Genomic DNA, 72,089 nt, shown 5'->3' with positions numbered 1-72,089 from the left:
CTGAAGGTGACGACGTGCCGACGTAGCTTCTTTCCCTTGTACCATCCTTCCCTGTCTACCATCTCACGCAATCATCGCGGCGAGAAACGAGAGAAAGTGCTTAAAGTGGCGACAAAACCCTGTAAATCCGCTCGTTCTTCACGGATTCGAGAAATGTCGATTCCTCAGGCAATAAACCCCAATATAGAGGTCACTTAATAATACCTTGGAAACGTGGTTGATGACCCCTCTAGGACAAACTGCTTCGTTTTCTTACCTTCCCCACAGCATGCATATTTCTCTTCTTTACTGAATCTCGTTTTATAACTATGCGTTTTAAGGCTACCCGACCTCTCTTCAAACAGTAACATGTTTCGCTTTCAAGTATAAATAAGTTATTGGCTCCTCTCTTCCTCTTTACTCTTGCAGAAGAGGCTCAGAACCGTTTTTCTCTCATCACTGCTATTTAATCTGACTTTTCACCTAATGACACTGGACAAGCCCTATACGTCCCATGCATTTTTGATCATGTTGAACTGTCTGCTCAGGAACTAAATGGGGTGTCTACATTTTTGACCACTGTGACCTAAATGATGAGCTAATTCGCATCCTTCAAAATGTGTAGCACAAAACTTTGAAGTTCATCATTTGAATTGTGGTGGAGAGTATTTGTATGCACTTATGCCGAATACGAGGAAAAGTAATCAACTCGTTATCTCAGAATACATAGAAAATAATGGTACCTAAGTAATAATAAGCAAGGTTCTGAGATTATCAAGTTTAAAGTAACAAAACAGCTGAAAAGCAAACATCACTTGCCACAAACACAGCTCAACTATTTCATTTAGTAGGTACAAGCCTGGTAGTCATTGCCAAAGTATTTTTTTCCACTTTTGAGCCTAGCGTCTTGCTTGCCGTGCTTCTTATGTTGAGCTGTCGTGCAGCTATTTCCGCAATGTATCGTTGATGGTGGACAACTTCTTTCAGCAAATTGGCTGTGTTTTGGCGAGGCTTCAATCCTTATTATTTCCGAATTTTGGCATGCGCGATGTTGTCATGATTAAGCTAAAGAACAGCGTCCAATGTCGCAATCCGTAACGCTCTAACGCCTAAACAAAGACAGCAAAGACTCTGCGATGCAATTACCATTAGCTCAACTCTTCAACCGCTCAATTTGCATGCGCAATTATGTCTCATTACATCGCAAATACCATTATTTTCCATTAGAGCATACCATTTACAAGAGAACTGTATTGGTTGCCTGAAATTTGCGCTTGCTGCAGACCTTCTTTACCCTCAGCATCTCAACTTACCGACAGGCACGACAGACACAAGGTGTAATGAGGCCAGGAGCTAAAATTGTGCCAAGAGACGCGCTCCGACAAACAACTGCGATTAAAAAGATGCACCGCGTCTTCTGGTTGCCTTAGAAGTTACCCCACAATTTCTCATGCACAGCTGATCCCAGACAAGCATTTTATTTATCGTACAAAAAGTCGTTTTTTGTTTTTTTAGGAAAATGTACTGAAACCACGCAGTGCATACGAGGGGCTTGTCCTGTGGTGCTTGTTCCCTCGCTACTCGTTTTTGGAAAAACTATTTTTAAGCCACAAAAACACTTCCTAAGAAAAGCACGAATATGAAAAATGTGCACAAAAAGATTCGCTTCACAAATTGCAAAGAAAAGAAAAGCTGACTTATTTTTAAAAATTTGCCTTACCCTGTGACCGCAACGTTCATTGTTGTCATATCGCTTACACTCTCAGCCTTATACACCCTGGTGAGTCTCTCAGTTCTTTTTCTGCCCTTTGAGTGAACGCACATCCTCTACAAATACCAGAGCGCTTTTTCCGCCCGTCTACTGTATTTTCATATTCCTTAGCCTCTCTTCAAATCTAATTTTGCCCTGAGCTTCTCTCGCGCCAAGACTTGTCTGCCCCATATCGCCCTTTACAGCATCATTTCTCGTCTTTCACTGAGCGTTCAACGTGAGGCGTCCCAATGTCCATTGATTCACATGCAGTCCTGATTGCACCTCTGGCGGCCCGAGCATTACCTGCCGGCGTCCCAAATCTCGGAAGATCTACATTTTCTTGCCTGGTATATCTCTCAAGCGTCAGATGGCCCCACCTGTCCAACCCGCTCATGTTTGGGGCTACGATAATCAGCTAAAGGAATAAACGCTAATGCTAAGAAGTTTGCGGACAAACTAAAGCTCTCCTATTGTTGTGGTACTCACTGCGAAGAGAGTTCCCGGACCGTAAACGAGCAATGCTGAAAGACCTTTTCAACACGAAAGTGTTTTATCACGAGGTCTGCCAAGGTCTCACAGACTTCATTTCCGTCAGGATTATGACGTCGGTAAATGACTCACAAACAGATGACAAAAAAAATGTATAAGATAAGTGTTGCTGTTGCGAAAGTCAAACCGACGACCTCTAGGTTCGCGACGATGAGTGCCAGGCGCTCTACCTACCGAACTACCGACGCACATGCACGGTATTTCACAAATGCGCCGTGTATCTATCACAGCTTCTCTCTAACACTGCGCTCACATTTGACACAGACGGTGTCACGTTCTGGGAGCGGTGACGTGCTGTATCGTGACAGTAACGATTCTCGAGAGGGAGCGCTTCGGTAGTCTCGCCTCATCGGAGGACATCGGCGCAGCGCGGCTTAGGCCTTGATTCGATTCGGTGACGACACAGATGGTCTTTTGCCTTTCGCGTCGTGTTAGCGCGTGACGCCTCGTCACCAGCGCAGTTCGGCTCCAACATGAACCAATGCGTTTTTCCGTCGCCTACTGCTTCAAGTGCAATGACACCGACTAAGAAAACTGCTGGATCAAACGCAGCGAACGTCGTGCATGTGAACGTTTCGGTGGAGCGAGAGTCACGCCAGCGACAAGCGGAACACCCTCACGGTTTCACGGCTCAAGCTACGAACTCTGCACTTCGTGTTCCTGAATGGCTGTGGGGTAGTGTATGCATGCGCAGAGGCGTAGGTTATCTATTTACTGAGGAGCAACACCTTGCCATTTCTCGCCTGAAATGACGACGTTTTGCAGGACTGCATATCGTGGTGTTTATTAGGTGCTTGTTTATGCCATCTTTCTGCGGAATTCACCATTTGTTGTGTCCAGATGTATCTTAGCTACTTCAGCTGCCATAACTAGGGCTCCGTGTTTTCGGAATAATCCTAACAATCCAATAAACAATCGCGGGTGAAACTGTTGACAATTGGGATTTATCCGATAAACTCAGATTTTTTTCCCCGAAAGGACAGGTTCAAAGCGGTCATTCATACATAGACCAATTTGGCCGATATAAACTTTACCTTACAACACCAATATGGCGTAGACTGCACTCATCGCACATTTAACAAAGGGTTTGTCGCACACGGAGCGAGAGACGTCAGAGTATGTAGGGTGTAAGGAATGCGATTTGCGTGTCCTTGTAAGCCGGCAGGCTGGTTGGCCGATATAGCCGAAGATCGGACTTTCGCTTAGGATCAGAACAAGCAGGCAAAGGTTTATCGCAGGTATAGTAGGTTATGGCAGTACAGCATCTGCCAGCACGACCAAGTCGCCTGAGGCGGCTCCTTAAGAACGGACCGGCATGGCCTTAAATGAGGTGTCAGTTCAATGTGACGTATCCTCCTCAGGCAGGTGCTGACCGAAGTGCAGGAGTTCGACTGAAGTGCAGGTGTTGCCGAAGTGAAGGGGTTCGACCGAAGTGCATCTGTTGACACCTTTGCACGTTCACTGATCACAGGTGCTCTGGCACAACAGCACGCAGGTGCTGACACCTCCCCACGTTGCGTGATCGCGGGTGCTCTGGCGCAAGGGCCCCCGGGAGCATTAGACGGCATCTGGGTATACGGTCCCCTGTGGGCAGTGGCGGGCGCCACACGACATTGAATATGCAGACCTGGTAATGGGTAATTGCGTCTATTACAACAACTCTAAGGTTGTATTACGCATAGGCATGCGCAGGGTTCCCTATAGGTGGGGGGATACATTGCAGCACCACCCCTACACCCCCACCCCCCCTTGGTCTAGTCCAATGGACATGCTTCACAATAGATGAAAATAATTAAGATGAACCGATGACGTCCATCTCGCAATGGCCTGTTTTCCTGGCTTTCCTGAAGTAAATGTGGGAAGTTCTTGAAATACAACCTCAGAGGCCTTCCGCTACCATTATCGTCAAAAACCTGCGTGGCCATAACCATGCCCTTCATGCAATGACGGTACAGGTCCGACTGAGTTGACTTATGGGGCGGATTTTGAGCCCCCTCCCCTTATGTGATTCAAAGGGGAAGACCCCTCGTGCGTCCTCCTATCGTAATACGCACAAACGTAGGTGTTTTGTTTTCAAGTATTTCTTCCCGTGTGTATATGTGTTTGGGCGTTCAAACGTCCCAGACAACCAAAATACGCTTTGTATGTACTGATGTTGTGTTCAGAAATTTCACATCGGATATTGCAGTATTGAGAATAATGCAAAATTAAACTCCGAATTTCGGAGAATTGGTGATTTACGAGTAATAAACTTCCATAAACGCCGAGTTTCATTAGAAAAATAAAATACCAAAAAGAACCTCCGAATTTCACGAAAAATAAACTCCGAAAACACGGAGCCCTAGCCATAACGGTTAAATCATGAGCGTGGACGCTTATCTTAGGTATGTGGATGTACCATCAATCGCATTCATGCCAGATGGTGCTGTAGCCTCCAAACACCAATAGATAATGTGTAAACTGTCATGTTTCAATGTGCATTAAGCATTAAACTACTTTTGTGCAGACACATTTTACTTTCGTGGTATACCATTTGCTATGACGGAGGGGTCAACCATGTTTCTTCAGTCGGGGTGCGTAAAGGTGTGGCGTGGTCAAGTTCCCATTGATCATCTGCTCCTCGTTGGATTGGGAGCTTTCGTTCTCCGCCGCATTCTGTCCGGGCCGATGTGCTTCACACACCGTCTGGTTTGGCCCCTTGATATGCCACGTGAGCAGAATACTGCTGTTGTTTTTCGGTTTTCGTTTCGCGCCTTCGTGGCTTCTTATTATCATTTTTTTAATTTGCTAGAAATTTGTAGTATCAGGCGCGTGACAGATGCATCTCAGGAACTTAAAATCGCTATTGCCAAGAGATTAAAGAAACCACCGCAGTAGGCCTTAAAGACATTTAGAACGTCTTAGAACATGCGGTTACAGGAATCTTGCGATCCAGGCGTTTCTTACATTCGATCTGAAAACAGACATCCTTAAGAAAGGACCGCGTTTTGTTATGGTTCTTTTAATACCCATTCAGCACCGCACTTACGCGCTCACCCCACGCCCCGTGAACCCGCGAATTGCTTTTTCCTGATATCTGCGTGATCATCGTGATGGTTGTAACAATATGAAGAATGTTGTGCGGCACTTACAAAGTATATGCTCCTTCGTGCTACTGCTTCTTCTCCAGCGCCTTTGGTTGCCTGAAAAGTAAAGGACAGCAGAAACTGAGAAGCGTCAATTAAAGTGGTCTAAGAAAATAATGTAACAGAGATTCAATCAAACTGGGTCGGCAACGCAAACACGCTTCCAGTGTCTCTACTCGCACACTTGCGCGGAAAAGAAATTCTTCAGAACATCTACCTAGGGCGCAGGGTATTCCCTCTGCCACATTCTAAATTAAATAGGCCACAGGCGGTTTCATTGAGGCTTCTGCAGACACGGACGTACCCTAACCTGGTCGTTATCAATATAATTAATCCGGACTGCGGAGTTTTAGTCCACTGTATTAAGTGTAGGGGTTCGCATGATTTAGACAACATGCTCTGGCGCTGCTCGACATTTGACGGTAATGGTTCTCAAGGTAAACATTGACCTGCTGGTGGACCGTCTCAGGGCTCTCCAGAAGGCCGGTGTGGCAACGGAGGGGCTCGGCATCTCTGCCCCGGCGTGGGAGCGGCCGGCATCAGTCCCAGACTGATTCCTCATAGTGTTGTCGATTAGGAAGGCTCTGAGATCAGGCTAGTTCACTCGCAGATGAAGCGAGAGCACTGCAAGAGTGAAGCAACTGTATTGCTCTCGTCAGAACACCTTAACTCCGTGGGGAAGTAGTGGAGAGTTAGCCGCGGAACTTACTCTTTCCTTGAAGGCAGAGTAAAAGAGACTGCGAACTCTCTGCTACTCAGATGGAGTTCCCAATATACGGAACTCCCGCGCCGACGTAGCGTGAAGAGGGTCGGGAACTCCCTCCGAAACAGACGGAGTACAATCTAGCGCGAGTTTCTTGCCGAAACCCAGAGCGATATATAACTGTCTCTTAACCATAAGCATACGAGCGTAGACGCCACAAATGACACTTTAATGTGCAAGTTTAGAGGAGAGCTTTTAGTGAAAACGAAAGAAAGTGTTCCTGATCGTCAAGCCCTCGTTTCTGAAACGCCATAAGAGGCAGCTTCGAAGGCTCGAACAGCGGCAACTTCCAACACATCGCCAAACCTTAGTTTACAACACAAACGAATTGCCACTTGAATAAGGTAGACATTAAAAGCATTATTGCAATCAATATAAACAAGAAAGTCGTGGAAAAAAATAATGAACCTGCCACCTTCACATTCTCAGCCGAGTTCTCTACCACTACGCCACGCTGCAGTTTCTTTATTTAATGCATAGAAAGATTACCTGTTAACAATGTGTACCGCGCACTATTTAATTTGTTACAATATAAATTACCTTAACATGCACAACACCCACTTTGTTCACTAGAGTAGGAACATTTCCTAAGGCAATGTGCGCACCTGTGTGGCTGCACATTCTTTTGTTGCTGTGGTGGACGATAATGAGAATGATGAATAATTATTACGGTGGCATGTTATAATGTCTTGGAAACCTTTAACCACCCACTCACTACCCAGTTTACATGGTGTGACGCCTGGTGCGATTCTGCTCTTATGCCACGTAATATCACGCCTCTTAGCACGTTTCCTCGTCATACATGAAGCTTGTATAATCTTTTTCAGAAAATGATTGAACCATTTGTGGTAGAATGCTTGCTAGCCACGCCGAACGCTTGGGTTCGAATCCACCTCGAACCCTGTATTATAGCGGAGCTGTTATGCTTTTCCGTATGGCACGCAGCGACGACACAAAACTCGGCTGGTATGAGTCACAGAAAGCGGGTATGTGCCAAGCAGCTCCTAGCATAGCATTGTCATGCATAACGTAGGAAGATGGTGGAAAAGGGAAGTGATGGTGAGAAGTAACGGTGCGAAGGTGAAGAGGAACGAAAGGAGCTTCCACTGAGCTCTTTTTAACAATAGAGCTGTTCACGCTCCAATGTTCATTTGTCGTGAAAAACATTGTCATCATCATGGCCTGATACGAGCCCTCTTTGTCCTCTTCTTCGCTTACAGAACACGTGGGCCTACTTGTCCGGCGTGGGATGCAATGATTCATGGACGAGAGAACGAGTGCAAAGCGAGAGAGAGAGAAAGAGAGAGAGAGAAACAACGAGAGAGAAAGGAAGGGATGAAAGATAGAAATAGAAAGACAGATGAAGAAATAGAAATACAGAGAAAGAAACAGACACAAAAATACATATAAAAACACAGAGAAAAAGAGAAAGAGAAAAGAAGAGGGAAAGAGAGAGAATCAAAGAAAGATTGAGAAAGACATAGAAACAGAGAGAGAAAGAATGGGAAGAAAGATAGAAAGAGCCGGAAAAACAGAAAGACAAAGATAGCAGGTTCGCCAGGTTCTTAAGCTGGGGCAAAGTCCCGCGCCGTAAGCGTGACCTTAGTTGCAGAGGCGACCGCTACAGGCGCAGCTCGCGCGAAAGAGAAGTCTTCTTCCTCTTGTTCTTCGAGCGCCTTGATGATGATATTAACGCAGGCAAAACCACATATAGCGTAGCCAAGTGTAGCATGCGGCACTCGCTCCACTCCGGCGCGTGCTCTAGTTAGATAGGAGACTGCTAGAAGGTCACAAATGCGCGCTTCCTTCTCTTTCGACAGACGGAGGGGAGGAAAAGAGGAAGGGAGGGAGAGAGAGAGGAAGAGGGCGTGCAGGGGAATTACCATACTGCGTCTGCTCGGGCGTCTAAATGGTTTTTTCCCTAAGTCAGCAGGATAAACTCATGGCGCTGCCAAGGAGAGGGCAACGCCATAAAGCAGAAGCTGTGAAGGAGCAGGTGAAAAGGAAACAAACAAGGAGACAAGCAGGAAATGTGTCAGTCAAGAGCGTAAGGAAAATCACACCATCTCCCGCTAAAGGGGACCATGAGGCAATGCGAAGCAGCGTTTCGGCATGTAGAGCCCGCGTTTCAGAGGGGGAGTGGAGAGGGAAGGGGAGAGAGGCAAAAGGGAGAGGGGAAGTGGAGAGGGGGAGAGGCTAGAGAGAGGGAAGAGGGGAAGATAGCAAGGGGAGAGGGGTGGGGGAGAGGGGAGAGGGGAGTGGAAAGTGGAGAGGGCGATTGGAGAGGGGAGTGGAGAGGGCTTGCGCATGCGCAGTAATGGTGGTCACGCCACACACCACCACCAGCACCACCGGATTGAACTCCGCTATAAGATGCTTCACATCTAAAACATGTAACCCATAAAAGGAAATAGATCCTCGCTGTTTGGGGCCGTTCTCGTAGCTGGGGTGGCGCTAGATGGTACAATTTCATTTTCTTTTTTGCTTCTTCTTTCTTTTTTCTAGAACAAAAAACATTTGTTGGTGCAAGCCCTATTTATTTTCGTTCAATTGGTTTACACCTGTTATACCTCGGTGGCACGGGCAGAGGCGCTTTATTTTATGTTCTTTTCTAAAAAGGCTCACCATAACTTTAGTTAGTCGTCAGTCAGTGCGCTTCGATACTAATAACATGAACGAAGAAGACAAGGCGGCGGAGCGGAAGGCTCGCAAGGCAGTAGCAGTGCGGGCTGGCCGCCAAGACCCTGCGGTGAGAGATCGCGAGGTTGCAGAGAGAGGTCAGCGTCGTGCGGACCCCGTGTTACAAGCCCGCGAAGCCGAAGCAGCGTGGAAGCGGTGGTAGGAAAACCTCGAAGAGGTACGGGCGTTGGATGCAGCGGCCATGCGCCGAAAGCGGTCGCTACCTGAAGTTGGTGGCGCCGACGCGCGCTTCAAGCGCGATTTCCTCGACCACACTTTCGGCCACAGCTGCAAGGTCTGCGACTGGTTGTGGTTCGACAACAACCTGACCACAATCGCTAATATAAAAACGTTTGACGTCTTTAAATGACAGTAGAGCAATTGTACGGAGCATTCACGGGTTACCCGATTATCTCCGAGCCAGCTCCTCAATCATCATTCACTTCGTGGATATTGCGTGTTTTTTGTGTTCTGTGTTATTGAATGCACATGAAAAAAGTCTATCGCGCATGCTTACAAACGTTCGTGTTTGTGTCGGATATGAAATAAACCCTCAGCTGACAGTCAGCGGTGTCCGTGTGCCTTGTATCTTGTACTGCACAAGCCATTCATAGATAGTACTTCTTATGCTTGCACCTTGAAAAAACCCCATCAATTGCGCGTTTAGTTAAAGGATTCTTAGAATAAATAGGTCGGTGCCCTTTCGCGCAATGGGAAATGATCGTTCCACAGTATCACCACTGGCACTACACATCGTTCTTACAACCCCAGAACCTGCACACTCGTGCATGGCATGCCTACCCACTGCAATATGCCTCTCGGATACCGCTTCCGATTATAGAATTATATCCCATTATGGACCTGTGTGGGCACAGTAAATAATGAAGATCTCCTGACTCTTATGCTTGGAAAGCGATATGCCTCTCGGATAACGTTTTCTTATGAACACAGTTGGACGCTGTCACTCATGAAGATCAACTCACTCTTATGTTCGGAGCACGTCTGTTCGCACAGCTCTTTGGTTTCGAAATTGTTCTCATTCCCGGCGCAACCACCGAAAAAGAACTTTTCACACTGGGCTGCCTCCGCGTTGTACCACCATCTGAGCAACGACGCTTTGCAGGATCCCGGGCGGGCTGGCAGTTGGCACCGCTCAGGGATGCCGGAAGCGGCTGCAAAGAACCATACGTAAAGAAGATGTATGCAATGAACATAAGTTGACGCTAGAACAGCTCTTATTGAGAACAGCTCTTACTAAAGGGACACTATACGACAGGGGTCTCAAGCACGCGGCCCGTGGACCCTCTGGTAGCTGCCTGCGCCCGCGCACGACTGTCTTCGTCCCATAATTTTATCACTTTGTGACTGAGTTCATGTGAATTTGCTAAATTGGACTCGCATTAATTTCTCGCCTATTGCGGTTACTAAGGCTTTGTTCTGGCATGCTACGCAGACGTGACTGGCCTCAAGCGTTTTATTCGTGAGGCAGCCCATGCGATAGAACAAAAACTCGATATTACAGAATCGGCGTCCACATTTGCATCATTCTGAAGATTGGTATCGATATGTTCAGTTCAGTTGACAAACAGCGAAGGCTCAAATAACATTGCAAATAAGACAAACGGCGAAGTTTCGAAATAACATAGCAGATGATCAGTGACGCGTTCCTGGAAGGTAGATGATGAGGCAATGGTGATAATGTCATAGGGCAGGCCGTTCCAGTTCCATATGTTGTTCGTAACCTCTGACGCAAAATCCCCTTCAGAAATGATCCTTGTATGCGATATGGGAAAAGCTTAGCCTATTTCAAACCTTTTGTTCAATTATCTGTATCTCTCTCCCCCCTAACCCCGCTCCTACCTTCTTCGCTGCCCCAGCCCTTGCGGGAATAAATTTCTTGACTGCGGGGAAACGCTTTTGCTCCTATTAGTGTATTGCTCCTTCGCGGTACCAAAGACACATCGCTTGCTGCGAGAAAAAACTTGGTAAGCGAGAAAACGCCCAGAAAGGTAATACGGTTGGCAATGCCACCTTGAAGTTCCCGCATCAGGCACGGTGACGTCATAGATTTTATGCGAAGACTTGAGAGACCCAGTTTAAGGAAATTTCGTTGAGCCATTGTAGCCAAAATACGAAAAACCGCTTTGAAATCCGTGATGTCATCAACGGAGACTTCGGCGAAAAATTTTCAAGCAATACTTTTCACATTCATTTTCTCATACATTATTTCACTCATGGAGGTGAAATCAACGACGCTACAGTTTTCGTAGTTTGTCAGTCTTATAACTAACCAACTTATCACTCTAAACTGATTTATTATTTCGTATTAGTGTCTTTTCACTTACATCGTAGAGTGACCCGCATTACCCAAGGCGCCGCTTCCTTTTAGCGCCGTGGGAAAATATACACCATGAATTGATCCAATTCCATATGGGCAGTTGAAGCAACAAGTTGTCCGTGACGTCACGCAAAAATCTGTGAAGTGACGCACGGAAATTTCGGCATAATATTTAAACATGAAACATTGATCTTGATTTTCTTCTCTATTATTAACCTGTGGTGGTGGAATTAGCGTCATTAGAGCTTTAAAAGCAAATTTGTCAATCTAGACCAATTCTTTGTTTCACTTTAGTGTCCCTTTAATAGAGAAACCTGGCCACAGGCGTCCATTTGTTGAAAAGAAAATACATCATTTCCTGGAGGTTCAATTTAAATGCATATTAAGCGTCCACTTCGCATTCCTAGGGCTGAGCTGCCATTGCAAGACACTCGTTATGGCAAGCGTATTTTATTACCATTTTATGCCGATTTTAATTAAGAGCGAGCAGCCGTCGTGTGACCGGGAGATGCACAAACAGGTGGACGTTTGGGCGACATGTGGTGAAGTGAGGTTGGTAAGCTCTAGAGTCTAAAATGTTTTCCCTAGCTTCGAAATTTCACTATATATATATATATCGACCGGCACCTACACATCAGTGAACACACGCTGCACATGTAGATTACGCTTTCGATGGAGCAACAATGCATCTCAAGCTGAGCACGTATTTCAGCGAACAACCTATGACACGCCAGATTTGAGAATTTAGCATATTTTGTGATCAGAATGCCGCACAAATACATAACACGATCTTTAGTAATATTCTGCCACCAGAAACGTCTTCTGCACAGGGTCTTGATCAAAACTTGGGATCAGGGCTGGGCAAAGATACTTTGAAATTGTATCGCGATACGATACAATATACTCAGACAAGAAGTATTGGAGATACAGATACAAGATACTGCCGCAATAATTGTATCCGATACGATACTTGGCGATTGTATCTTAAGATACTTCGATACGTTATCAAATTTGTTATTACATCTCCATATAATGTAGCAGCAAACGCCAATGTACGAAAATGTCTGCTTGAAAATTTCTTAACTGTGACCTATCTTGTCTCACTTGAATGAAATGTCTGTTAGTATCTCGAAAGTATTGCCCTTCATCTCAAAGTACATTAGTTTCCACCCAAAACAACTTATTGGGGTTTGTTTTCGCTTCTTCACAGGACAACTCTTTATACACTTCGCTGACAGCGGTTCTTGCTTGTTATTTTTGCAATTGATGGGAGTCACTGCTCAACTTGCCGACCAGCTAGCGGGTTGCCGTATAATCACAATAATTTCAATAAGAAGCCTTCCCACGACTGCGCAAATACTGGTGTGGACTTTTACTTTGTCCGTAAAAGACAGCTTGCACAAAACCGTATATAGTGACAGGTGTACAGCAGCAGCGGCGCTGGTAGCGACATTTTCTTTTTTTTTCTTTTTTTTTGGGGGGGGGGGGGTGCGGGGTGGAACGCATGGTGTATACTAGAGGTTTGAGACCTTTCGCTAGCGGCCCGGCCCACACACATGACCGTCTTCATCCCATTTGTTTTTATTTTCGAAATGAGTACGTTCGTGAGCTGCACAGACATGATTGGTCTCAAGCATTCCTTTCGTGAGGAACATGTGGTCACCATGTGCTGAAACATAACCGTGGAACAAAAACTCACTCAGTCCTTGTCTTTCTTGTCTTCGTGGTCCGTCTTCATTTGCGCTGAAGTTCTGTTCCTAAATGCTATGTACCAACTAGGCCCAACAAAAGTTTTACTGAAAAACTCACTCGTTGTGTACATCGGTATCGATGTTTCTCGAATCCTGACTCCAAATCCCCTTCAGAAATGGCCTATATATGAGATATGGGAAAGGCTTCCTTTAAATCGTAATTTTGTTCAAACTCTCTCCCACCATCCTCAGTGTACCGGCCCTTGCAGCTAAATTTAGCGACTGCGGCCCGCTGGCTATAAGCTGAGTTTGAGACCCCTGGTGTATACGCAGATGACGTAAAACTGCAATGAATATTCATATTCTATTTATCTGCTGGCGTAAAGGATTCTTTGTTGATAGACTCACTAACGTGCAATCTTATTAGCAATTTTTCTTCAACGAGAGAACATGTGCAACACAGAAGCATCTCAGACGTATTGTATAGTTGCATTCAGCGTCGCAGGACGCCGCCGCTATTGGCGCTATTGCCGCTTTTAGCTCACATTACGTAGCGATTAGTAATACGAAAAATATTTAAGAAGGCCTAAAAGAGGAAAACAAATATAAGCAAAATAGAGAGGTGGTTGTGTGTCAAACATTAACATTGAATGAGTACAGAAACACAATACAGAGGGCGCCCTTAATATCTATGAGCATGGAGTATCGTGAACTTACCTGTTGAGACAATAGAAAATTCGGTGCCTATGGAAAATTGCCTGAAACGGCTCGTTGGGGCGCTCATGAGTAAAAGGGAGCATTCAGTAAAACAACGTTTCTCGAATCCCCTTCCTAACATCTTTAAGGTGGCTCCTAATGATTTCCATTATTATAATGCAAACTCAATTTCGCAATTTTCCTAAGCGGTAAGCAGAATGTTTTGTACTGTATACTCAAGCACGCCCACATAATTATATATTTGTTTTCAAAATTGCCTTGGCAACGTGTAAAACAGTAGTAGAAATAAAGCGACAGAAGAATAAAGCAGAGATCTTATTTCGAGAGCGCGTTACAAAAGACCTACTGCAGTGACCAGACCGGACAAACAGTGCAGAGACCTAGGTAATGTACGGGATGCAAAATGACAGCTAAGAAAGCACTAGTGCAAATAATGACATTATGATTTCATAAATTCTTTGAACAAATGTAGCAGGAAGTGAAAAATACGGTACGCCAAGATATTTTCACTTAGATAAACGCTTGCTCTTTTAGATCTAGTTTCAGTACCAGTGGGGCTAAAGTTTTTAGAATATTATTTGCATATAATTTAATTCACTGCATGCAAGTCAAGCTTACATCCACGAGATCCTTCCAATCGCTGATATGTAAAATCCACGCGACGCAAAGGAACCCTATTCTTGCACGCATCACATTTCGTTACGGAGCAAGACGCAAGACGCAAGAGAATCTTCAATAACGACACTGTAGCAATAGCAAAATTTGCGCGATAGACACCACGCGCAGTGGAGTACGTGGCGCAGGACAGTTGCTAAGAGCAAGTGTCGCGGCACTGCGCAACTCAAAAGAAAAAGAGATCGAGAAAACAAAAGGTACGTGGGCTAGGCGTAGACGTCCGCGCGCTTGTCGTCCTTATCTTCTGCCCTCACTGGAGGACTCTGGCGGAAAAATAAAATTGCGTCACTGCCCTAAGACTTATTCAGATGGCTTAGTGGCGCCAGTACCAGCTTGAGAAGCGAATATTGGCCAGCGATAATTGTTTCGCACGGTTGTGTTGCGATAGAAGTATCTTGTATCTTAAGATACACGATATATTATCGAATGTATCGGAAATACAGATACAGATACTCGTCTTTCAAGACGTATCGCGATACAGGTACAAGATACCCATAGAGTATCTAAGATAGTATCTAAGATACATGTATCTTCGATACTGCCCAGCACTGCTTGGGATTAACAATAAAATGGCTTTTACTCAGTGACTTTACTCAGCGTCTGTTATGTGAAGTGCAATTGAAAATTATTGATATACATACCCCATGCAGCACTGACGAGTGCTATAAGAATGTAGAGCTTCATGCTGCCGTTAGCGTTCAACCAACTGCGTCCTGCCTTTCGCGGGCGACGGTTTTGTAAGAAGACCAGATGTCCCATTGAGGAACTCCGCATATTGCATACCAGGAAACGAGGATATTACATGGATACGTGCAACACTGAACGGTGATAACAACTGATACAGCACAATAACGGTTGGTAATCAGCTTTTCTAAGCTCACTGTAGCAAGTAAAACAATGGGAATTCGTCAACTCACGATAGCAGCTATCCCCATGGTCTCTAGCTTTGCCCCTCAACAACACGGATGGAAGCGCAGCTGCCTGGTTCGTGAATCGTCGAACGAAATGATCACGTCCGAAAATTTTAAGGAGTGAAATATTGAAGTAAAGAGCACAAATTCTGCGAATAGAAGCCAATAATTGCTCGGGTTTGTTTTGGTTACAATAAGTGGTTTACTGAGCTAGTTCGTGGCCCAAGCTTGGCTTGTCTTCACTCTTTGTTGAAATCCTAAATCATCGTTATGGAGTAGTAGTAGTTAATTATCTAGAAACTTTAGCCACATCTCTCCCCTCGTGAAAAATCCTGCCCAGGCCGGCTAAATAAAAGTCGCTGAGTGTTTTCTGGCGCTAGTGATGACCCGATACGTAGGCCTGTCGACTGCAGGAAAGTTTTCCTTGAGAGTTTGAGAATGTGGACCTCAGTTAAACCTCTCGGCGTTCCAGAAAACCAACTGTGCAAACGCCTGAGTGAGGGTTCATTGGGCAGAGAATAATCGGCAGGGTGGCTAAAGTACTAATATTTGTAGATGAATAACTACCAATGCTCGATACAGATGATTTGGTACTTCACACAGTGCTTACCCATGTGCTCGCGCTTTTTCATTATGGTCTAGCGCCATTTGTAGTAACGTGCGAAGTGCCACAAGAGCTGTGGATTACTTTTAAATGCGAAGCATTTCTTAGCGAACCTCAGGCACTTCTGGCGTTTCTATCTACGTATCTATCTATGTAGCCGCCCACGTCTGGGCGCTCTTCCGGTCGTCTCCACAGGTTGTAAGATACCAAAATTTGCATAACATAGAATGCATGTATGACGAACACGATTCACTGGTGATGACATGAATGACGTAAGATACCTGCCGCGTACGTCATGAAACCCTTTCCCTTGGTCACGTGTGGCACATACCCGCATACCAGTGTTCATGTTATGCGGGTATGTGCCACAGGTGATAGCAGACTCTCAATCAAAGCAGTAACCGCGAACTTAAACATTGACACGGAAGGAAGGTGATAATAATAGTAATTGTTGGGAATTTACGTCCCAAAACCACGATATGATTATGAGAGACGTCGTAGCGAAGGGTTCCAGAAATTTTGACCTTCTGGTATTCTATAACGTGCACTGACATCGCACAGTACACGGGCCTATGGCATTTCGTCTCCATCGAAATACGCCCGCCGCGACTGGGATCGAACTCGCGACCTTCGGGTCAGCAGCCGAGCACCGTAATCACTACACCACAGCGGCCGACGCAAGGAAAGTTAGGGAGCTGAAGACAGCACCCCTGGAAAGCTGGGCTACCATCCACTCGTCCACGTGATCGGCAACGTCGACCAAGTGGATTACGCAAAAAAACAGGGTCAATGGTTCCTACAATAACTCTGCCGAGAGGACCATGTCCCTCATGATTACCGGTGACTTCAGCATGGACTTATCAAAACCCAACAACGCCTGGTTCTTAGGCGCCATGAAAGACGGCTTGAATGTGGACAGGGCATCACAAGACCTCGGTGCCATGTCCAGGACAGGAGGCATCATAAATCATTTCTTCGTAAAGGCCATCGGCGGTTTCCCCCAGCACTTCATACCTCGCACTTCACTACACTGAGACAGTTCGCAGTAGGGATCACGAACGGAAGTGATAACAAGTCCTGTCCAGCTGGTGGTGCTAACTGACCACCATGATGATGACCTTATTCAAAAAACTACCAAGAACCCCTACCACATATGCACACGGTTTCGTGAAACGTGCGTGCATTCTCCGTCATAACTGATCAGTATAAGCATAGCAACTGTAACGCAACTCTAACTGTAACTATGACTGTAACGTACGTGCAGTGCGCCTGCGCGTGCCACTGGGCTGTGTTTTTATAGGGAAACTTTTCTGAATGAAGCTTAGTTGCGTGTAGCGCCTGCCCTATGCATCTGTATTCCTTCATTGTCCTATTCAAGTTCGGGCTAGCCAGTATTGAAGAATATAAGCACTACATATCAGCTTACTGCGTTTGGTGGTGGTAACACATATGTTCCTCTTGGCATCGTTAAGCAACTGTAAACAACTGGTTATATAACACATGTGCGACTCTTCAAAGTATGTGTGTGCGGATAGCATTTGCAGATTTCTCTAGCGTCATTCCGTAACGTATTCCTCAATGTGAAAAATTGCGACACAGTCAGCTTCCTGCGCATGCTTCGCATAACATTGAATCCCACGGCACGTGGGATCTGCCGAATTTTTTAACAGTGAAACTGTTTAAGCGAGCCATATTGTGTCCGACCCTATCTAGAAAAAATAAACGGATATGTGCTACACTAATTGGGTAAATCCCACTACTCACTACTGGTCCAGAAAGAATGAGGAAGACATCAGAAAATTTCATCATCATAAAAGGGTGTGTGTGCCACTGAAAGTGAAAATTCCACTGCTTACCACAGGTACACTTAAAAGAAAGAATGCAACTGTTGGCCCAACACTAGAGAACGGGAAAGGCAATGGCGGCTACGAGAAGATTCGAGGCGATGGAAGGGCCACGCCAACGACGACGTGCCCGTAGATCTACGAGAGGTGCGAACTTTCGTTCCAGCGCGAGTTTCTGTCTCGGGACTTTGGTGTGTGGTTACCTCGACCCTCTCTGCGCTGAGAATTAACGTAGAAACAACCTAGCATCATCTAGCTAAAGCCTACCAACAACCTAGAAGCAACCAAGAAACAACCCGCATCACGTAGCTAAGGCCTAGAACAACCAAGAAGCAACCACATTATTTTTGAGAATCGCTCAGTTTTACGTCCCAAAACCACGATATGATTATGAGGGATGCCGTAGTGAAGGGCTCTGGCAATGTTGGCCATCTGGTGTTCTTTAGGTCTACTGACATCGCACAGTCACGGGCCTCTACCATATTGCCTCCATAGATGTCATTGTCCCTGCCTCCTTTGTCTTTTTCATGTAGTGGGCTCGACTAGGGTGTCAAAGGACGTGGACGCTATTAACGGAGTAGGGGTAACTACCTATTCTAGGCTTGAACTCTCAGGGTGTCATTCAGGCTCTCAAAGCACTGCTGCAGAAATGGCGCTCAGTTTCGGCTAGGCGAGGCTCACACAAATACACGTGACAGCTACTAACAGTGCCTACAAGCTTAGCGCCGCATCGAAAACAGTGCAAGTGCTCTCCGAAACATGGCAGTGCCCAAATCATTGGCACAGCGAAAACAGAAACAGAGCAACGAATATGAGATCCGCTTGCGATCGGTACAGCAAAACAGAAGAGCGTAAGCATTCTGTGCATAATGAGATAGCATAATGAGAAAGCATTCTGAGATATATGCCACGGCCAACGTGTGCTCGGGAACGCTGCTGTTTTCACATAGAGAATCATGACTCGTCATTATCATGTCATATTTAAACCACTCCCCCCTCTCCCTTCTACACAAGCGATGAAACAGCCACATAGTTTGCACCTAGTACGTTTACTTCTTTCTTCGTCATGGCTTCTTTCTTCGTCAATTTCGAGACGTTTCGTACACAGACAATGAGCACCAGTAACGTAGTGAGAAATATTTTTCAGGGGGGGGGGGGGTCGGCTTCAACCAAACCTTATGTATATTCGAGCGTGCGTATATGCGTGCGTGTATGTACACATGCAAAATTGAAAAACTTCGCAGAGGGGGGTATTTAAACCCCCCAGACCCACCCACCCCCCACCTGGCTACGCCACTGATCAGCAGTGGTCGCCCTACCCGGGCACTTAACTAATGTTACCATTTTTAGCTGTTGGTTGAACCAGAGCCGTATATTCCTTCGGAGAGTTCGGCGGAGGGGCGGAGCCAACAACCATCCAAATTTAGCGGCGGCGCGGCGCTGTCCGCCATTTTGTGCCGCGGCACTGTAAGCTCGCGTTGGCGTGCGCCCGCAACGCTCCGTCTCTGGCGAACCCTTTCTTCAGCGAGTTAAGGGGCTGATATACTCCAGCGTAACGTCGACGCGCGCGCACGCTCGGCACAGTGACGCTACCCTAACAAACATGCAGCACTCTATAGGCCAACGCGCGATACGACTGACGCGCCCAGCGTCCGTCAACGCGCCCCGGCTGCAGCCGGCGCGAGATGCGACATGCTGCATTCCACGCCGGCGACGTTATCCAGACTGAACTGCGTCTGTGTCTCTACGTGAAGAAGGGACGCGTAGTGCGTCGCGCAAGTGGGAGTATAGAGTGCTCTGTTTTCGCGTCAACGTAACGTGACGAACTTAGCGTCGCCAACTCCGGCCGCCGCGGGCTGACGCGAACGCACGTCGCAGTATAACAGAGCCTTTAGAGCAGCCTACCGCGCTGCAAGCCCCCATTGCGACGTCCGTGCAGGTCCACGATGTTCCACGCAGCCGACACGTGCACGAACAGCAGCAAAGACACACCAGGTCGGTCAGAGAGGAAGCATAAATGCCGACAGCGACGTCAGGGGTACAGCATCACGAGAAACCTCGGCACGAAATGGCGTCGGCGGCGCGGAAGCGCGCTGTTGCCAGACTGGCGGCGAGATCAAAAGAGCGCCGAACTCTCCCAAAGGGAATATACGGCTCTGGGTTGAACCATTCGCTCAAATCTGGAGGCCTACAAAGAATGTCACCGGCGACGTATATGTGGCTCATCTTGCGTTTTTTGCTTGCTGTAGGCAATTTTCCTACTGGGAATCAAGAAAGCGTGGTGGCGTCCCTTATTTGAAAAGTGGACACACCTCATGGTCATCAAGCAAGGGGGCCCAGGCATGCAGTTTTTTCTCATCCTATACAAAGTTAGACCATCCATAATTCCATAGACATGGCTTACTTCTCAGCCAACCTCATATTCGCCGTTAAAGTCTTTGTAAATATTGGTTATGGTTCTTTTATAGTTGAAAAAGAAGGGCAAGAAATCGGCGACACAAGATGGAACTCAAGACCAGGCCAGCGCGCGTCTCGTCTTGCGTTCCTTTTTTCGTCACCGTTTTCTTTTGCTTCTTGTTCACCAATGAACTCCTACGAACTGATCCTTTTTACACAAGCGCCAGAAATATATGAGCAAGTCTTATTCCATATCAGAGCCAATATCAAGTGCTAATAAATGTTGATTGCATCGTTGATCGCAGCCCTCAGTATCAAAATATTGCGAATTTCATATGTTCCCAACATGCCACAGCCGGAAGAATAAAGGCATGAAAACTGCACTGTAAGTGTATCACATATGTGCATGCGTCTCTTAATGCTTATGAACGCACTACAATTTTGTTTACAAATTTACAGCTTACGTAATATTGCCACGCCCACTTCTTGTCTTGTTTTGATGTATTCGAGTTTGACCGGCAGGGACGTTCATCAACGCTCGACGCTGTCCACGAAGCAGTGTTCGAGAAGCTTTGCGATTGTAGTAGATCGTTTTGTTAAGATTGCGCCCCGCACGCGAATGTTCCAGCTTTGTCTAGAGATAACGCCGCCACCAGCGACATTGCTGGAAAGCTCGATAGCGCCTGTATAAAAGCTGACGCGCGTGTTGATCGACGGTCGACGCTCTGTCCGCCGCTATCAATGTATTGCTGTAGTTTTACTTTCACTTTCTCGGCCACAAGTTCGGCCAAATAAACAGTTTCATCTCGGACGTGCTGACTGTTGTCTTCGTCGACGTCACGACCACGTGACATCTGGTGGAGGTGCTGCTTCTTCCATGATCCGGACGCCCCCGCGAAGCGCTGACCCAAGCCCAAGCCGCGAGGAGGACGACGGCAAAGAAAGCTCGGATCGTCGAACAAGCCGCAGGCAGAAGGGACTGCAGCCAGAGCACGGTCTCCTTCCCGAACAAACCAGGCAGCCCCAGGTCCCAATACCGACCGCAGCGACATTGACCGACCCCGTACGGCCTGCGCCGATCCTACTCCGGCAGCCCAAGGAGCCGCCAACCTTCCGCGGGTTGTCATTCGAAGACCCGGAAATCTGGCTCGAGACTGTTCGAAAGGGTCTCAACATTCAACAACTGGGACTCCGAGGACAAGCTGCGCCACGTTTACTTTTACCTTGAAGACGCAGCATGGACCTGGTTCGAGAATCGGGAGTCCACTCTTTGAACTTGGGATGCCTTTCGCAGCGCTTTCCTGCAGACGTTTGCAAGCGTCGTCAGAAAAGAAAGGGCCGCAGCCTTGCTAGAGACGCGGGTCCAACTTCCAAATGAAAGCGTTGCCATCTTTGGAGAGGAAATGACCAGACTGTTACGCCACACTGACCCAGCCATGCCTGAGGACAAGAAAGTCAGGATGCTCCTGCGAGGGGCAAAGCAAGAGCTCCTCGCTGGGCTGATGCGGAACCCACCCTCGACAGTCCAAGAATATATCTGAGAGGCGACGACGATTGAGAAGACGCTGGAAATGCGCAACCGCAGTATAATCGCCGATCTGGACTGGTATGCCGAAACTCAACTTACAACCTTTTCAGATTTCAGTGCGGCGTGCTGTACATCTTTCCGGTATATAGAGAGTTCTTATTTGGTGTATGTATATATTGTAAGAAAGAGACACAAGAGACAACACCCGGACGCTGGGCCAGCTGTTCTTATTCTCTAGCTTCCTCGTTCTCTTCTTCGCGCCAGCCGATCTCGCGCCCGAGCCCCCGTGCCGCTTTTTGTCATTACAGTCGGTCATGATGAAGATGATCCAAATTTTATTTGGGTCCAGAGAAGACGCAGGGGAGACCCCGCGCCACCCGGCTAGTCCCACGTAGGGACCGCCACGGCGAGCTTGGCGGCCTGTTCGCGGGCACTCTGGACGGGCAGGGTTTGGTCATGGAGTTCGGGGCTGCCCAAGAGCGCTGCCCACCTGTCCTCGCCGAAGGCGGAGCCGATGGCTTCACATTCCCATAACACATGGTTCAATGTTGCTAATAGTCCACAGGCAGGGCAGTCCGCACTGGAATACCGTTCAGGGTATACTGCATGAAGAACCGCCTGCATGACTGCGAGCTTACGGACCTGCCGTCAATGTCTCTGGAGGCCGGTGCTGGCTGTGTCGTTGCGGTGTGTCGCCGCAACGCTGGGGTTTGGCTTGATACTTTGCCGATGATGGCTCTGGGGGCAGACTTAGGCGGTGATGTGGCGGCCGTAGCTCTCCGCTTCGCTGCGACATTGCACGGGAAGCTAGCTTAGCTGTCTCTGGTGGACGGGATCGATTGCATAAATATTGTCACGGGGTCGTGACGTCGAGGAAGACAACAGCTGGCGTGGTCAAGATGAAACTCTTTATTTGGCCGAACTTGTGGCCGGGAAATGAAAACTCGAACTAGAGCAATAGACGCGGTACACTGATAGCTGCGAACTGGGCGTCGCCCGTCCAAAAACTGATGATCGCTGGGACGAGCCGCCCTTTATACATCATGCATCGATCTTTCCAGCCTTATCACTGGTGGTCTTGCAAGCTCTGGAATAATCTCGGCTATTCGCGTCCTGGGCGCAATGTTAAACAATGATCTACTACAATCGCCAGGCTTTTCGAACACTGCGGCGTGGTCAGCGTCGAGCGTTGCTAACCGTCCTTGCGGGTCAAACCTAATACATAAAAATAAAAAAAATGAAGGGGGCGTGGCACTATATATATATATATATATATATATATATATATATATATATATATATATATATATATATATATATATATATAATCAGAACAGGCGCGCTGTTCTGATTACAGACTGACTCTGTAAAGCCAAGTAGGGCTTTTCTTCGGCCGGGGAGAGGAAGATTGGGCGATCCATATTTTTTTTTCTTTCTGCATTTTTTCCTTGATACAGACCACCTCAATGTGACCCTGTTTGGGGGCTCTGGTTCACGATGCGCACATCAGCCTAGTCACGTATCACTTTTCATACTTCGTGGGCTTTCTCGATAAACCGGAAAAAATGAGCGCGCAATTAGCACGTTATTGAAAACAGCGCAGTCAGATACCATTTGAACATGCCTACATACGCCCCATTGACGTTTTGACACTTAGGTGAGTACTTGTGGAGTTGCAAATAAAACTATCGCTAATTACTTAAACCTCATTAACGCAAAAAAAAAGCAGTGGCTATTCCAGTGTACTAGGAACAATACGCAGTAAGGTTGCTTGTCGTAACGCTCTTCCTCTTTAGATCGTGCTGCCTGATAGCTGGACTAAAGCGTGACTGGAGTAAAGGTTATCCTTATGTTTTCCTTCATAAGGAAATACATAAAAGCAGCAATGTATGCGAAACTGAATACGTAGGTGTACGAACATCCTAGGCACGTCAGGTTTCACGACATACCGCCATCATTGATAATAATGCAGTACAAGTATATACCTTCGCCTTTACAAACGTTGTTCCAACACAAACGTCTTTATCTGCGTTGCATTTTTACCGAAAGTTGCCGTAAGAAATAAGAGGGGACTCTCCAACAGTTTTCTTCAGGATCCTTTATACACACTGCAAAAGAAAATTTTGAGCGCGCAGGTAAGATTCCTTTACATTTCGATGGGGACGAAATGCATAGAACACCCGTGTGTTCATATATAGATGCAGGTTAAGGGAGCCCAGGTCGCAAAAATTGATACGGAGTCCCCGACTATGGCTTGCCTCATAATCATATCGCGGTTCTGGCTCGCAAAACCCCAGCAGTTATTATTATAGGAAAGGAAAATGCATGAAACACATGTCCAATGCACTACTTAGACCGTACAACTTCATGTGGCCGTTCGCATTCATGCGAATGAGTGCTCCTTCTTGTAATCGACGCACTTATAACAAGACAAGGTAAGTAGGGGTTATTGTGGGATTAGATGACAGATTGTATGTAAGACAGAAGGCAATTTTCTGCGCAGTATTTGCTTGACATGAGGTGGACACGAAATGTTTGCATTCTCTCCTTAACCCGTTTCCTTGTGACGTTTGCAGAAGCTTATATAAGCTCTTTCAAGAACGAATAAATCAGTTGATAGTTTGCGCTCCCTCTATCTTCATCATTTTTCCTGTGTCCATGCGGCGAGCTTTGTGCACATTTCCTAGAACAAGTCATGGCCCAACTCGCCCAACAAGAAGTTCTTCTAAGTAGGAGTGTGCGAATATTCGAAAATTTCGAATAACGAATCGAATAGCGCATATTCGAAATACCGAATACATTTCGAATACTTTTCCAATAATCAGCACGCACGGAAAAACCCGAAAGGAGCAACACGTCGGGAAACCAAAGGATCATTTTTCTTTTTTTGTTTAATTATTGAATTGCCAAGATGCGTACAGTTCAAGCTTTAATGGGACTATCGAAGCTCCACTCATTGCTGGATGAAGGAATTTTTCCTTTAAACTCCAGACTCGGCGAAGCGAACGTGTCCTCACCACTATCATTATCACGAGATTTATGATGTTCATTCATGAAATATTATTTAACTCTCAAGTGCTGGCATCATTGAAAAGATGGTGACAAAGTATTACCTCTAATACTGAAGTAACTGCTGTATTCGTCCTTCAGCTAAAAAATAACTCAAAGGCTCCAGTTGCTCCTTTATACGAGCTTACATCATTTTACATAGCTGTAGTATGTTTTGTCAGTTAAATGTAACGGTAACGTTATTTTGTTGAAATTTGTGATCACTCGTTTGAAATCAAGAAGTTGTAGAATTCTAGGGCTGTCTTAAAATTGGTTACCTTGCTATTCGAAAACTATTCCAATAGTGATCGATTCGTATTCGTATTCAATTCGGTATGATCACTATTCGATTCGTATTCGAATCGTATTCGATTCGCTTCTGAAACTCACTATTCGCAGAGCCCTAAAGATAAGCCATTGAGGAACTTGGAAGCTATTTGTCTCTTTGTAGATTGTGTGCCTGAAACGGCAATAACACACGGATACGTGACGCATTCAGCGGTGATAACTATAGGGACTGAGGTTAGATCCACTATAACAATGCGTGTGGCGGCGAGCGTAAAAACCAGGGAACCGTTCAGACCGATGGCAGGAGCAGAAGAAGACTATTCTTTATTTTTCGTTTTCTTTTCATCGCAGCCCGCAGCACGAGGAACGAGGAGCGTGCGCATGCACATGCGCCTGTGCGCGCCATAATTAATAGTCAGCCGATGCAGACGACGATGGCCGCTAGAGGGCTCCCCCTCCCTTTAAGAGAAAGGGGGGTGTAGCGCTGGCGTCAAAGAAAATGTCTTTGATGTCAGAGGGCCAGGCGAATCCTTGGTTGCAGGGGCGGCTTAGTGGTCGAAAGCGCATAACGGCGGGGCGGTTGCCAAGTAGGCGGGTTTGACTCTGTCCAGAGCGACGACTTCTTCCCGCCCGTTGAGCTCGATGGTAACAGTTTTTTCTGTCCGGCTGAGCACCTTGAACGGGCCGTCGTAGGGAGGCGTAAGGGATGGTCGAATTCCTGCACGCCGGACGAAAACGTGGCTCGCTGTAGCCATGTCCTTGCTGACAAAAACGTCAGTCGATGATGCATCCCGACTAGGGCAAGGACGCAGGCGAGAAAATAGGAAGCGAAGCTGTTGAGCGTAACTGTCTGGATCGGGCGTAGCGACACTAGCTGACGCGAAAAATTCACCAGGCATACGCAACGTTGTACCGTAGACCAACTCCGCCGTTGTGCAGCCGAGGTCTTCCTTGAAAGACGAGCGGATGCCAAGCAGGACGAGAGGAAGATCTTCAGCCCAAGACGAACGAGCCTGGCGAGCGATCAAGGCGGCTTTAAGTTGACGATGAAGGCGTTCAACCATTCCATTTGCTGATGGGTGGTAGGCGGTCGTATGGATATGACGAACGCCAAGCAGGTCTGTGAGTTTGCGGAAGAGATCGCATTCGAACTGTCGGCCGCGATCGGTGGTCACAACGCTGGGACATCCGAAACGAGAGATCCAGCCACTGACAAACGCTGAAGCCACGGTAAGTGCTGTTATGTCGGTGAGAGGAAACGCTTCAGGCCAACGGGTGTAACGGTCCACACAGGTGAGAATGTAGCGAGCACCTCTGGATGGCGGAAGTGGTCCAACGATGTCGATGTGGACGTGATCAAACCGAGCATCGGGTGGGCGAAATGAGTGAATTGGTGATTTCGTATGTCGTGTCGTTTTGGAGCGTTGACAGTGTACGCATTCACGCGCCCAACGCCGCACGTCGGAGTTCACACTCGGCCACACAAAGCGAGTCGTAATGAGACGTTGCGTAGCACGAACTCCTGGATGGCTTGTGCCGTGAAGCTTGTTGAATATGTGACGGCGGAGTCGGAGTGGGACAAACGGACGTGTTCGACCCCGTGACACGTCGCAAGTGATGGTGCCGGAAGAAAATGGGAGGGGAACGTCGGACAGCACCAGTGATGTGGTGGATGAGCGGATGTCTCGAAGTTCGACGTCTGTAAGTTGCGCCGTGGCGATTTCTTCGAAGTCAAGTGTGGGTGCCGATATCGCGTCGATACGGGAGAGGGCATCTGCAGCCGCATTGACTGAGCCTTCAATGTACCGGACGTCCACAGTGAATTCGGAAATAAAGTTGAGGTGCCGTATTTCTCGTGCGGTATAAGTATCGGGGTTACCGCGAAAAGCGAATGTCAAAGGCTTGTGGTCCGTAAGGACGTGAAAGCTTGAGCCTTCTAACAGATGTCGGAAATGTCGAATGCCCAGATATACGGCCAGCAGCTCACGACCAAACGTGCTGTAACGCGTTTTCTGCCGGTTTCAGTTTCTGAGAGAAAAACCCGAGTGGATACCAAGAGTTGCGCTGCCACTGCTGTAAAACCGCGCCGACAGCCGCACTAGAAGCATCGGTGATAAGACGCATTGGTGCAACGTGCAGAGGATGTACCAGCAGTGTAGCGTCCGCCAATGCGTTCTTGGCAGCATAGAAGGAAGCTTCGGCGTCAGACGTCCAAGTCAGTGGGGAGGACGGAGCTTTGGTGGTCTTGAGGAGATCCGTGAGCGGTATGATAATGCGGGCAATGTTGGGAAGAAAACGGCGGTGGAAGTTTAGCAACCCAAGGAACTCGCGGAGCTTTCGGAGTGATGTTGGGCGAGGGAAGTCGCGCAAGGCTTGGACTTTCTTGTCCAACGGCCTGATTCCCTCTTTTGTCACACGGTGTCCGAGGAACTCAATATCGTCGACACCAAAGACACACTTTGCGGGGTTGATGAGGAGGCCATGTTCCTGGAGTCGAGAAAATAGCAGACGCAAATGGGTGCAATGCTGTTCGGGGGAAACACTAGCCACCAGGAGGTCGTCGAGATATGCAAATACGAAGGGAAGTCCACGAGTTACTTCGTTTATAAACCTCTGGAACGTCTGAGCAGCGTTTCGCAATCCGAACGGCATGCGAACATACTCGAAAAGTCCGAATGGTGTCACAATTGCAGTCTTCGGGATGTCCGCTGGCTCGACCGGAATCTGGTGGTAGGCCTTTACCAATTCTATTTTGCTGAATATCACCGCTCCCGCGAGGTTGGCAGAGAAGTCGTGAATGTGAGGGAGGGGATAGCGATCAGGTATGGTGCGCGCGTTGAGTGCTCGATAGTCACCACAGGGGCGCCAATCCCCTGGATCACGCTTTGGGACCATGTGGAGAGCTGACGACCAACTGCTCGACGAAGGGCGGATGATGCCCAGTTGCAGCATGTGGTCGAATTCTCTTTTCGCGATGGCAAGGCGGTCCCCAGCGAGGCGCCTGGGTCGGCAAAATACTGGAGGGCCAGTAGTGACAACATGATGCGTGACGTTGTGACGTACAGGCAGCTCAAGGTTGGAAGGCTTCGTGATGGCTGGAAAGTCTGCTAGAATTGAGGCGAACATAGATGCCGGTATCTGTGGCGCCGTTCCAGTGGTATATGTTGGAGGTGCGAGGATGCCTTGTATGGACATCCTGGTCGTTGTGTCGACGAGTCGACGTGCCCGGAGGTCAACGCTGAGGGCGAAGTGGGTCAGAAAATCAGCACCCAATATGGCCATGCGTACATCTGCAACAACGAACACCCATCGGAAGGTGCGTCGGAGACCCAAATCGATGGTGAGAGAGCGCTGACCATATGTATTGATGGCAGAGTTGTTGGCTGCTTGAAGGGGAGCAGTCTGCGGAGAGCGCTGCCGGTCGAGTCGTGTGGCAGGAACGACACTGACCTCTGCACCTGTGTCCACGAGAAATCGATGTCCGGCAATCCTGTCAGTGACGTAGAATAGGCGGCTTGTCGTATGGCAAGAGTCACTGGCCGCCATCAGTGGCTCTGCGGTACGTTTCCCTGCCAGCTGCAAGGAGGACGACACTGACGCGCGCTGGCACCGAAGTTGCTGTGATACCAGCAGTAGACGCGTCGACGAGGACCGGAACGGGAGCTAGACCTCGGAGACAATCTGGGACGGTAATCGCGGTCTCGTCGACGGGGGTGAGACGGTGGCCGTAGGGCATTAACAGTCTCGGCGAGGTCGTCGATCAGTTGCTCCAGGCGAGACTGCCGGTCCTCGAGTTGCGACAACGGAACGCTAGATGCCGTAGCCACAGTACCTCCTACTGCATAGTCAGCGACGCGATCGGCCTGCTCCGCCAGCTTGTCGAGGGGCAGGTCGTCAGGTGCGGTAGCCAAGGCAAGGACTACATTCTGTGGCAGGCGCTGGAAAAACAGTTCTCGCAGCAGCGGGCTGTTTACATCCAACTTACAGCCACTGAGAAGCTGCTGCATGCGACGTAGCAGTTCTGACGGTCGCCGGTCGCCGAGCTCCTCTTCGTTGAGAAGCTGCTGGAGACGCCTGCGCACAGACACAGACTTGCGTTGCAGCACCGTCGTTTTAAAGTGGTCATAAGGTGTGGTTTCATGGGGCGTGCACACAAGGTCGTGAAACTCTGCAACCACTTCCGTAGAGAGCGCGGAGACAGCGTGGCAATACTTCGCTTGTTGCGAGGTAATGCGCCGAAGGGCAAAGATGGCCTCCACGTGCGTGAACCAGGCTGCAGGATTCTGGGGCCAAAACGACGGCAGGTGAATCTGCACCGTGGCGATGCCCTCTGCGCCGATCGTCGGTCTGTCGCTTGTGTTCCCGTCCATGATGTAGTGCTCGCCCTGCGATCACGTCCGTGTCACCACGTTATAGGGACTGAGGTTAGATCCACTATAACAATGCGTGTGGCGGCGAGCGTAAAAACCAGGGAACCGTTCAGACCGATGGCAGGAGCAGAAGAAGACTATTCTTTATTTTTCGTTTTCTTTTCATCGCAGCCCGCAGCACGAGGAACGAGGAGCGTGCGCATGCACATGCGCCTGTGCGCGCCATAATTAATAGTCAGCCGATGCAGACGACGATGGCCGCTAGAATAACAAATCTTGCAGCACAATTGCCAGTCCGTAATCAGTTTCTGTAAGCTCATGGGTACAAGCAAAACAATGATCCACACAGAAAGCTATCCCCATTGTCTCTACAGTTGTCTCAGGACAAAATCCTTTGGACCGCAGCGTCGGGTCGGGCGAATGGATAAAGCAAACGAACCCGTCGATAAGTTTAAGGCAGTGAAATACTGGAGGAGCCGAAATCAAGTGAAGCCATTCATATTTCAGCTTGAATTTGGTTAGGATTAGAAGTGGATTACTGAGCTAGTTCGTAGTCCATGCTTGTCTTGTATTTGAAATGCGTGTTACTTATCCAGTGTTTCAAAAAAAAATTTTTTTTTGCTACTGTGCTCATGTCGACATCTAGGACAAGTAATACATGACTGTTTGCAAAAAGAATACAACATTATTCCTCTGTAAGGCAAACACGATAGGCAAAATCTCGTCATTGCCTTATCAACATAACATAGGAAGACATCCACAAAAAGATGTTCTGGCGGACTAGTTGGTTCTTAGCTGTTAAACGTTAATAAATTGCGCGAAAAGAAAATAAAACTACGCTCATGAATGTCTGTATGTTTCTTGCTCGCGTCCTCGCCTTTTCGCGTAGTTTATTACTATCTCCAAAAGAACTCTGGCGCATTTATTTTGTGACAAGAAAAAAGAAAATAATTCATAACGTGCTCTAAGGTGTAGTATACCTGTGCGGTCTGGAAAGGCCTATGCTTCCTGCATTTCCTTAGTTACGCATGGAGCAACCTGTAAGGTACTCGCGCACGTCACTTGGGAATATTTCCACTTTAAGTGCGGAACACTTTAGGGGCACGGCTTGCCGTCCATCCATCTCTTGTGGCGTGATCACACTCACAGTAAAGCGCTCAGTACAGGCCATGAGGAGGCTAGCAATGCTCAAAGCCGGGTTAAAATGAAGGAACAAGGTCTAAAATAACATAATTAACAAAATGTGCTAAGACGTAATCACACTAATTAAATTAAAGTCGCTAAAAAGTTTCGGAAACATGGGGAGGACTCCGACGGGGCACAATCGAGGGGGCCACCGCCTCGCCAAGCGAGCGAATGCCCCTCCCCCTGCACCGCTTCTGCGGCGGCGCGGCGCTGAGTCACTACGTGAGTACATCCGATGGGGGAAACAACCTGAGAGAACTCGCTGCATACGACGCGTATCTCAACTGCTGTAACAAGCAGGAAGTCGATAAAGCACAGCAAGAAGTACCTGATATCTCGCGCACCGAGTCTGTGAACCTGCCTAACAAGATTCTACTCGTGCTTGCAAAACCCTACATGCTTACCTCACACATTGGCGCTATTGGTGCTTTGGTAAACGGAGCAGTAGGAACTCTGGGAACGGGAATCGCTGGGTGTTCGCGCGACGCACTTCCTCAGGTTTTACAGTAGTGGAGCTGCCATACGTCTTTATTTCTACACTAAGAGTCTCGAATGTCATTTAGGCAACATACTCCCGACACCCACGATGCGATATTAGGGCGCAACAGGATTCCAGTGTAGATGGCGCTGTACTTAGACTTGGGTAGTTCGTTCTCAATGAATGCACAATGTTTTCAATGAATGCACAAGCAGGGAGACGAGTGTCCGGAGTGCCCATCTGTACTTGAACTGTGCTCACGCTCCGCGTTCTCTCTTTTTCAACCTCCTTTATGCCAATCGTTCGCTCGCTCGAAACATTTAAAGCGATACCCACAAACAGCCGCTTCGGTGCTGCACTTTGAAAAGCTGCATAGGAAGAAAAGGCGATCCACGTTGGAGTAATGCTTCTTCAGTGCAGTCAAAATTTTACGCTGAGTGGTTACTAGGGCGTAACGATGCACCTCATTCAGGAAATCATACAGCTACGCTCCAGGTAGCTGGGGGGGTTTCATTTCCACAATGGCGGGGGCACTTCTGTGGGGGCATGACTCAAGAGCACCCGTGTGCTTGGGCTCAAGAGTACACTAAACATCCATGTCATTAACATTATTCCGAAGTCCCACGGTAGGCTGGGCCTCATAATGATTCCATCGCTTTCGCACAAAGAACACTCAAAAATAATAATATTTAAAGACGATACAGTGTAGGACATGAACTTTCGGTTTGTCGCATCTAGGTCAGTTTAGAATTCACGTCAGCCGCGGGGTTCCTTCCCACGTCAATGTGAGAACTTACCCCGTTCTCTGCAGCAACGAAAGAAAAGGCGAAATCTCTGACTGGCTCCAAGTACACAATTGCAGTTCATGGCTCGAAGTAGTGGTATTGGGAGCAGAAATGAGTCATCTTAATATGTGCAGTCAGTACCTGATAACTGCAGGATGGTTCACTCAAAGCTGCCAAGGCAACAAGAACGACGCATTGCCTTGAGCAATTATGATTAACGTATACTTTAAAACAGCCAAACGCACTACTTTAGACCAAGCAGCGCTATGGTGCTGCAGGATAATCATGTATCAGAAAGCAAATTGTATTTTTCCTTACAGCCTTTCGCTTTCTTCTGTCGTATTTTTTAGCTTACACGGTTTATTTTGGGCCACATCTCCACCGGTTACATTCGCGACCACATATGCTTTATTAGATTTGTCTTTCGGTTTAAGGGGGATTAAATAGCAGTGAGAAATGAATTGATGTAATTGTGTTTGCTCTCTCCTTGTACTGATTGACCTGCTGATATTGTCTACTTATAGAGGCTGCGTTAAACATTAACATGCACTGACATATAAATGGCACCTCAATGCGCGGATTGTTATCGACTTAGCGCTGGTAACAGCATAACACAGACAGCGCATAGTAACAGCATAATAGGAGTGATGGAGAGACACATGTCCACCGTTTCGTTATTACAAATTTTCCCCATTTTAAATTGCTCTGTTCACACAAAGGTATACTGTACTCTTCTCAGTAACCAAAACTTTGCGTCCACATTCCAAAGGCGCTCTTTGTAATTCACATGAGAAGTACCCATCAGCAATATATGTGACTGACGCTTGTGCTGACGAGAGAAAATGACCAGAAATGCTGATGCAATTCATAAGTATCTAAAACGATTTCATGTGATTGTCAGGAAGCATGAGTGGAAAGGAATACGAGCAGAAGCATATACGATCAACGTGATGTGGGTCAAAAAGTGCTGCTCTTCTACTGATGCACATTGAACAGCGTTGTAAAATAAAACTTGTATATTCCACTGTCGCGGAGTTACATTTAACTGTCCGGGCATGTTATTTTTTAGACTGAGTACACTGGCTGCAAGTGTGAAACAAATTTTATTCAGACGCCAAAGGAAACTGGCGGCACAGTAATCATATGTAACAGAAGAGATCAGCAACAGCTGCAGTTGTGCCTTGCAGTTGTTGAGGCATTGGTAAAATCTCACAATGAACCCAGTTTTCCGCTACATGCTAATGCTTCATTAGCAGCTTCATAATTTTCTTCTCCCTGCGACATCGCCTTCACCATTTTTGCTGGCCGAAGCCTTTATAATAAGCGCTAAATCAGAGCGAGCGCTCGGCTCATGTCAAGCGTGGTGCGGGCCTCGCTGGCAGGGAAGTTGCGCCAGCTGTCATGAAGTCACTGTGAGACTCAAAGCTATTGCCATTGCTCTTGCATCCTCGGTACACAAACTTGCGGCAAGAGTTGGTCTCAGCATTGTAGTAGAATCGAGTGAAGTCAGCCCTACAAGGGCCACTGTATGGTGGCATGCTGGAAACGGATCATCCAGGTGGTCGAGATTCTGCAGGAGAAGCGACAGGCATCAGCAACTCAGTACTGACATCGGACAAAGGCTGTGCTCGTAAGAGGCGCACGTTAATGCTAATTATCGTAAGCCAAGTATCAGCAACCTGAAGCCCGCGAGTCAGTATTATGCGTCCCTAAGCATGATGTCCCGCTCCCCCCTTTTCTTCACTTATCACTTCCCATTTAAAAGCCGAGATGGCAGTTTTGACGTAAAATGCGATTTTCGCTTGCAACCTGTGTTTGCGTGGGACCTTGTGACATGCGTGCTGAAAATGAACATGAATTCTAATCCAGTTTTCTACATTATTTTCAATTCGTCGTAATTTTTCTCTTTGTCTGCCAGCACCTCCCCCCCCCCTCGATTTGACATCCGGCCACCCGCTGTGTCGGCTTCATGCAACTTGGTCCTCCCCCTCAAAAGGTTGCCGACCCCTGTTCTAAGCTATAGCCTACGTCCTCACATCTGATGCTAACATTTCACCATGAGCGCACCATTTTCTCAGCGAAGTCCATTGTTCCTTATTATTTATTTCTATATATTTTGCTTACTCTCCTACCCAAAGTGCCATAGAGACATTACAGTGGGGGGAGCTGGTTGTGCAGTGTGGTGTGAACGACCCGTGATGCTCTACAATACGAAATTCAAAACAATAACAGTTGCGCAGGATACGCGATACATTACAATAAACAGCGTTACAGAATAAAACACAGTCGAGGTATCGATGCACATTAGCAAAATAAGAATCAACTTTTTTTAGACGAAGAAAAAACTACACTGTAAAATTATATTACGAAGCACTATGTAAAAAAGACATGGGTGATCCCTCTATCACAGGAATCGGTATAACGCGAAAATGAAACGTGTATTCACAGACGTAGTTGAGCGTTTGTTGCGTATTCTTTCCCCCCAAGGGCGAAGGAATGAATGCTACAGCAACAAATTGTAATGTCACGCGAAGAACGGCAAGCAGCTCCAAACTTACAACGCGCTGCTCAAGCAGAAAGTACGCACGGAAAGAACATACACAGGACGAGAGCGAACTAACTGTCACATTTGTAACTTAATTCTGCATGAGCACCCCGCTCCTTTCGCAAAAGCGGCCGCTGCAGTGAGCCAAGAGACATTCGTGCTCTGAACACGAGACATACAAACCACCGCGATCACGAGATAAGCGCACGCACAATCGACCACGCCCTGCAAACGCGGGCGCTCGTCGCAATGGCGACAACCTTTCAAGCGCGTTCTTCGAGCTCTTCGCGCCATTTCGCTAGTCATGACAAAACACACTGTAACACAGATCTCTGAGTACAGCCACCGGCAAATGGTGTATATAAATAGCTCGCCGTTAGCATTGCGAAGGACGTGCCGTCCGTGGCCGAATCGTTTCGCGCTGCGATTGCGGAGCGAGGCGTCGTAATTTCGATTCCCGGTGACGGAACTTTTTTTTTCTTTGCCCACTGTTAGTCTTTGTATTTTACAACGTCATATCCGTGACGGAAATACGTCAGTGGAGCCGTGGTAGACCCCGAAATAAAGCACTCTCGTGTTAAAAAGTCAGTTTCGCCGCAAGGGCGAAGCAATGAATGCGATAGCAAGAAAAGCGGCCCGTGATGGACGCGCTGCTACGCTGCATAAACATCTGCCCCCCGGTAGCAACTATACTAGCGGAGAACTTTTCTTGGCAATGAAGCTACAGAGCCACAATGCACGTATCCTACAGCTAATGAATGTAGTCCCACAATTGCGTCCGTATTTTGTGCGTGAGATATATAAAATTCTCCTTCATTTTCTACATGCAGCTTTTTGAGACGGAACGCAGCGCTCACAAGCGAGTTATTTGTATTTCTTTTACTTTATACGTTGTCACTTTGCGTTTTTGCGTGCGTGAACAAATCGCGCCTTTTACCCGCTCCTTAAACGCTAAGCAGCGTTTGCGTCGAAATGCAATGCTAGCCATCACTTTCCACAGGCGTTACGAGACGCGCGCCAAACCGGACTACTTCACGTAGCAGTATATCTGCAGACGCTCCGCCCCGTAGCTTTCCCTTCATTGCCAAGAAAAGTTGTCCGCTAGTATACCGCGCGAGCAGACAGCGGAAGGGCAAGGTTCTCCCTGCGCAAATATTAGAAGAAGCGAGCGAGCGGCCGACGAAATGCGCCCGTTTAGGGAGCCTTCATGTGCGCGCCACTCCGTCGGAGGCATGGAGGCGCGCAGATGAAGGCTCCTTACGCCCGTCGCGCTCCTCGCGCCATCTCGCTGGTAATGAAGAAACGCTTATAAGCCCTGCCAGCGGTAAAGGGTGCGTATATAACGCTCGCAGATAGCTGAGTGGATAGGATCATAGGTCGGCAATTAAAAGTGGAGCTCACTCAGACTCACTCATGAAATATATTCTGCGTTTAGAGCTCACTCGGACTCACACTCACCACTATTTTCCTCTACCGAACTCACTCAGACTCACACTCACGAAAATGTTCTTCAATCCGACTCACTCGGACTCACACTCACCGAAATATTACTCACCTGGACTAACCCAGACTCAGACTCACAGCTTGATTTGAGTCTGAGTGAGTGTGAGTCGACTTATGAGTGAGTTTGCCGACGTATGAGATACATCTGTGTGTGTCGTAACAGGATATTTCCGAACAACTTTTGCAAAAGGAAGAAACATTTATTGCGAAATACAGATACAGAAATTCAAACACAAGTATAATATACTAGAACACTTTCTTGTATTTCGGGAATGTGGATCTTCCGTAAAACATTTACCACGCGCTTTATTGTGATTACTGTTCCAGCAGACTGAATCTTTCAAGCAAAGGCGTTCGCAGGGATCGACATTGGGAAGGCTAAAGTGTCATCGCTGCCCCCCCCCCCCCTGCAGTTGGTCTAGTCCAACGAGACAACATGCTTCACAATGTACGAAAAAAAAATTAAGATGAAGCGCTGACGTGCTTCTTCCAATGGCCTGCCTTTGCTACCTTGCTTCCTGAAATAAAGATGGTAAGCAGTAAACTGTTCTTGAAATGCCACATGAAGGGCCTTCGGCCGCTATTATTGTCGAAAACGTGGGTGGCCGTAACCGAGCTGATTAAACGATGACGGGACAGATCCGACTCAGTAAACGTATGAGGGAGATATTGCCCCCCTCCCCCTCCTCTTAGATGATTACGCGGCGCACACTTATGCTTGCAAGTCACGCATGCCGCTCGAATCCCCATCGAACACCGGTGAATTAAGAAAAGTAATACATTTATTTGACACACGAGATCTATTTTTCTGAGACGGTTGTTTCGTTAACTGCATTAAGCAGCAGCAGCAGCAGCAACTCCTGTAATAGGCTGTTTTTTAGAAAGCGTCGGTTTGGCATCAACGCAAGGCTCGCGAAATTAAGGGTGCGGCACCTTCCTTTAGCGGCAGTAATGTTCGTCGGCTGAGGCCGGCAATAGTGCGTCCAAGATCGTGCCGTCAGCGGTGTCGGACGGGTGACCACATGGGCAATTCTGTGCACGTTGGGAAACCTTCCCCCCCCCCCCCCCCCCCCCCCCGCGTTGTCGACCGGCGGCACGGCTTTGCTTGGATTAGCCCAAAAAAGTCTTCCTCTGCCCCATGGAAACATGTCCGCTCATTTTCGACAGAAGAAAAGGAACGAAATACGTGTGTCTTGCATCGTATCGCGTTATAGTCGATACACGGTAAAAGTATATCACTCCTGAGATAAAAATACGTTTTTTTTCCAAATATATCTCGATACAGAAAAACATATATTCAAAAGTATCTGTTAGGTTTCGCCGCTCATAAGTCGAAACTGCAGACGGGACGGCGCGGCCACTGTACGTCGTACAAAGCTTCTTTCTCGGCTCCCTCTCTGCGTGATCTTTGACTGTGCAATTATCAACGGAAAGCAAACTGCAGGGAGCAGCTCGATCCCACGATGGCCAACATGGGTTGCCGTCAAGCGACCGTTCTCAGAGGTCGGCGGCCCGAATGTGTGGGAAAATGAGGAGGACATCCCCTGATCTATGCCGTCGCTCGAGGCGACAGTATGCGTGACCCCAACAACGACCGACATGTGCTTTTGCAACAATGCAAGGTCGAATGCGTGGGAGGCAGGGTCACGCAGACGCCTTTTCTTTCCCGGAACCGTTTAACGACTGGCGCCGCGAGTTCAACTCGATGAGTATGGGAAAATGGCGTGAATGCACCAGGGCTAAGATACAGGTGTTTCGACCGTGAGAATCCCTGAGAGCGTGGGATAAGGAGAGGGAGAGCCATGATGGGAAAGAGTGTCAAAACGCCTGTCTGCACTGTAAAGACACTGCTGTCGAGATTAGGGACAGCCCAGTAGGGAGTGGCTTAATCTGAGGATAAACGGATTGGATAAGGGAATGTCGAGGCGGACCACCAGTGGCCACCTCCCCCTTTCTTTGTTTACCGCAAAGTACTTAAGACTGGACGGAATTCGTTTCCCTTCAGTCTAGGCTGTAATCACTTAAACTGATCGATCAGTAAGACTCCGTACGATGCAACTTTCGTCTGGGCCGTAACCACTTGGTGGTTGAACAGTGAGACTCGGTTCTTTGTATGTAGTAACAGTGTTCTAGGTTCTAACTTAACAAAAGTTAAGTAGAAGACGAAGATGCTGTTGATGTCTATGTTATCATCAGTGTGCTTCGGCAAGATGTACATATGACTGTAAATATTTCGCTGCAATATACCTTCAAGTTTTATTAACTCCAACCTGCCTCCTGCTTCATCGACGTCGATCATCTCCTTGACGGGACTTCAATCCACATCAAGGAGAAAACGAACAAGGAAATACATAACTGTATCTTTAAGATACTTTCGCAATACTTTTGTGTCGCCATACTGCCCAGCCCTGAGTGGGCTGCTGCTCATTTCGACGTATAAGTCAAGCGGAAGGTAGCTGTTAGCAGTAAGGAAAAAAAATGTCGTTTTTCAGGGACGTAAACGCTATTGGCGAAAACACTAGTGAATACCTCAGCTTTCGGACACAACAAATGACCCCCGAAAAAATTCCTGCCTCCTTTACTTTGTGGACTCACTGGAATTCCTAATAAACAGCCACGCAATAATTCACGTGCTCATTAAATGACAAAGTAAATAAAATTGATGACGCGCTTCGAGACTTACGTTGTGTAAGTGACCCTGGGAGTTTAAAAAGGCTTACGTTTACTGCAGCTTCTTCGTAGTGGAACCCATAGTGGAACACTTTAGTTTCACGCGCACATCATCAGCGAACATCTTACCTTCCTTCAATGCTAGAACTCTGTAATATCGTTTACGTAAAAAAAAGCCAGGCCTGAGTGGAACACGCAGCACAGCTCAAAGAACGGCCTTTCTAGAACACGTTGTAAACCCTCTTGAAGTGCCTACTGCGAGTACAGTTGTAAGGTATCTAATACTCCCAAATCATAATTTTGCGAAGTAAGAAAGCAGCCACTATGTCATATTTCCCAGTCTGCGGAGAAGCGGAGTACCCGCTACAGATCTATAAGGAGATATGTTCATTTTGCTCATTTTTTGGCTGGTGGCGATGTAGAAATATGGCTGAGCCCTTTGTAATTGGTTGAAAGCTTTAAGCAACCCAACGTTCGCGCACTTGGCATTGTGCGCCACCTTGTCGTTATTCTACTCTCCTACCATGCTATATTACATCTGTAAGTTTGATTCCTCGCCCGACATGACGCCTGTATAGAGTCTTTTTGCAAAAGAGATTGAAGCACCGGCGTGCCTCTTTGGTAAATACTTGAAAGCCACGCAGCGGGTCCGGCTTGAAAGCCTATCCCATCCTGAATATTTTTGCGCATTTTGCGCGATAGCTTTTCCGGACACCGGCGGTGGCGGCTGACAATTACGCCACCGAAATCGGCTGTTTCTGTCAACAGTTTTCGCTGTAAAAAAACGCTGGTTTAGGTGAATACCACCTCCATCGGGAGCAAAGCGGTTTTCGTGCTCCCTACCGTTTCAGCGCAAAGTAAGCTTCGAGAGAACCGCACACATAAGAGCCTTCTACTGATGCCTGTCGAGATAGCGCGCCAGCTCTCTCGACCGCGCCCTTATCATCAAAGTTCTCAGTTGTTGTTAGAGCGACGCAATTCCACCCCTCCACCTGGCGCCGCTTCATATTCCTTTGCCCGACGAAAGACGGGCGGGGTGTTTCCTATCTGATGGAGGAGCCATCGACGGCAGGCCTCGCACGCGCGCCGATGTTATCGCATTCGCCTTTCGTGCGACGGAGCTGGCCGGCTCCGCGCTTTTACTAGCGCCGACTCCGCGGGTTTACTAGCGCGGAGCCGGCCAGCTCCGGCCAGCTCGCGCGCTTTTACTAGCGCGTACGACATATCTTTGGCGGGGCGATGTTATCAATTTGGACTTTATACGAGACATGACGGCGACCACAACAGCAAAAATCATGCCTACTGTCCACATAATTGCTACAACAATAATATTACCAGCGATTACAATATTCCTAAGGGGTCATTCCACGCTAAACGTCCCAGCCATTTTGGCGACCATCTCGAATGTATCCGAAAAATATCCTGCTGATTTATTGCACTGCAAACAGTGAGTTGCTAGGATATTTCAGGGATGAAAAATTTTTGGTCACGCGGGAGCCTTTCGAATTTCGCAGAATGTCGTCTGAGCATTGCCTGTCAGCAAATTTCTTCAGGGCATCTTATCTCGTTTCAAAATCGAATTTGGTTTACTTATTAAGCAAAGGCGCTTGTTTAAAATCTTCGAAGTTCAGTATTATTACTGCTGTTTTTACTGCAATAATATTGTTGTAATAATATTGCAATTTTACTGCAATAATATTGCTGCATTTAGGAAGCCGGTGTTTTGAAGCGTATAGGTTATCAATCTTTATTGAGCGCATTGTGTGTGGTGATGTGAGTGTTTTTTGGAAAGGCCTTATTGTTACACGCGGATACCAATGGATTCATCCGGTCATGGTGAAAAGGATAGTATTCCTCAAGGTGCCGGGCAGGATTCAAATACACGTTTGTGGGTATTCGAAGGCACAAGCTAGGGGATGTTCAGACAAAGCGAAGTCGAGGCGAAACGTGAGAAAATGGCAGCTGCCTACATTGAGCTCGTGAAGCGAATCGGAGAGCTGGACTTTTTTGACAGCAGAACGGGACGTATGCAAGGTTATAATGGAAATGCTTCAAGCAGGTGAAAGACAGCTTCTGAATCGGCAAGCTAAACGAAAGAGGCACGTGAGAATGGAGAGGGGTGACTGCAACTATACCCATTAGGACAGAACTATCGACGGTATATGACACAGCAAGGCAGCCCTGTAAAAACTCACAGCGTTTTTCAATGAGCCCCAGCGCATTTCTGTGCCGTGAGAGTGAGAGGCATTGGGAACACTGTACAGTGTCTTCCAACGAAATGGGTCACTGGTGCCTCACTGAGAAAAACTCGGTGTGCTCGGGTTTGGGTGGTGGTCACACTTGAAATCATTCTGATATGCCGTGATAGCACTGGTTCCATTGACAGGACGCTCGATCGTCCGTAACCACTCGGCAGTCATGGTTATATAATCCCATTGAATTAGCTTGACATGTATAATTTAGCTGCTCTCGGATTATGAACTGTCGGAACTTACCTTAGCAAATATATAAATGACTAGCGTAGCGTGATGTTATCGAAGAATAAGCCATGTAAGCTCTCACACCGTTTACTGCATAAGGAGTAAGGATCAATGGCAACAGCTGTACCAAATTTGATATTGAAGTCCAGGGTGTACTGAAATCTCGTTTGGTCGGTATGACTCATGCGTAACAACAATGATGGAGACCGAGCGAGATGAAGAATATCTATGACGTTTCGGCTCCCACACTGGAGCCTTGTTCAAAATCGTAAAAGGTTATATGTGATGGTCGTCGTGAGAAAAGGCTACTGCAAAAAACCAGTCGCGTGTGTGTGTGTGTGTGTGTGTGTGTGTGTGTGTGTGTGTGTGTGTGTGTGTGTGTGTGTGTGTGTGTGTGTGTGTGTGTGTGTGTGTGTGTGTGTGTGTTTGTGTGTGTGTGTGTGTGTGTGTGTGGTGTGTCGGCTTTTCTTCACTTGACGCCTTTTCTTTCGATGACTTTGCGCCTCATGACAGAGCGAAGTGCCACTGGCTTGAAAACGGCGACGGTCGGAGAGATTCAGCGCCTAAGAACTTTCCTTGTTGAAATGCTTTGTTGTTCTAAGACGGATGGAGGCAAGAGTGCTAGAGTGGGATTGTTTTATTTCTTTGAGCAAATACATTCACCCGAATTATCCAAGGAGTTTCCACCCTTTTCTTAGGCCGAGGCCTTGGACTTAGGCGTTAAATTAGAGCGAGCGCTTTGCTTAGGCCATGCGTGGGTTGGGCCCCAAGGGAATTGAAGATGCGCAGGCAGACATACAGGTGCGGTGAGACGCAAAGTTATTGCCATTACTCTTGCATCCTCCGTACACAAACTGGCGGCAAGAGTTGGTCGCAGCAGTCGTAGTAGAAGCGAGCGAAGGCAGCCTTGCATGGGCCACTATATGGTGGCCTGAGCAAACAGATCCTCCGGATGGCCGAGATCCTGCAGGAGGGGAAACACGAAGTCAACAATCCAGTACCGACATCGAACAAAGGCTGCGCTCACAGGAGCTAGAAGGAAATGCTAATTATTTACAGCTGTACTCTACGTCCTGAAACCTTGATGCTGACAGTTCGCCAGTGGGCACATTGTTTTCTTAGTGAAATCCTTTGTTTCACCTCTTTCCTGTCTATTAAATTGTTCACTTACTCTCGAAACTATAGCACCAGTTAGCCATTGCAGTGCGTGGTAGGAGGGGGGGGGGGCTATTACAGAGTAGTGTGAGCTACCTCAGGCAATATGCAACAACCAGTACCATACAATGCCAGCGGTGCAGAATACCCAATACACTGGAATAAGCTGCGGTGCAGTTTGAAAAAAAAAACAGTCAGGAGCTCTAAGGAACAAAAGTAGTACATGAGCCTGTCAATGCACATTGCCAAAATAAAAACAAAGTTTCTGGTACGAGGAAAGAAACGCGGTGCTATAGCGAAAAACTGCGTAATATAAACAGAACGTATAAAACTCAATCGCTGCAGCAGGTAGAACGAATTCAAAAGAACAGCTGCACAAGCTTTATTACCAAGTATCCCTTCATTGCCTTCATTACCAAATGTGATACCTAGTAATAGATTTCATTCTAAATGGACTTAGGGATATATTGCCCCCGTTGAACGCGGTAAAACCACGTTTGTTGAGGGATAGCTCGGTTTTGCTCGGCCCACACGCTGATCGGCGCCGTAAGCGCTATCGTCGCCAACGCGCTGTGAACTTGGATGCAGCCAGTGCCTGTGGCGGTGGCGACAAGAGAGCATACCTACCTTGAGCCGTAGTTGGTCTTTGCCAACGCGCGGCGCTAGCGTTTCCCTGAAGCTATTTTTTACAGTAAAGCTCCCCATCGGTTTCGTCTCCGTGGACAAAAAAAAAACGCATGGGTAATAAACACGTGGGCCAAAAAAAAAAAAAGAGAACGGCGTCGTGCTCGGACGCTTCGTAAAAAAACATCGTGCTCGAATGCTGCCTTTCAAGCGTGCAGATTCTAAATTTAATAGACGTTCTCGACGCCGCTCCTCGTATATGCGCTCAGCTTAAGCGAGGAAGGTACTATGCTATCAACCGTTTCAAACGTGCAAATTTTTAATTTATTACACGTTCTTCTCCAGGGTACACTCTACAAGTTCAACAACATTCGCTTCAACACGCAGAGTTTCGAACATCTCCCGGACCAAGGGGAGACAGGCCGAGACGAGGTCGACAGGCTGATGGACGTCGACGACTTGGATGACCCAAAGGAATGCGTCACCGCTTTGAACGCGTAGAGTCAGGCGGTTGTGCGTGATGAAACGTGCATGGCCTGCCTGCAAAATCAGACGCACTTCTTGGCCATCGGTACCGGTGAAGGCCAGACGCCAGTCTCACTCCTGCACGATTCTAATTCAAGCGACGTCGCAATGGGTAATCATCCTGGGTGTCGTTTACCGCTTCGCTGTCCAACCGTCATCACAGCGTGGATTGGAGCCGTAACTTTTAAAACGTTGCTTTGACCCAACGTTGGATTCTAGAAAGGTTGCTTCGACGCGCATTGCGAAGGAACGCGAGGCGCGTGGTAGGAAGCATGGGATCAACCAAGGAGGCATGGCTTCCCTTTTCGGGACGTAATTTCCACTCCAGCATTTCTTTTCAAAACTCCTTCGAATCGACGCGCTGAGACGCTAGAGAAACGTCGGCGCGAACTCATCGGTGAGAACTTTGCGCCATCTTGCGACCAATGTGTGCACAATTTTTACGCCGCTCACGCAGTTCAAAGACACCATCGAATGAGCCCCTAGACGCTGGCATGACGTTGGCTGAGCTTGAAGGTCACACTAATGGAAAATGGCATTTTCTGGGATTGTACCTTGAGGAGTAGAGCTAGTCCGCCAAAAAATTCGGCAGGTCCCACGCCTTGTGGGAATCGGTTTCATGCGAAGCAGTCAGCGAATTGTTCTACGCTGCATTTTTCTGGCTTTGAGCCAAGCGTTACGAGGTGGATCGACGTGTTTTTGTAAGTGTAGTACTTCTTTGCACATCGTGGGCTTATCAGGCACGTGGACAACACTGGCGTTTAAAGGGTAACTCCAGTCTGACATAACGTCAGCGCTCACGTTAGAGCACATAGGTCAGTATTATCGAAACGAAGTGAACATTTCGTTGCTTTCAAATGAACATCATACCTAACTTTCGTTAGCGTATTCCTCCAGGGTCTAGCAACGCTTGAATTTAGCTTGGTGAATCACAGGAATAAAACGGTAATGTATATTAGACTGCTATAAAGGCGGAGCCAACACTGGAACCACAGACGTTAAGCTGACATGACACCTGTATCATAGGAGTACATATGTAGCGTTTTTGCTTTGTTATTAAATTAGACAGCTGGCGCCAAAACCACCATTGATGTTGCACCGACATCACGCCTGCATAGGGTGTTTTTTCTAAGGGTCTTTCTAGACCTGGCGTGGCTCTGTGGTAGAATAAGTGACTGCCGCGTAGAATGCTCATGTTCGATTCCTGCAGGGATCGTCATTTTTAATCTTTGCATTCGTCGGGTCCACGCTGCCGATGACGGTTTTTAAATGCAAAGCATTTCTTAGCGAGCCTCTGGCACTTTGACCGTATCTATCTATCTATCTATCTATCTATCTATCTATCTATCTATCTATCTATCTATCTATCTATCTATCTATCTATCTATCTATCTATCTATCTATCTATCTATCTATCTATCTATCTATCTATCTATCTATCTATCTATCTATCTATCTATCTATCTATCTATCTATCTATCTGGCCGCCTACGTCTGGGTGCTCTCATGATCACCTCCTTAACTTGGTGTAGACCAAAATTTGCATGGGAGAGTAAGAGGATTTGACGAATATTACGGCCGGGTCATGACATAAATAACGTTAAATTCTTGTCGCATACGTCGTCAAACCCTTTCCACTAGACACGTGTGGCACATACCCGTTTACCACGGGCCACGGTGTACGGGTATACGCCACAGGTGATTGACAGTTTATATCTACCTAGGAACGGCGCGAAGAGACATTGTTAACTTATATGCTAGAGCGTTAAGGAAAACCAACATCGGCAGCGTTGACTCAACGACTGGAAAGAATGAAAATTAGGATCCCAGAAGGAACTGAACCCAAGCATTCTGCGTAGCGATCAGGTATTCTGCCACTGAGCCACGCCAGGTCTATAAATTGGTTTGGAATAACAGCCTACGCTGGCGTAATATCGGTGCAACGTCAATTGTGGTTGTGGTGCTGGCTATCTAATTTTACAAGAAAGCAATGAACACTACATGATACTCCTAAGATATCTACTCCTACGATACAGGCGTCATATCAGATTAACGTCTGTGGTTCCAGTGTTGGCTCCGCTTTTATAGCAGTCTAATAAACATTGCGTTTTTATTGCTATGATTCACCAAGCTATATTGAAGCATTGCTCGACCCCGGAGGAATACATTAACGAAAGTTAGATATGATATCCACATCCGCGCACGGTAAAATGCACTTAGTTAGCCAGAACGACGCTGTGTCCTCTTCATTTCTTACGAGGCTGGGCAATGGCCTCATGCTGACCGAGGATGATGCCAGATTGATTGACAGCCGCTTTGTAGACTAGGCTACGTAGGCCACATACGCCCAGGTAGTCTGCAAATACGACAAACACCATCCACTGATGTTGGTCTACGTAGCATATGCAGGCCTACCAGCCTCGACGGCCTATACCTCACCAACGCGAAGGGTGGCTTCAGGTTCGGTTGGCTTCAGAGCGCGTTATGGAACCTTAGAAGGTCGAAATTATCCGGAGCCCTCCACTACCGCGTCTATGATTGCCAGAGTTCCTTTCGGACGTTAAGCTCTACGAACAACCAGCATTTACATAAGAACTTCACCTCATCTCAAACGGTAGCAAAAGTTTTTTAAGTGCCGAGCACTTTAGGGGCCCGGGCTGTCGTGTGATGTCGACCTCTATGTAGCTTGGCGTAACGCTGGCGAAACCACGAATAGCATAGCCATCTGTAGCATATTAGCAGCGCCAAGGAGTAGTCTTCTTCCTCTTTATCTTCGAGCGCTTCGATGATGATGTCATGTGCGCCGCACTTTAGCGGCCCGGGCTTTCTTATGCTACCATCGCATAGCGTAACGCAGGCAAAACCACGTATAAAAATGGGACAAAAGATCAAGCAAGCGAGAAATAGAAAGATAGAGAAAGAAAGGGAACAAATGGGGAAGCAAAATGAAAATAAATAGAAAAAAACGAGAGCAAAAAGACAGAAAAATCTGGAAAAGAGGAAAAGAAATGGTAAATAGGAAAGAAAGAGAAAACCGAAGAGAAACAAACGACGCTGCCCAGATCCGCACTTCCTTGAGGCTTGGCAGCAATAGTGCGAAGCACCCTTAATTTCTTTTACAAGAGAAGCTGTTTTCGCTGTCGGTAACTTGTGCTCCGTCGTACAAAATATCATCATCATGAACCGGCAGGTGCTGTCTTCATTCTCATTACAGTGAAGCCGTTTAAGCTATCGGTAACTTGTGCTCCATCGAGCGAAAATCCTAGAGTGGGTATGCGCCACGCGAATTGGGCAAGCCCCACTGCCGTGTACAGCAGGTGCGAGTCCAGGTATATCTTGACAACTTCAGCTACCGCAAGGGTTAAATCATGATCATGGGCGTTAGTCGTCGGTACGGAGATGCGCCACTAGTCGTCAATGTGAGTGCGTCTACATTAAGCGGTGCTATGTCTTCCAAACAATAATAGACATTGTACACACTCTCATATACCAATGCACTATTAACAATCAAATACTTCTGTGACAACACGTTTCACTTTCGTGTTATACCGATTCCCATGACGGAGGGATCAGGCATCTTTTTTCGCTTTTCCGCGCCGATTTCAATGACGCATGGGTTACGCCACGCAGTACCAAGTAACCGGAACTACTTCCCTTCTAAATCACAATAATTACACTTCACACTTGATTGCAAGAGCTTGTCTTTCACCGATGCCGCTTTGCGGAGCTCCAGATGTCACTTGTCACTTATCTCGGATACACTGTGGTGCGTGTTATGCCGATAACGAAATGTACTGGCCGTTCGCCGTACGCTGTTATCTAAAGGACGCAGAGATTACGACATGTAGTACCAAGCAGGAGAAACCGCTTCTCCAGAAAGCTCCCTTTTAAGTCACATTACTCATACTTCATGCTTGAATGCAGCACTTTGTCCTTCACCCATGTCACCGTGTAGAGGTCATGTTGTCGGTTAGCTCGGATAAAGTGCGTTGCGGATTTTGCTGATAACAAAATACACTCACCGTTCGCCGTACGCTCTTATTTCAAGGACGCAGAGATTACGTCATGTAGTACCAAGTAGGTGAAACCGTTTACCCAGAAAGCTCTGTCACATTTCTCATACTTCATGCTTGAATGCAGCAGTTTGTCCTTCACCGATGTGGTCGTGTAGAAGTCCTATCGTCACTTATCTCGGATAAACTGCGGGGCGTGTTATGCTGATAATGAAATGCGCTCGCCCTTCGTCGTACGCTCTTATCTCAAGGACGCAGAGATTACGCCATGCAGTAGCAAGGAGGCGAAACCGCTTCCCCAGAAAGCTCTGTTTTAAATCACATTTCTCATACATCATGCCTGAATGCGGCAGTTTGTCCTTCACCGATGTCGTCGTGTAGCGTTCCTATCGTCACTTATCTCGGACAAGACAAACTGCGGGGCGTGTTATGCTGATAATGAAACGTACTCGCCGTTCTGCGTATTCCCCTTTTTGAATGACTTAATGATTACGCCATGTACTACCAAACAGCCGAAACCGCTTTCCCTCTAAGTCACATTAATCAAACTTCACGCTTGGATGCAACAACTTGTCCTTGACCGATGCCTTCATGTGGAGCTCCAGATGTCGCTTATCTCGGATACACTGCGGTACGTGTTATGTTGATAATGAAATGTATATGATAGTCCGGCAGCAGTGCACATAGCTTTCAGACGGCTAAAACATATCTGAATTTCTTTGCAGGAAAGCCCTGCCGCGGTGGTCCAGTGCTTATGGCGCTCGACTGCTGACCCGAAGGTCGCGGGATCGAATCCCGGCCGCGGCGGCTGTATTTTCAATGGGGGCGAAAATGTTTGAGGCCCGTGTACCTGGCCTTAGGTGCACGTTAAAGAACTCCAGGTGGTCGAAATTTCCGGAGCCCTCGACTACGGCGTCCCGATATAATCATGTCGTGGTTTTGGGACGTTAAACTCCAGATATAATTATCTTTGCAGGAAATTTCTACATGTACGCTTTGGCAGGATGCTACAACAAACCTACCCATTATCGACGCATGGTCTGCAACGCATCGAGAACCGGCATCTTGACGCAGCTCGCTTGATTGCTGGAACGAGATATCACGGATTCGGCGCAGAATGCTGTCAGCTGATTCTCGGCTGACTTCATAAGCGCTGTAATCCTTGTAGGCTGCACACTCCGGCGGCAGTGCACAAAGCAACCTGACGGCTAAAACATATCTGCAATTATTTGCAGCTAAGCAAGAGGTATCATTGTGCTACTTTCCTTGCTTTCTTGCACTGCTGCCGGACAAACGATTTTGCTTTCAAATTTGTTCGCGAAAGTTCCTATGATGAGTAACGATGACAAGAAGAAGTCGCAGATTTAAGCTGTGATTTGTAACGGGAAGTACGTGCCGAAATGAGGTCACTAAAAGAAAGCCTGAAAGTTCAATGTGATACATGCGATGAAGTAAAGGAAGTAAGAACTGATATCAAGACATTGAGAGCGGAAATAAAATCGCTGGTTTCTCATAACTAAAAACTGAAAGCGGCGAACCATCAGCTTGAAAAGAAGGTTGAAGAACTTGAACAGTATGAAATAAGTAACAGCCTTGAAATAAAGGGTGGACACGAGCAAGTTGACTTATCTGTCGTTGTGAACAAGATAGGTGATCTCGTGGGCGAGCTCATCTAATGACCTCCGCTTCTGCCACAAGGTGTGGACGGCAAAATAGTAGGAACGGAGCATTGTTGTCCGGCTCAGCTCACGCACAAAACGTAATGCGGTGCTCGCAAAATCAAAGAAACAGAAGATCCTTTCGAGTAACCGCGATTACGACGGCACGGGAAGTGTCATGTACGTTAACAAGCACCTGACGCGTCAGAACAAACAGGTTCTTAGCGCAGGCCAAGCAAGAAAAAATAATTCTGCAAAATTGAAATTTGTATGGTAGGCACGCAACGATAAAACGTCTGATGTAATGCGGATAACAAGCGCCGCTGATTTAGATCTCATTAGGTAAAGAAAGAGGAAGGAGTCGAAAGAGGAAGGAAATTTTTTTCAGCCTAAGATTTTTCCGACTTCACAGTGTCGACTATAGAAGCAACAATACCAATAATTAGTGGCGCCTCCTTTACTACACTACATCTAAATATAAGAAGTGTTTGGCACAAGCACGAAGCATTTAATGTACTAATGAGTTCTGTTCTCTTCACGCGGTCATTGATGCAATATTGTTTACAGATACATAGCTGTGTAAAAGTGATATGTCTCCCGAATTCACTAAAGGAGATGTAGCACGCATGGATCGCGTAGGCAGAGGTCGACGGCTGTCTATGTATCTCCGCCAGCAATATTGTTTTCAAATGTTTGATGAACTATCTGGGAGTAACGGCGATACAGAATGCATGTCGATAGAAACAAATTCTTTTTTACTTGCTGAGGTGCATAGACCTGCAACTGGTTATAAGCGGCATTTTCTCACTCATTTGGAACACCTCTTGCATCGTTCCAATGAGATAAAAAAACATACTCTATCATGGGTGATGTGAATATCAATATGATGAGTGAAGACTTGTATGTACTTGATTTAATATCGGTGCCAAAATGCCCTTATAGATCCTACGCGTGTTACTCACAATAGCACCACGTCACTTGCCGCTTGTATAATAAGCCTAAAAAAATTTGGCATATCCCACGAATTGTGAAAATCGGTTTCATGCGAAGCAGTCAGCAAGTACTTTTATGTTGTATTTATGGCTTGGAGCGAAGCGTTACGAGACGGCTCAACGTGTTTCTGTAAGTGTAGTAGCTGTGTGAACATCGTGGGCTTACCAGGCACGTCGACAACACTGGCGTTTAAAGGGTAATTTACGATGTGACGTAACGTCAGCACTCACGTTAGTGCACATGCGTCAATATTATCGAAACTAAGTGTACTTTACGGTGCAAGTATGTGAATTTCATCCGTAACTTTCGTTAATGTATTCCTCTGGGGAAGAGCAACGCTTCAATATAGCTTGCTGAATCATAAGAATACGAATGTAAGCTTTATTAGACTGCTATAAAAGCGGAGCCAACACTGCAGCCACAGACGTTAACCTGACATGACGCCTCTATCGTATGAGTACATATGTGGCGTTTATTTCACGTAGAAAACAGCGCTACGAGACGGGACAAAGAAAGGGCACAAACACGGCGCTGACTATCAACCAAATGTGCTTTTATTCCACCAGTCCGCATATTTATACATCACCATGACTAACGAAAGCATAACAAAAAACCAGAAAAAACCGGTCAGCCTGCGCAAAGGCAAGAAAATTTTAACTCGACAGAAATGCTATCTCCTTCGGAAGCAGTGAAATCGAGGGGAGGCTAACACATGCCTCGCCGCCTTTACAAATGTGATACGCTTCAGAAACGAGACGCGCACGTTCGTCATAGTACTTTGATAGGAAATTCGTATCTTTAAAAGATGGCTGGCAGCCGCATTCATTGCAATGAATGGATAGTTGACTGTCTTTTGCTTGTTTAGAGACCTTGTTCACGTGCTCGCGCAAGCGGTCATTAGCACACCGGCCAGTTTGACCAACATAGTAACGCCCGCAGGAAAGAGGAATCTTGTACACAACAGAATCGCAACATTCAACAAACTTTTGCCGGTGCTTCTTACTACATCTTTCCGTCTTGGTTTCTCTGTTTTCCGTCTTGGTTTCTCTGTTTAGACGGAAAGATGTAGTAAGAAGCACCGGCAAAAGTTTGTTGAATGTTGCGATTCTGTTGTGTACAAGATTCCTCTTTCCTGCGGGCGTTACTATGTTGGTCAAACTGGCCGGTGTGCTAATGACCGCTTGCGCGAGCACGTGAACAAGGTCTCTAAACAAGCAAAAGACAGTCAACTATCCATTCATTGCAATGAATGCGGCTGCCAGCCATCTTTTAAAGATACGAATTTCCTATCAAAGTACTATGACGAACGTGCGCGTCTCGTTTCTGAAGCGTATCACATTTGTAAAGGCGGCGAGGCATGTGTTAGCCTCCCCTCGATTTCACTGCTTCCGAAGGAGATAGCATTTCTGTCGAGTTAAAATTTTCTTGCCTTTGCGCAGGCTGACCGGCTTTTTCTGGTTTTTTGTTATGCTTTCGTTAGTCATGGTGATGTATAAATATGCGGACTGGTGGAATAAAAGCACATTTGGTTGATAGTCAGCGCCATGTTTGTGCCCTTTCTTTGTCCCGTCTCGTAGCGCTGTTTTCTACGTGAAGTCATGCACCAACCAGCCCAAATCCGTACCCTACTGGCGTTTATTGTTTTCATCTAAAATTAGATAGCCAGCACCACAAGCACAATTGACGTTGCACCGCCATTACGGCTGCATGGGCTGTTTTACAGTGAAAGCTGTTATGAGATCATTTCAACGGCCGTTTTTGGCGCCGTAGTTGTCCACCGCCGCCGCCGCCGCCGGTGTCCGTAACCACTATCGCTCGAAATAAAAAAAAACGAAAAAATTTACAGTATGGAACTGGGTTCGAACCTGGGCCCTCTGTGTGGGAGCCCAGTGTTGCACCTCAGAGCCATGCCGGTGCTTGGAACTGCCTTGCAAGAAGACGCTATACAGGCTTCATGTCCAGAAGGAACCACATTAACATATCTAATTTAGTGTGGTAGAAGAGTGAAATAACAACCATGCACCACACAACGCGAATTCTGTAACCAGGCGTCACACAATGCGAATTGCGCAACGAGTGGGCTGTTGGATGCTTCAAACCTATTACAAAGGGCTCTTCCATAATTCTTCATCGTCATCAGGCACAACACCCACAAAGTGCGCATAATGCCTTACATGTTTTTAGCGGGTACCACGGCTCTCCGTTGAATGACGAAAAATGGCATAGTGGCTGTTTTCCTACTTCACAGAAATTATGATGAGTTATAGCGTAGTGGGTTCCTCGCAAGTGCACTTGCATCGGTTGCCAAGGAAACCCATAAGCCCATCATCCATTTCCTCAGGGTCTCAATAAAGTTCTTCTCTCCTCTCTCTGTCTCTCTTTCTCACGTCAACGTATGTTATATTGCATGGTTAGAGAGTGAAATGGCGACCGGGCGTCACATAATGCGAATTACGTAACTGGTGAGCCCTTTAAAGCTTCCAAAACATTACAAGGGCTGAGCCACAATTCTTCATCGTCATCAGTAGTCAGGTAAACAAAGTGGACATAATGCCTTACATATGTGTAGCTGGAACCTCGCTTCTGCGCACAATGATGAACAATGGCGTTGTAGGTGCTTCCCAACTTCACAAATATTGTGATTTATAGCGTAGTGGGTACCTTGCTAGTGTACTTGTATTAGTTGCCCCAAGAGAGTATACAACGGGCTCTAGAAATGCCGCTCTTCCAGCTTTTGCTGTGACTGTGCTGCGCTTTCCGCGCAGGCCTGGCGTTTTTTTCCAAACCAGTTCATTGACCTGGCGTGCTTCTGTGGTAAGATACCTGGCTGCCACGCAGAATGCTTGGGTTTGATTCCTGCTGTGATCCTAATATTTCCATTCACCGGGTCAACGCTGCCGATGTCGGTTTTTTATAACACCCTCGCATTTATTTACCAATGTCTGTTGTCGCCATTCCATGGTCATTCACCTGTGGCGCATACCCGTACACCGTGGCTCATGGTAAACGGTTATGTGCTACACGTGTCTGGAGCAAAGGGTGTGACGGCGTACGCGGCAGAATTTTCACCTGATTCATATCTTGACCTGACAGTCATATTCGTCAAATCATCTTACCCTCCCACGCCAATTTGGTCTACACCAAGTAAAGGAGCCGATCATGAGAGCACACAGACACATGCGGATAGATAGATAGATAGATAGATAGATAGATAGATAGATAGATAGATAGATAGATAGATAGATAGATAGATAGATAGATAGATAGATAGATAGATAGATAGATAGATAGATAGATAGATAGATAGATAGATAGATAGATAGATAGATAGATAGATAGAAACACTGAAAGTGCCAAAGGTTCGCTAAGAAATGCTCCGCATTTAATAGATGCGAAGGCACTGCGGGCGTATTGTGTTTAATCCTAAGTGACCCTCTACAAATTTAGATTTCTACACTAAACCTGCCGCGAAATGATGAAGACCCAAATCTGGCGCGGTGGACGTATGAATGAAAAATCACTGCTTAAAGGGGCCCTGCAACACCTTTCTTAGTTATATTGGAATAGTCTCATTATTGACGTATGACTCTCCACGAGTCATATGCCGCAAAAATTTTTCGAATCCGTCAAGTCTAAGTGGTGTTACCAAATTATAGAGATCACGTTCCGCAGCTTTCTCCCTCAACTCAACGCCGCGAGCGCGCGGAAATCTAGGCAGCGAGTCGACGGAGGGAGCGCAGAGGAGCGAGGCTCCGCCCAAGAGCGCCGGCAGAGTTTTTGTCTTCATTTTTTTCTCTCTGACGTCTGGGCGCAACCACGTGGTCTGTGCCGCCACTTCCGGTCGGCTTGCGTCGTTCTCGTCGAGCGGAGTCGATCGCACTGTGTATCGCGCGTGCTTGAAAACTGCGCGTCGGTTTGGTAATGTTGGGTGTGCACCTCGAACGCCGTAGTGTTTTCATCGCTCTGCCAACCATGGAAGCAAACCTGCGCGCTCGTTTGGAACGAATGACAGCTGAGATCGGTTTCGGCCCACACTCCGATAGACCGCCTCGTAAGACGGCACTGGCAGACGACCCCGAAGCGCCGCCATTACCGGACGCCAGCATTGTTATCGGAGACACGCTGCGCCCGTGCCTCGGTCGGCCGTGAGAACGTGCCGACGATGCAGTTCTCAGCTGACGAGGCAACACTCGAACGGCTGCCACTCTCAACGGCAACCGGCGATGGTCAAAAGCACAGAAATATTCACGTTTTCGGCACTGCGCATGGCGAAGAAAACGGAACCACGCAACTACGAGCAGACGAGCTGTCGGTGAGACCGGAAGTGCTAATATTAATGTTTGTTCGGTGTTTTTAACGCGATAACATAATATAAACATACATATTATCTACTTATTGAACTCAAAATTAACAACGAAAGTAATAATGAGGGTGTTATCGTGATCATAACATCAGCCAATGGTGGAACTGCCGACAATCGCGTCATATTTTGCGGACTAATACATCATTTGTCGAGAGAAGAGGGAGCGATTTTCAGCTGACTTTGAGAATTTATTGTAAATTCCAGGCCGTGCGCATCGCTATAATATTTGGCTCGCGTGTTCTCGGGAGCCTCGACTACCGATCGGCAGCGCTTTTTGAGCATGCTCGAAAAGTGTTGCAGGGCCCCTTTAAGCTTGCCGAATTATATGAAGAAGAGAAGAAATGTTAGAGAAGGAAATGCAGGGAGGTTAACCAGTTTAGGAAAACCGGTCTGCTACCCTACAGATGGGAACAGGGTGGGGTAGGTTTAAAGATGGAGAGGAAAGAGAGAGATAGCACACGACACAGCACACACAGACTCAGTGACATTCGGTCACTCCTGCGTTGTACGCAACATTACTTTCACAGCCGCTTGTCCAAGTTCGTCTCCCTTAAAAGCCTCAGCAATGCCTCCGTTGCCTTCAGCTGCGATGTCTTCTGTTGACGACACGCAAGAATAGTTTCAACAGACATTTTTCTACTGTCAAGGTGTGCTAGAACGGACGCGAGTGACTGTCTTTGAACGTTATATACCGGACAGTCGCACAGGATGTGGTGTAGCGTCTCCTCGCCAAGACAGGCATCGCAAAGAGCATGTGCTGACGGGTCATATGCGTATGAGTAAAGCAATCCTGAGAGCGCTTATGGTACTTTCCTAGTTATCTTCATTGAGTGCTACAATATTGATTTCCCGATACAACAGATCGTAACGCGAAAGGGTAAGAACAGGAATATCTGGATAAGCGACCTCTTGAAACGAATCAAGAGAAAAACACGCTTTGTCACAGATTTCTTGCTACTGGACATATTGCAATACTGCGTTCATTGAAGCAATTTGGAGCAAGCTAAATAGTGAGACTAGATAGGCTAAACTTGGCCATTATGAAGCCATCTTCTCACGCATAATATAAGAACCGGCAAAAATATAGAATAAAGTTAATTCCTTAACTGAGGCAACAGCAACATCTAATACACCTAAAGAAATAAAGGCCAACGAGGTCATTTTAGAGGGCATGGAACTGGCTAACGCAATGAACAAATACTTTGTAAATGTGGCTGTTAGTGATGAAGGCACAACGCAATATGAAAATGAGGCAAATAATTTCATGAACTCTCTCACACTACGCGAAGTATGACCCGAAGTGCACAGATACATAGTAAAATAACTAAGGACAAACGTTGCGAGTGGTTATGATGACGCAAAGTGGCTCCATTTAGGGCTGTCGCATCTACTCTTAGCCCAGTATTAGCATAATCTTAACATTATACTTTTTCTGACTGAAAGCTTCCCAACAAAATTTAAGGCGGCCAATGTTACAGCCATTCACAAAGGCGGCAACACTAGTGAATTAACTAATTATCGTCCGACATTTGTGTCACCCGTCTTCTCAAAGAATTTTTTTTAATGTATAAATGCGCGCCTCCCGAAATATCTTGGTAAATACAATATCTTATCACCGCATCAATATGACTTTCGCAAAAATAAATCCACGGAAGAGGTGCTGGTTAACGTAAGAATCCGCATATTAAAAAAATATTGAAAGTAAATGTTCACGTTAGGTGTCTTCCTTGACTTGCGTAAAGCGTTCGATTCTGTTGACCATAATAATTTACTGTTGAAATTAAGCCGCTATGAATTCGTCGAGTAGTGTCTGACTTATTTAAAAGCTACTGAGCTTCAAGGTATGAATCTGTTAGCATAGACAGTGAAAAGTCCCAGGACATAATAGGAGTTCCGGAGGGTCCATTTTAAGCCCCGTGTTTTTTCTCTGATGTCTGACTGATACTACAGAGGTTCAGTGTACACCCAAAACTGAAATGTTCGCTGACAACAGAAGTGTATTTTCCACATTCGCCATCATTCAGCAAGTAGAAGCGTCAACAAGTCTATACCTCTCGAAACTTTCAGGTTGCCTAACAAGGAAACAAATTAAAACTAAACGCACAAAAAAACACATTTATTATGTTCAGACCTATGAAGAAGCGCATCAGTGATCATACAGTCGTTTCGTTTAACGATGAGCGACTCGAAGAAGCCGGCACACAACTCCTGGGAGTCTGTTTTCACGACCACTTGTCAAGGACACCGCATGTATATATTCTCTTGGCAGATTTAGCTCAATCTGAAGGGTGCTCCTCCCCTCATGGTTACCTGAATGACTCTATTACAGCTTGTTTTACTCCAAACTTCTATACATTCCGGAATGCTGGTATAGGGAACAACTAAGGCCAATTATGATATAATAATATTCTTGCAAAACCGCGTGCTCCGTAAAATATAAAAATATAAAGCTCATCCCAAGGACATGAACACTCAGCAGCGTTTTTTTTAAACATGAAATGCTATCTGTTCGGCATGTATATTACATGAAGCTGATGCAACACATTCACAAACTACAGGACTACTTCCCATGTACTGTATCAATAAAGTATTGCTTAAAGAATTTTGTCCGGAAAACCAAGAAAACATTCACGAAGTATATCAAGCAGGCTATTGAATATAAGATTGTACAATTGCTAAACCTTCATGAATCGAATGTTGATTTTACGCTGAAAGCTAAACCATTTAAATGCCATTATAAATCGTTTCTCCTGTCGACTAATGTAATAGTAGATCCATAGGCATTTGCCTTATACAGTACTTGTATATTTAGTTTGTTTTCCTTGCTGTTAACCACGCTACTAAAACAGAATTCGTTGGTTCCAATAATATGCTTTTTAGTGCACAATGTATGTAGAACTTATCCTGAATCTATAGATCATTTTGAACGTATGTGTATAAAAATACATGCATATGATAGTAGGTAAAACCAAGCAAATATCTCATACAAATAAAATGTGTACTACGTAATGTCACTGATCCCCACCGTATTAATTACCAGGAGTTCAAGACCTCACCAGGCTTTTTGGCCTATGCTCCATGCCTCCCGCCGGGAATTTTTTTTTGTGTGCAAATGAACAATGTTCAATACCGGCCATTTCCCTTACATCCCTGTTTCAATGGCGCATAGATTACGCCATGTAGTACCTACTAGCCGAAACAGCTTACCTTCTAAGTCACACCATTCACACTTCACGCTTGAATGCAACAGCTTATCCTTCACTGATGCCTTCGTGTAAAGCTCCAGATGTCAGTTATCCCGGGTACATTGCGGTGCGTGTTATGCTGATAATGAAATGTACTGGCCGTTGCCTTGCTCCCCACTTTGAATGACGCACAGATAATGCCGGAGAATGCCCGATAAGCACGAATATACGCATAAACTTAGCCTTTTTGCCTGCGGAATTAATTATTGAGTTCTTGTGAAGTAGGTACACTTTTCATGAAGTACACTTCACAACAGAAGGAGCGCTGGCATAGAAGCCGCATAGAGAAAGGCTTACCAGGGAACACCTTCTTGGTCATTCCACGGAAGGCCAGAACAGGTTGCAGTGGTGTCAGAACAGCTGAAGTTAAAAGAAAAGAAAAAAGGGCAATAGCTTGCGACATGCTGTCTCCGACAAATATCTCAGCAATATTGGACGACGTATGCATGAACTGTTGGTCGCGTTCTGAGACTGAATACTGTATTTTTTCTCAACGTTCCCCTTTACCACATCTGCGGAGCGCAAACTGATAGACAATTGATGTCGTCAGATATAAGAATGCTGGAACGTCAATACCGCTGAGACTACCTGCATTTCACAGGCACTACTAATATACATAACTTTCATACATAGCATGCCAGAGCCCCAGACGCGCACATCGATAGTAGGACGAGTCTAAAGTATTCCACTGTGCACCTACTGCGCACTGACGTACACTAAAAACTCTAAAGCAAGAAGATGTTACATATTATTTCCTTAACAAAATTGTTACATAGTGCCACGCTCGTTCCCGGTGCATATCAAGAGCTAGTTCGGACGCGTCCATTGACTTTTTTCTAATTGGATATCACAGCAAACCATGAACGTTTCGTTTCTGACCACTTTATTTTTGGCCCCAAATGCAATCCTTGAAAACGGTAGACATTGTATTTGCTTTGATGAGCTGTGATTTGTTTCCCTAGCAATCTTAATTTTTGCGTGTAACGCATTTGTGTAGCCTGAACACATTGACATTGCCTCGTATTATTGCGCATGCTATTTTTCTAGCCCATTTGATATTGTCTAAAATCTGGCGATCAAGAAGCCTTTGAAAAAAAAAAACATGGCTGATCCCTCTTTCATAGGAATAGGTATAACACGAAAGTAAAACGTGTCTTCACAGACGTAGTTGAGCGTTTGTTGTGCATTGTTTCGCCCCGAGGGCGAAGGAATGAATGCTATGGCAAGAAGTTGTAATGTCACGCGAAGAACGGCAAGTAGCTCGAAACTTGCAACGCTCTGCTCAAGCAGAAAGGACGCTCGGAACAAACATACACAGGATGAGCGCGAACTAACTGTCACAGCTCGACAGTTAAAGCGCGCTGGTCAAATACAGAGGACGCACGAAACGAATGCACAAGTATACACAGGATGAGCGCGAACTGTCACAGTTGTGACCTATTTGTTCGTGAGCAGCGCGCTCTTTTCGCAAAAGCAGCCACTGCAGCGAGTGAAGTGACCTTTGTGCTCTCTGTAACTTCAACGCAAATTTGCGGTGAGGGCGCAAGACGTACAAGATAAGCGCGCGCGCTCGCACGAGCGACCACACCCTGTAGAGGCACACGTTCTTCCCAACTCGTGGGGCGACAACCTTTAAAGCGCGCTCTTCTAGAATCACTAGAAAAATTTCAGAGTATCGCATCTGTTTTCCGCTCGCCGCCGCCGACGCGATTGGCTTACTCGCATCACGTGACCTCTCGCCGCCATATCCCTTCCAAGCGCTTTGGGTGCAGGCGCGTTGAATGCAGAGCGCAGCCGGATATTTAGCAGTACCACGGTCCCTAGAAGTATTTCGTCGCTTTTTTAAACGCGTCATGCAGATGCCAGAGAGTAGCTCGCCAGTAACCGAACGTTGCTGGTGAGCTACTCCGGGAATTTCGTATATTTTTGCATTCCGTCTGGGAAACATTAACGTCAAAGAGCGTCGTTGTACGTGGCTGCATAGTCGGTCGCGGAATGATTTCGCCCCCCACGAAGAACACTCCTTTCTGCAGTGAACTACACAAACTTTGCTGGAAAAGCTCTCATGCAACAGGATACTTCACCTTTTCGGTTCGCTATGTTCAGCGATATTGGAAACTACATACTACATACCTTTCTATTTGCTCGGCTGTAATTTATACCTCGATCTGTTGAACAGATTGTGCATGCATTTCGAGTTTTAAGCGTGTCACGCACGAGAGCGAAATCGAAGACTTATTAAAATAATAACTGTTTACTGTATACTTTGAAGGCAATTGTCGCATGATCATTTGCCACTGCGCAAAACTGAAGCGTGGAACTCTGTTGATAAACTTGGTATAAAGGCTCTGTTATACTCCGACGTGCGTTCGCGTCAGCCCGCGGCGGCGGGAGCTGGCGACGCAAGGTTCGTCACGTTACGTTGACGCGAAAACAGAGCACTCTATACTCCCACTTGCGCGACGCACTACGTTGCCTTGACGCATGCGCAGTTGAGCGCACTCGGCGTCCCTTCTTCACGTAGAGACACAGACGCAGTTTAGTCTGGATAATGTCGCCGGCGTGGAATGCAGCATGTCGCATTTCGCGCCGGCTGCAGCCGGGGCGCGTTGACGGACGCTGGGCGCGTCAGTCGCATCGCACGTTGGCCTATAGAGTGCTGCGCGTTTGTTAGCGTAGCGTCACTGTGCCGAGCGTGCGCGCGCGTCGACGTTACGCTGGAGTATATCAGCCCCTTAAGGCAATGTTATTAAGCGTATTTTTTTTTCAAAAAAGATATTGTTGCTAATGCTGCATTGCGCCGAGCGTACCCTTACAATACTGTTGAGTGGGCGAGAAATTGTCACAGCAAAAAAAAAAAAAAAAAATCGGTCCATCTTTCCACGCATTGAGGTAATCGATTTCATGCGAGCCCTAGATCTACATACATACTGTGTTGCAGTAGCACGCGCGTCGAAAATTTTCGGCATGTGCTATTTCTGATCAAAATAACATAAAGCACTGCGCCGAGGAAGTTTTAACAAGAGTGCATTACGAAAAAAAAAGTTGAAATTAAAAGCAGTGCAGAAACCGAACCCTAGCTCTTTACGCGCTGGCAACGCAAAAAAAAAAAAACTTTGTCGGAACACAGCAAAATATTTGCAAATGCACTGTAACGTTGGGAATATTAAGGAGACAAAAATAGGAAATGAAACAACTGAGTAGTGACGTCAATCATTTTGATGGCCTATTTTCTACGTATCTGTTAAGAAATGACAACGTATTCGCAAAATAAGATGCACCTTACCTACCGCACGTCGATTCGCCCGTGCGTTCGGCTGCTGGCGTTCCGAACCGAGACAAATACTTCACGCACAACTTCCACTTACTGTACACACACCGCTTCTAATACAGATAACACCCAGCTGAACAGCAAGCATGGTGCGCAAGTAAGGTATGCATCAGCGATCAGTCGAAGGACGCATTGCTGAACGTTCTCGATGTTCGATAATGTTCTCGAATGCTCTATGAAGTGAACCTGAACACCGACTGCAAAGCTAGCGCAAACAGTCAACATTCACCAAGTGTCGAAGTAAAGGGCATCTCGTACGGTCATTACGCTAATGCAACTATACAGCTCCGGATCTTGCGAACACACTCGGCCGTGAAACGAAAAGACACCGATGAAGCCACGAAGAGAGTTCGCGAGCACATGGCAATATTCGCCGCACGTTTCATTAGCTACACCGCTTACCGCGCAGTCGATTCATGACTGTCGATGACTCGAAATCACTTCTGATACCCTTTTGAAGAAACACACACACACATATTGCAGTTACGCCGAGCTTAACACGGCATCGAGGCGAAAAGATCGGTCACTTCTCAACACATGTTACCAACGCCCCGGACGGTCCGGAAGGGATATGGCCACCGCCGCCCAATGTTGCCCGCGTGCAGCCTACCTTTGCGGTACTCTGAAATTTTCCAGTGACTCTACGCTCTTCGAGCCCTTAGCGCCATCTCGCTAGTGATAACGAAAACACGCTGATGTACCCCGATCTCTCAGTACCGCCACCGGCAAAAGGTGCATATAAATAGCATGCCGTTAGTATGACGAAAAACGGGCCGCCTGTGGGGGAGTCGTTTCTCGCTGCGCGCTAGGTTTCGAGGGGTCGTAAGTTCGACTCCCGGTGACGGAACTTTTCTTTCTATTTTTCTGTTTGCCATATGTTAGTCTTAATATTTTACGACGTCATATCCGTGACCGAAATGCGTGTGTGGAACCATGGTGGACCCTGGCATAAAACCCTTTCGTGTTAAAAATGAGTTGTTGGGTGAGTTGCATTATGACACGAAACCTTTCCGGGCATCCTGCCTTACAATATTCATTTAGTTATTGTCAATACGTTCCTCGTGCGGTAAACTGGGTACTCGCTATGGGGCATCACGAGATACATTTGGTTGCATATCATTTGTGAAAATAGAATTATGCAAATAGACCGGGTAACAACTGCATTTGTTTTGCAAGGCGTAGGTTCCGTTTGCACCATCGGCACTTCGCATGTTCTATTTTTTTCCACTGTTAACCTAGAAACTAGATTGTTTTGCAAATCAAACGAAACGCTGGATCACAAATACAAACCGATGCACTATTTCTTGTAATTTTGTTTCTTTCCGTTTCCATAGCTTCGCCGCGTGTTTGTTTACGTACATTATTTAGAAATGAAGCAAAGACGTGGCTGTCTCTCCTGTTTTTCCTTATTACATAGTCCAAGTATGCAAGACACGCTTGCATCACATCTGCCTTTCTGCCTGTCATTAGGAGTGATGAATGCCGGAAGGTGGCGGTGGTACCAGGCACCTCCTGTACTCGTGCACGGGTACCAGTGACTGGGAGTCGGCTTCAGTGCAGCCTTATCAACGCCTTTCCAAAATTGCTCCAATAGAAGCTTGATATCACGCTGCCATGAGCGAAGATGAACTCACCTTTATGTTCGGAGCAAGTCTTTTCGCACAGCTCTTTAGTTTCGAAATTGTTCGCGTTCCCGGCGCAACCGCCGAAGAAGAACTCTTCGCACTGTCCTGTCTCCATGTTGTACCACCATCTCAGCCACGGCATTCTGCAGAATCCCGGGTGCGCGGGCAGCTTACATCGCTCGGGGATGCCGGAAGCAGCTGCGAAGAACGATCAGCAAACTTTAAGGTTTATGCAGTAGACATTCTTCGGCGCTCAAAAAACAAAACAAAAAAAAAGACCTGTGAGAGCCCCTCTTACTAATTGCATCGGAGTCTGCCGTGCCATTGTTTTGAAGCGGATTGATGTTAATTGTGCCGATAAAATGTACAAATAATAATAATAATATTAATAATAATAATAATAATAATAATAATAATAATAATAATAATAATAACGTTTATGAAGCGCTCGAGAAAGCGGCAACAATCTGTGAGCACCAAAATTACGGCTTTTGTATCCGTTTTTTCTTAGAAGGAGCGGGCATGCTGCTATTACGTGGTTAAGACATCGCCTGGTCAGACGAGTCCCGTTGTATGGTGTACATACAATGGGTGGACGGATGCAGCTAGCTACACCCCAGCAGCCAGCGCCATAGCCGATGACTGACTAAGCATGCGCTGGGCTAGTGGCCGGGACTGTGCTGGACTGCCCACTGACGGGCTGCATGGGCTCCGAAATGCTGAATATTTTGAACGTGCTTCTTTGCATCAGATGTTGTTGCCCCACTGCAAGCGATGTGGTCCTTTTCTTTCCAGGCTCCACAGCATCGCGAATACAGTGGATGGTCGCCATCACAGCAGAGACACTGAGGCTTCTCAACGCAATATTTCGTACAGCCGGTTTGACCACGGTAGCTTCGAGAACACTAGACGTAGCTTTCACACTTGAACTACATGCGGGCGTTCTAGCCGGACATAGCTTTTTTTTAGAATAACAGACAGCTAAGCTAGTTGATAAGTATGAATTCTAAAAAGACAGGGTGTGCAAACACGTACACAAGAGAGAAATCAGGACACCACAAACAGCGTTTGTGGTGTCCTGATTTCTCTCTTGTCTCCTGACTTCTTTCTTGTTTCCGTGTTTGCACACCATCTCTTTTTAAAATGATTAGCTTTTCCTGCAGCAGTTTCAAGCAAGAACAGGAGATACCATGGAGTGGGCAGCAGTGTCAAGACTTATAATATAATGTTCTACTATACATTTTACCAACCTTGAAATCACGATCGAAACAATACACTGCGCCATACATATTTGTATACCTTACATGTGTGCCGGCCGTACCACCACCCTCTCCCTTGATCAACTTGAAAACCTAACCATCAGTCTTGCGAAATGCTACACTGCATTATTTGTACTGCGTGCTCAGTAGTGACCACATTTTCCTCTCCATAATTACAGCGTGATCAACACTTATAACATGTTGCTCGTTCCAGCAATCAAGACGTTCGCATTCAGAAACACCTGTCCATATGGCGTTGGTGAAGCAGTGTTATGTGCATGTGAATGCTATTTCGCCGAAGGCATCATGTTTGCAGAACTTTTCATAGTGCCGCTGTTGCAAACTTCCAGCAGGCGGTCGCCTTTCGCCATTTTAGTTGCTTCATATCTCGCGCCGATTGTTTCATTGAACCTTTGGCGACGAGCAAGAGAGATGTAGCTATCACTAGCTTTGCCTACTTTAAACTACAAATGACATGGAAATTGAGAGACATGGTGTATTTTTGACGGACGAACAATTATGTCGGGATGCATCACTGCGTACTCGCGTTAGGGTGATAGGATCGCATAGTGACGAAGAAGGACGCTTTCTGCATAGTTCGACTATCTATCTATCTATCTATCTATCTATCTATCTATCTATCTATCTATCTATCTATCTATCTACCTACCTATCTATCTATCTATCTATCTATCTATCTATCTATCTATCTATCTATCTATCTATCTATCTATCTATCTATCTATCTATCTATCTATCTATCTATCTATCTATCTATCTATCTATCTATCTATCTATCTATCTATCTATCTATCTATCTATCTATCTATCTATCTATCTATCTATCTATCTATCTAAATAGCCGCCTGCGTCCGGGCGCTCTCGTGGTGGTCGCCTCCTTGACATGGCGTATACCAAAATTGGCACAGGAGGGTATGACCGCATGATGAGCGCGTTTGTACAGGTCCCGATTTGAACTGTTTGACATGCCTGTCACCTACGTCATCAAATTCTTACCCACAATGCGTGGGCACGGGGCGTCGTCCGAGCCAACGTTTCGACAAGCGGACTTGCCTTCTTCAACGCTGCAACTGAAAGCATTTGCAGCCTTGAAGAAGAGAACTCCGCTTGTCGAAACGTCGTCTCCCGCGACGCAAATTTCACGTCTTGACGAATTTTTCATCCCTTCAAACTTCCACCTGCTTCTGAACTTGTGCCTTTCTTGGATTTTAAAAAAAATTCTTCAAACAGATTGAATATCTTTCAAGCATGCGGAGGCATGTGGAACTACGTTTGCTAATCTCCCTGCAAAAAAAGAACTCGCAAAAGATGGGACGCAAAACCATGAGTACCCTCTACATCACGCCATGGCCAGAGGGTGTCTTGTCTCTGCCACTGCATCCTAAAGACCAAAACACCCCACATGAGGTCAGTCGCGCAGGCGTAGGACTGAGTACTGGCACCCGTTTGCATGTGTCTGTGGTGTCGCTACACACGAAAGCTTGTGGGGCACTCGCTGCAACGTTAGGACCTGCTTATTGTACTACATTTAAGATTTAAACTAGCGCTGTCACGTTTCTGGAAGAACCTTCGAAAAATAGGCCTTGTACGGGCATCGGCGATGCGAAGTTTGCAAGCGCATAATATTCTATTGACATTGCATTGCATGTCCACAACCGGGTTGATTGCACAGCACCGTTTGATTGGCGGAACATGGAAGAGGCCTTTGCACTGCTGCGGGTGTGTCGGGCTGATGATGATGCTGATGAGTAATATTCTATTCCTCTCGTTAGCTTCAATTTTCGGTTATATATACATACGTGGTAAATTATTCTGTAAGGTGACCACTATAAAGATAAAATTACATTTGGCCGTCACATAGGAAGCGGCTGAAAAGATCCAATGAGCTGCAATGTGATCCTTGGCATTTACCTAATTATTATGGCGTTATGCGCCAGATCTTGTCGGTCGTAGTGTGAAACGCTGCCATGGTGATGACATTTCAATGGACGAGAAATGCAAAAGCGCTCATTTATGGCAACCCTTGTGCTAGTTGAAGTGCGCCAGGAGGATAGGAGAATCCTGGAGACAACACAGCCGTCGCGAGCTTGCTGCGGCGTGGTCCTGTGCTATTCTCTATTAAGCTCACTCGGCTGAAGCCTAAGGCCAGCTTTTCGTGCATTGGCAAACAACAGTGGTAAGATGAAGGTAGATGTGTCGCAAAATAATATGTCAGCAAGAGTCTATGACGTTCGTTACAATAAAGAAAGACTATGGCCTCGCAGATAAAATGCGTATTGTTTGAACGCGATACATATTGAAATTAGCTCGTGGAATCCTGTGACACCGCTTGTTTAAGCTTAGAAGCACTAAAATTGTTGAATGGCGATGCTTAAATAAGCTAAATGCTTGTGTTTTCAGGCTGCAAACGGAAACGTAGAGCACTACTATAATTTAAAAAATTATGACGTTTTAGCGTTGAATTCTTTCCTTCGTAAAAACAAAGCACATCGCGCTGATGCTTTCCTAAAACAAATTAAAACGTATCTCGTGGTATTATAAAGGGCACGGCATTACACAATGTCATATTTCTTAAATTCTAACATTTAACAGAAGCATCACCTGCTCGGGGCAATGCAAAATTTATTACGCATGCATGCTAACCAGATCTGGAAACACTTTACATTGTTTGCGCTTGCTCTCGTAGCAAATTAAGGCGCACACGACATAAAATATAACAATATGTTTTTACTTGATGCTCTTTTTTAAGAAAAAGTAGTGACAACGGTAACCAATATTTGCTCACACTTCTTGATAAATAGGTAAACGTAGTATGCATTCTAGATCGCCATCGCGCTTTAGTAGTATATATAGGCAGAGAGAAAGAAAGACAGAAGCTTTTATTCATACAAGAATAAGAGCTCTTCCTCGTTGGGTGGAGCCCTTAGTTGAGGGCCCCATTGGCTCGCGCCACTTCACCTGCACGACGGATCCGCCAGACTGAATGAGTCGGCCAGAAACTGCTGGAATGCATATCGACAAATAAACTTAACACCAGCTTTCATGATAATCATGTACATATACACGTGAACCTTTCCTAATATTTGGCGAGAGGGACTCTTTTCATACGTGTATTAAGTGCAGCGAAAGTTCGGGTTCGCAAACAAAGAGAAAAAACATTAGCTCAGACGTATAAACACAGTGCTCTGCATCTATTACATGAAGCGCCAATGAAATTTTTTGCAACACATACCCAGTGCAGTACTGACGAGCGCTAGAAGAATGTAGAGCTTCATGTTGCCGTTCACGTTCCCACAAGTGCATGCGGTCTTTTCTGACGAATGCTTTTGTAGTGCATGATAACCCTATCGGGAAATTCCCAGTCCACAACCTCGGAGCAGATATTGCGCCAATAAAGGGCGATATGCGATGGGTTCCTGAAACAATGGAACGAGCTAGCAAACACAGCGGTACTATCATTACTGTGCTGTTCGAATGCCTAAGGACAGTGGTACTAAGAAAACAAGGGGAAGCAACCAGTCCACGCAGAAGGCTTGCTGCCGTATCTGCATATATTTCATTCACAGCAAAATCCGTGGAAGCCCACCTGAGTGTCATGTGATTAGGTGAATGAATCACATGCAAATGTTTCAGCACGTGAAGTATTAATGAATAAAACAAAAAGGGGGTATTGCATATACAAGCTAAGGTAAAGTAAAGGCATTGATATGCCAAGCAGATTTTTGTGAGGACTGTAACATACTAAGGTGTCTCCGTGGGTTCATTCGCGATCAATAATTTTCCTGCCTTGTTTCTGTTGCATGTATTCTCTTTGCACTGTTTGCGTCCAGTTTTTGTTATGCACGGTTCTAATTTCGGCGTATGAATCACAGCAAATTATGGTTATTTTCAGCCAGATTACAAGAGCATTCTTGCGTAAGACAAACAATAAAGTCGGCGCTTATTAAGGCCATAGCACTCTCGCACACCGAAACGTCCTCACAAGGGTTCTAACCCATTCCTTGGTGTAACTATATAGCCTACATGAAAGAAACTTGGAGGACGCTTGATCTTTGCCTTCACGAGTAGAGCATGACAGCGTAATCGGGCCCCGTGCGCGTCTCCTTCAACCATACCGCAAGAAAATGAAAGTTTGTGCGCGCAACATTGGCCGCTTCGAACTGTCCTAGAACTTGTAAACTCGACTTCCTGTGCAACCAGCAGGGAAGAAGGAGAGAGGCAGGAAAGAGCACAGTGTTCCAGCAAGTTTTGAGCCGCACTATTCCGTTTTTTCGGAGAAAAGTGCACCGCCTTGTAGTTCTTGTGCACTGCTTCTAGTGCCTTGCTCTGGTGAATCCCTTCAGGCAGAACCACGAAGCCGCCCCCTTTTTCCGAGGTGAGAACCATCAAATTCCTTTCCTTAAGTACGTCGACGACGAACTTCAAGGGAGGCCAAGGGACCTGCTGATCACTCACCGTTCTCATCAGGCAGACTATTCCATGCCCGATGGCTCTCTGCTGGTTCTGCTCTCGCACACGTTGGCCAAATCGATGCACATGGGACAACAGTTCAGGATGCGTTGAACGTGGCTGGAAGCTACACTTGAGGCCCTTATTCAGGACGTGTTCCACTGCTGCACGAATGCTTGCGTCTCCCAAGTAACACCGTTGCCTACTGAAATGATTCGTGAACTTGCAGGGAAGCGAGCCCTGAATTTCTGCCACAGGAAGTCAGCCATCTGATTCGCCTTCCTTCTGCGCTTTGCGAACTGCTGCTGGCCTGTATCACAACAGCAATCCTCTTTTAGTACAACCCTGAGCCAGTCAAGGTAGAAGCGCACTTGTCTCCAGGATTCTGACTTTATCACCTTGCACTCTCTTAGCGTGTCCCCACGATGCCTCAAGAGCGCCGAAAAGGGCTCTCACCTCGGTAGGAACAAGTTTCTTCTTCATGCAGTAGGACTGTTGCAGTATGACTTCATGTAGTAAAAGCTGTTGAAAGACTGCGCTATTTCCTGTCTCCCTCCTTCTTTCCTGCTGATTGCGCAGCAAGTCGAGTTTACAAGTGTGAACCATTTAGTGTGCAATGAAGCACTGCTCTATCCTAGAACGCTTACAGCAAGAACAGTTGCGAAGTGTCCACCACGCGCCCGTAATGTGCCATGCGCCCCTGCGCAGCTGCACACTTTGTAATGGGTGGACAGCTTTAAATGACCCACTCCTTTCGCAAGTCAAATGTTCTCACGCCTGGTGAGATTCCACGATTCTGCCACGCAAACGTACATGCGCTATGGAGACTCCTTCCACTACATGACGTTCCTGTAGCGTTCTTTTGCGAAGCAGTTTCAAGCATTGGCGTGGCTCCATGGTAAAACACCTGACTGCCCCGCAGAAAGCATGAGTTCGATTGTCACTTCATTAGAAAGATTTTTATTGTTTAATTCTTTCCCTCTATCTCGAATTTTCCTCACGGACAACGCCGACTTTTCGCTCACATCCAACGGCGCCAGCGCTGACACCGCGATTTCCGCGAAACGAGCTCTTTAACGCTCTGGCGTTAAAACCAGACCACTATGAATTGCCTACTGTTATGGCAGCAGCTACATTAATTATGCCGTGCATTGTGGCCTAATCTAAGTTTTAGAATCATATTGACGTATAGAAAGGCATATTGTAAGGTGGTTGTGACGGTAAATAGTCAAGAACTCACAGAAATAAAGAAGTTATTTATTGGCGTGAGCTTGCGTCCAGCAAGCACAAACAATCAAAGTAAAAAGAAGTAATAATGAAGCACAATGCTGGCGGCGTCCAAGGTCGTCGACCGTCCATAACCTGCTCATTTCGCTATTTTAGCTCATTGTTAAACAAGACAGACGATACTGATAAGTAACTTTTAAATAGTACTGATGCTGCCCTGAAAACTGTTCAGATAAACTGAGCGCTTATCGAGAATTTTGCATGTGCGTATCCAGAAACGCGAGTGAGACAACTGTGGAAGGGCAGGTTATGCGAGCAATACATTATGGGCGAAAAACAGGCGCTATGTATTCACAGAACTCTATATTAGCGCGATAGCAGTGGACAGCCCGTGTCGCAGAAATTCCCGCGTCAGCGTCTTTGGTTGTGAGCAAAAAATCATCATTGTCCGTGACCGATAAAACACCATGGATGTAAATAATAAAGATGTACCCCACGTGCAATCAAACCCAGGCCTTCGGCGTGGCTAGCAGGTGTTCTACGACAGAGCCACGCCAATATTTGGAACGGCACTCAAAGTATGTTTAATGCTTCACAAACATACGTGTCTGTGTACAGGCGCCACAGTACGAGATGTATATATTTGTCGCAGTAAAACGTGGTATAAGCGTACATTACCATCGGGCGTCACACCATGTGAATTCTATAACAAGTTGGTAGTTTAAAGCCGGCCACCCATTACAGAAGGCACACACATTAGTGCGCGTATTGCCTTACGAACACGCAGCGGGTATACTGTTGTTATAAAAGCGCTGTTAAAGAGGGTGGAAACCTTTCCCATTGGCCTCGAGGCCCACCACTGGAAACGCCGGCGCCACCGTCGGCGTGACGTGCTTGGCAGGATCACGTGGTCTCAGCGGCCGCGTCGGCTGCTTGTGGCGCACTGCCGTGTGCTTTGAAAACGAGTTTCAAGTCCCACATGCGCTGCGGTCTGTTCAAATTCGGAAGTTTCCTCGCATTTTCTACTCAACTGAAACCATTGTAATAGAGTGGCTGCCTCCGAAGGCGACGAAAATGGGGCTCTACCGCTTGGTGCCGCAGTGCCGCGTTTACGCAACCGAGCCCAGTGTCAGCCTGCACCGGTAACCGCGGGATAAGAAACAGCGTGAAGCATGGGTTGTAAAGCTAAGAACCGGCATGTAGCCATCCGCTACGAGTCTTGTGTGCAACAAGCACTTCCGCGACGACGACTTTTGTTACTGCGTCGGGCCTGCGATGTTCGGTGAGTAGCAGACAGCGCGCACTGAGACGATGGCTCGCGCGCGCTTCCCGCCGGCATATGATGCTTATCCGCCACAGGATGGTAAAAGCGCTACCTTTTACCACGTGCCATGCCATCTCAGAACCCTCCAATGCGACCTCTTGATCGTCGGCCCCGAGCTCAGCGTCCACAAAATCGGCTGCAGATGCGCAAGTCATTGTTTAGATACGTTAAAATAAAAAACGCACAGGGTCCCTCATGCATTCGTTAAAGATGACTAGAAGGCGAAAGCCATCTTCTTCTTGTCAGTCGATGTACTGATTCTCCCGCGGCCCCCTCCAAAAGCGTTCTGCGCCTAACGCGGTTTTGCACGGCCTCCGTGACCGATCACGGAGGCAATGCAAAGCGACCATGACGTGTGAATACGTCATCATGTGACGTCACATTATGTGACGTCATAATGACGCTACATATTTTGGCAATCTGTGACGTCATGATGACGTCATATGGTGACACCATCACGTGACGATTATTTTTTGCATCACTCGTGTTGACGCCGCCGACGCGGGACGCCGACGGGCAACCTTCCCATTTGATAAGGCATGCATTGCTTCATAAGCTACATAAATTTTGCATTGCCTCCGTGATCGGCCCACCGGCCAACCACCCCATGTATTTTCTTGGAGCCTCATTTATTTACGTGTGAAAGCCACCCTGTTGGCGTTAGACACGACACTGCTGCCAAAATTGCTCGGGTACACGCCAAATAATTACTATCCTGTTTTGCGGCTGCTGGTTGCTCAAATACCTTCTATTTTATTCACCGCTACTCCACGTTCACGTGGGTCCTAGTTCACAGCCGACGTTTGCAGAACAAGTCCGGCGAACGTTACTGTATTTTCTTTCTTTTCCTTGACGTGGCATGCTACTACATGCTCGATCTCGTAGACTACTTCTCCTTCCACCAGCAATCTCGAATTGGTGAAGCTTTGGTATATGAATTTGTTGATGACAGAGAGCGGCAAGTTCACTGGAATGCAAACAGAACGATAATTAAGGAGCAATAAAAAAAAGTCGTGTCATTTGCTCACGTTTTGTGTGAGCACCAAACGAAACGAATGCGCTGAATAAAGAAACAGAAGCAGCGGCATTTGCCCGCTGAGAAGACCGATCAATACGCAGTGCGAAACAACTTGTCAAATGACATTGAAACGTACCCGAATTTAGACTGATAGACTGAAAAAGAAAAAAAAAAACACTGAATCGTCGGGACGGCAGATCACGAAGTTGCCATGCGCACCGAAGCCGCAGGTGTAAAGAAATTGTTTTAAATGCGAAGCATTTCTTTGCGAACCTCTGGCACTTTGAGCGTTTCTATCTACGTATCTATCTATCTATCTATCTATCTATCTATCTATCTAGCCGCCTACGTCTG

General features: G+C 46.7%; 3 protein-coding genes across 3 annotated transcripts in view; all 3 read right to left on the bottom strand.

Moving 5' to 3' along the window:
* LOC119375557 (putative Kunitz-type serine protease inhibitor) overlaps positions 1–15,023 on the bottom strand; it is a 17,419-nt gene extending 2,396 nt beyond the window's left edge. The window contains exons 1-3 of the mRNA XM_037645752.1: positions 14,911–15,023; positions 9,832–10,020; positions 5,413–5,463 (exon numbers count right to left, since the gene is read on the bottom strand). Of these exons, the coding sequence (XP_037501680.1) occupies positions 5,413–5,463; positions 9,832–10,020; positions 14,911–14,953 (283 nt within the window). The 5' untranslated portion in view covers positions 14,954–15,023. The remainder of the gene's footprint in view (positions 1–5,412; positions 5,464–9,831; positions 10,021–14,910) is intronic.
* A 13,411-nt stretch (positions 15,024–28,434) lies between these two features.
* LOC119374266 (uncharacterized) lies at positions 28,435–29,259 on the bottom strand. Its single transcript, XM_037644342.1, has one exon. It carries the CDS (start codon positions 29,257–29,259, stop codon positions 28,435–28,437), a length of 825 nt encoding a protein of 274 aa, XP_037500270.1.
* Positions 29,260–33,101: 3,842 nt separating this feature from the next.
* Positions 33,102–67,002, bottom strand: LOC125760398 (PI-actitoxin-Afv2a-like). The gene is made up of 4 exons (XM_049420446.1): positions 66,950–67,002; positions 62,447–62,635; positions 57,779–57,841; positions 33,102–33,277 (listed from the first exon to the last, which is right to left on the bottom strand). Exons 1-4 carry the CDS (start codon positions 66,990–66,992, stop codon positions 33,258–33,260), a joined length of 315 nt encoding a protein of 104 aa, XP_049276403.1. The 5' UTR covers positions 66,993–67,002; the 3' UTR covers positions 33,102–33,257.
* Positions 67,003–72,089: the final 5,087 nt, after the last annotated feature.

This window comes from Rhipicephalus sanguineus, chromosome 11 (assembly GCF_013339695.2).
Source record: "Rhipicephalus sanguineus isolate Rsan-2018 chromosome 11, BIME_Rsan_1.4, whole genome shotgun sequence".
NCBI classification, from domain to species: domain Eukaryota; kingdom Metazoa; phylum Arthropoda; class Arachnida; order Ixodida; family Ixodidae; genus Rhipicephalus; species Rhipicephalus sanguineus.
This window is presented reverse-complemented; position numbering and strand designations above follow the sequence as displayed.

Bases quoted from the DNA above. Each gene is read 5' to 3' on its own strand.
- LOC119374266 (XM_037644342.1), bottom strand. From the start codon at position 29,259: ATGGACGGGAACACAAGCGACAGACCGACGATCGGCGCAGAGGGCATC.
- LOC125760398 (XM_049420446.1), bottom strand. From the start codon at position 66,992: ATGAAGCTCTACATTCTTCTAGCGCTCGTCAGTACTGCACTGG. The intron at 62,636-66,949 runs GTATGTGTTGCA...CGTTCTTCGCAG, and splicing joins GCTCGTCAGTACTGCACTGG to CTGCTTCCGGCATCCCCGAG. The intron at 33,278-57,778 runs GTAAGCCTTTCT...CTTCTCCTGCAG, and splicing joins GACCAAGAAGGTGTTCCCTG to AATCTCGACCACCTGGATGA.